The sequence below is a fragment of the Stenella coeruleoalba genome (assembly GCF_951394435.1).
Source record: "Stenella coeruleoalba genome assembly, chromosome: 6".
Classification (NCBI taxonomy): domain Eukaryota; kingdom Metazoa; phylum Chordata; class Mammalia; order Artiodactyla; family Delphinidae; genus Stenella; species Stenella coeruleoalba.
Genome location: NC_137151.1, coordinates 127,902,712 through 127,971,446, shown reverse-complemented (window position 1 = coordinate 127,971,446; position 68,735 = coordinate 127,902,712). Strand labels below are relative to the sequence as shown.

At 58.0% G+C, this 68,735-nt stretch overlaps 4 protein-coding genes across 6 annotated transcripts in view; 1 reads left to right on the top strand and 3 right to left on the bottom strand.

The window, feature by feature from the left end:
* Positions 1-1,594, top strand: part of PDCD1 (programmed cell death 1) — a 9,606-nt gene extending 8,012 nt beyond the window's left edge. Inside the window, exon 5 of one of the 2 annotated variants that reach the window (XM_079924455.1) lies at positions 75-1,594. In XM_079924455.1, coding sequence (XP_079780581.1) covers positions 75-305 — 231 coding nt within the window. In that variant the 3' untranslated portion in view covers positions 306-1,594. Of the gene's footprint in view, positions 1-71 lie in introns of both variants that reach the window. The other variant, XM_079924454.1, reaches the window with a different exon arrangement.
* Positions 1,595-10,787: 9,193 nt separating this feature from the next.
* Positions 10,788-15,880, bottom strand: NEU4 (neuraminidase 4; the record flags this gene model as incomplete). The annotated part of the gene is given in 9 exon segments (XM_079924386.1): positions 10,788-11,167; positions 11,170-11,278; positions 11,280-11,617; positions 11,620-11,754; positions 12,701-12,864; positions 12,866-12,951; positions 13,027-13,229; positions 14,671-14,749; positions 15,806-15,880. Coding segments are annotated over 9 exon segments (1,569 nt in total).
* Positions 15,881-21,382: 5,502 nt separating this feature from the next.
* On the bottom strand, positions 21,383-43,408 carry D2HGDH (D-2-hydroxyglutarate dehydrogenase). 2 transcript variants are annotated; one of them, XM_079924214.1, is made up of 10 exons: positions 43,371-43,408; positions 41,850-42,217; positions 36,950-37,007; positions 35,370-35,509; positions 34,453-34,646; positions 33,150-33,318; positions 31,055-31,198; positions 29,619-29,761; positions 28,170-28,335; positions 21,383-22,815 (listed from the first exon to the last, which is right to left on the bottom strand). In XM_079924214.1, exons 2-10 carry the CDS (start codon positions 42,205-42,207, stop codon positions 22,556-22,558), a joined length of 1,632 nt encoding a protein of 543 aa, XP_079780340.1. In that variant the 5' UTR covers positions 42,208-42,217; positions 43,371-43,408; the 3' UTR covers positions 21,383-22,555. The 2 variants fall into 2 exon arrangements, with proteins under 2 accessions (XP_079780340.1, XP_079780341.1); XM_079924215.1 differs by lacking the exon at positions 43,371-43,408 and adding an exon at positions 42,983-43,318 and having other exon boundaries at positions 41,850-42,212.
* Positions 43,409-45,876: 2,468 nt separating this feature from the next.
* On the bottom strand, positions 45,877-67,833 carry ING5 (inhibitor of growth family member 5). Its single transcript, XM_079924897.1, has 8 exons — positions 67,763-67,833; positions 65,338-65,409; positions 62,675-62,841; positions 61,011-61,122; positions 60,752-60,845; positions 50,822-50,957; positions 50,657-50,718; positions 45,877-49,117 (listed from the first exon to the last, which is right to left on the bottom strand). The coding sequence occupies exons 1-8, from the start codon at positions 67,797-67,799 to the stop codon at positions 49,075-49,077; spliced, it is 723 nt and encodes a 240-aa protein (XP_079781023.1). The 5' UTR covers positions 67,800-67,833; the 3' UTR covers positions 45,877-49,074.
* Between the last annotated feature and the right edge of the window lie 902 nt (positions 67,834-68,735).

Sequence of the window (68,735 nt, the reverse complement as noted above, 5' to 3'; positions counted from 1 at the left end):
CGTGTCCGAGGTTGGGTGGCCAGCCCTGCCCTGCTGTGCGCGCGCGACCCGTCCCTTCTTCTCTCCCCAAGAAGGAGGGCTCCTCCACCGGGCCTGCGTGCACCGTGGACTACGGGGAGCTAGACTTCCAGTGGCGAGAGAAGACCCCGGAGCCCCCGGCCCCCTGTGTCCCGGAGCAGACGGAGTACGCCACCATCGTCTTCCCGGGCAGGCCGGGCTCCCCAAGCCGCAGGGCTTCCGCAGACAGCCCGCAGGGGCCCCGGCCACTGAGGACTGAGGACGGACACTGCTCCTGGCCCCTCTGACCGGCTTCCTCGGCTGGCCCGAGTCCTTCAGACCCTCCGCCAAGAGCCAGGGGGGCACCTTCCCTGGAAGAGCACAGAGTGGTAGGGCAGCCCAGGAGGTGAGCCTGTCCAAGGGTGACCACGCCCACCCCTGCCAGCACCTGCCAGCCCTGCCCGGCTCCGTGGGCGGGGGAAGGAGCCTCACCCCGGACTCCAGACCCAGTCTCAGGCTGAGCTGGCCAGAGCCTCCCTCCTACACACGCCAGCTGCCTCCCAGGAGGGCCTGGTGCCTGGACATAGGGGCCCGCGGGTCCTGGTTGGAGACTCCGCCTTCGAGCAGGCCTGGTAGGTCCAGCACGGATCCCTCGTGGGGCGCACGGGGAAATGCACAAGGTCAGGGCTCCCCTGGGGCCTCGTGTTCCCCCAGGCCTGGAAGAGAGCTCCTGGCGGCGGTGGGGCCCCTCCACCCTCACGCGTGCCCAGGCCCGTCATGCAGCCCAGGAAACAGGCAATGAAGGGAGCTGGCGGAGCTGGAGTCACGCCGCCGAGGCCATCCTGGGGGCCCTGGTGTCCCCCGTGTATCCCCACTTCTCCTTGGCGCCCATTCACAGTGCTACTTAAAGGGGCCTCCGCTGGGCCCCCTCCAGGGCACTGGGGCGGGTGCGGGGCCCCCTCGGCAGGGACCCCTCCGACGGAGCCGCCACTCCCTGTGGCCTGCACACAACGTCCGGGGCAGCTGGGTGTGGGGGACTCTGAGGCACGTGTCCCTTCTAGGGGTTCACGCACACTTCCTTGCTCTGTTACACTGTAATTAAAGAGTGATGAAAGCTCTAAGAAAGGCGCCGAGGGATTCCCTGGTGGCGCAGTGGCTGAGAGTCCGCCTGCCGATGCAGGGGACACAGGTTCGTGCCCCCAGTCCGGGAAGATACCACATGCCGCGGAGCGGCTGGGCCCGTGAGCCATGGCCGCTGAGCCTGCGCGTCCGGAGCCTGTGCTTCGCGGCGGGAGAGGCCACAACAGCGAGAGGCCCGTGTGCCGCAAAAAAAAAAAAAAAAATGGCGCCGAGTTTTCCTGCTCACTCATTGGACACCGGCCTGAAGAAGTAGGATGCGCCAGCCTGCCCGGCCTGGCCCTCACTATCCCAGAAACACACTGGCCCTTCAAGGCCCCTCCTCTCCGTCCCCACCACACTCACGCCCACAGCCTGAAACCCCTCCGTCTTCAGGGGGCCACCGGGCACCGCCCCCCAGAAGCCCTCTCCAGGCTCCACGTCCCTGGGTCCCGTAACCCCCTGCCCCCGAACCTGGCACAGGACGCCCCCAACTGAGCAGCTGTGCCTGAACGTCCTGCCCCAGCCCCACGTGTCCCCACACCAGGCCGGCGGGGGGATGGAGTGGGCAGGCGAGCGAGTGGGCTGCCGCAGGCTATGAGTGAGCAGGTGCCAGGCTGCTGGGGGGCTGGCATCTGTGGGGAAACCCAGTCCCTTCCCCTCTACAAACTGGATGATGGGTCAGTCCCCCAGGGAGGGGATGCGCTGCCACCACACAGGTCATCGGCTCTTGTCCCTGACTACCGTGACAGACACCCCCAACCTTGCCCCCCCGCCCCCGCAGTGAGCCTCGTCCAAACCCGCAGGTGCCGGGAGCACAGCAGCCCCCACCAGCTCCTCAGCCCTCGAGCTCACACCCTGTGCCTGCCATCCTGGAGACTGACCCAGGCAGAGGGAGAGTCACCGGGTCTGGGACACTGGAGGGAACACTGCTGGTGAATTTTGCAGACGACGCAGGCTTTGGTGCCTGGAAAACCCAGGAGGCTCTGTGGGGAAACTGCTATGGCAACAGGAAAATCTAGTCCAGGAGCAGCTGTAAGATTAACATCCCGAAATAAATGGCTTCCGTACATCCAACGGTAACCACTTAGAAGAAAAAGTGATAGCGAATATTCCGCCTATGACAGCAACAGAAAAGATTGTGTTCAAGGCGTAGATTCGGTGAGAAAAGCACGAACCCGCAGGAGAGCAGAGGACCGGCGTGGCCTGGTGATCTGGGGAGGATGCCTCGACGCCATCGAGACGTCAGTTCTTCCTAATTATACAAATTTAATACGATCCCTGTGAAAACCACATTTCTGCAACCATAAAGTTCATCTGGAAAAATAAACAGGCAAGTAACAGCCAAGAAAACCAGGAAAGGAAAGTGAAAGAAGAGCAGCTTTATCAGATCTAATACTGATGATCATTAAAACAGTGGCGTTAGCACATGAAAAGGCAGGAAGAGAGACAATGAGTGGGGAACCATAGACTTCCTAGGTGGTGCTGGGACAGCACAGCTATTTGGAAAGTATAGTATAGTAAGGTAGATGCATCCCTCCTACCCTGTGCTTGCATCAATCCCAACCCTATGAGACACAGGAGAAAAACCTACCAGACCTTCACAGGGATGCCGGCTCACCCTAGGTGCCATGGAAGAGAAGATGGGGAAATTCAGCTGTGTAAATTGGGGAAAACCCTGTAGCACATCAAAAACATCATCACGAGCAGACTGGGGAAGGAATTTGCAATATCACGCAGAAGGGTAACGCTCCAATTATAGAAAGGTCTAAAGTCGGGGAGACAGCAAGGGCAGAGTTGCAATGGAAAAGCGAGCCAGAGAAATGACGGACTGTTCACGCACATGCCTCCCACATGTTACGTGCACACATATCCCTTAAACAGGGAAAGGATGCTTATTTTCACTCAAAATAAGGAAACTGCAGATCACAGCCACACCTATTCACCAGCCAACTCGGAAAGCTTGACTACACCCTGGGCGAGGATGCTGGGAAGCCGCTGCTTAGCACTTAGTGGAGCATTTGCCCTTCACTCCTGAGCCCCACCTGTGCAACACCTCCCGGGGGTACCAGCAGAAACGGGAAGCACGTGGGGTTCACTGTGCTGGACCTGATGGCTGAAGGTAGGGAGGCCCCGGGGTGGCAGGAGAAGGGGCCCCGCCCGGACTCTGGGTGAACTGGCTCCTGGGCGGCCGCCAGCCCTCAGGTGTGTGCAGGAGGGATGGAGACACTCGGCCCCGGAGCACGGAACCAGGTTGGGGTCCGGTCAAGAGACAAGTGGGCAATCTGAGCATCAAAACTGCCAAAATTAACATGAAAAATCTAATTGATTCACACACTCTGAGCAAGTTTAAAAGACCACGAGCTCATACTGATACTGGAAAAATTTTTTTAAGATGAAAGATCAGGGAGGGAAGGAAGTGGCCTCGGGTGTGCTGGCAGCGCCGGCCGCCCTGGCAGCCGCGCTCAGATAAGAAGTGAGACCGAGAGCGACACTCAGCACTTTGCATCCGCCTTCCCGTAAGGCGGCCCCTGCCACCTGCCGCCTGTCGCCTCTCACTTTTTCCGTTCCCCTGCTCTGCCCCAGCCGCGTGTGTCACCGGCCTGGGGGGGCATCGCGCCCACCCCCCGCCCACACCCGTTCCAGCGGGTCAGTCTCTGCATCAGCGTCTGAGCATCTCACGGAGCCACAGCGTCGGGGAAGGGGGAGAGGGGGAGGGCGGGTCTCAGGGCTCCCTGCTCCCAGCCTGAGACCCCGGCAGCCCACCAGGTTCCAGGTGCTCCCTAGCCGAGCCCCACCTGGCAGCCCCTCTGCCCAGCAGAACACCCCCTCGGGCCACCTGTGCCCTCCCGGTCCCTGGCTGCTGTGCGGGGAAGTGGGGGTGGCCAGACACCTCACCATAGGAGTCCGAGGTCCCACAAGGCCTGCGGGAAGGGAGGGGGGCGCTGTGGCCAAGGCCAAGGCCAAGGCCTCCTGGCAGCAGAGCTCAGGTCTCAAAGTGAGCCCAGCCTTGGGAACAGGGAAGCGGGCCTGCTGTGCGGCGCCTGGGCGCTCAGCCCTTGTGGGTTGGTGGTCTGATGTGGACGGATGTCCCTATGGTCTGAGTGAGGTTCCTGAGTGTTTGGAGACTTCAGAATGTGGGGACCCCCCTGTGAGTGACCAAGGCGGTGCAGGGGACCCTTCCCGGGGGTCCTGTACCTCGACCCGGTTGGGCTGCCCCATCCGCTGGGGGGTGGCCTGTGTTCCTGGCTCCTGAGCCCACGACTTGGGTGGGCAGGGGTGGCGGGGGCTCCCCACAGCCCTTGCCTCCCGCGGTTTGTGGTGCCATGGGCTTGCCGCAGGTCAGGGCCGCCTCTGAGAGCCACTTTAGGGGAAAGGTGTGTCACCTCCCCATAGCCCTGCTTCTCGGGCCCCGTTATCTGAGCATCACAAGGCGCTCGGCTGCTGGGCCCTCGGGCGGGAAGAGGCTCCGGGCCAAGGCACCCACACGTCCAGGCAGATGGCGCCCAGCCTCACATCCGCCCCGAGGGGCGCCGGCCCCCGGTGGCCTGCCCAGTGGGCACAGAGCCACATCTAAGAGCCCCCCAGCCGTTTTGACTTCTCCCAGCCAGGGGTCCCAGTGGGGGTCGTAGCGCCTCTACATTCAGCTCCTGTTGGTCCTTTGGGCAAAATGGGGCTGGCCCAAGGGCATGGCCTGAGGGCGGGGCCTGAGGGCGGGGGGCGGGGCCTCAGGCACGCGTGCACCAGCGTCCCACCGACCCACCGACCCACGGCGGCAAAATCCATGATTGTTTTTTGTTTTTATCTCGGTCTGAATTCCGAAAATATACTATCAAATGCTATTATTCAGCCATTTAAAACATTAACTAATTAATTTAAAAAATTCTGTCCATATACATTCATAGCAGCATTATTCACAGTAGCCACAAGATGGAAGCAACCCGCGTCCATCAACTGATGAAGGATAAACAGAATGTGGTCCGTCCATAGGACAGAATATTATTCAGCCTCAAAAAGGAAGGAAATTCTGAGTCATGCTACACTGCGAATGAACCTTAAGGACATGATGGTCAGTGAAATAAGCCAGACACAAGGGGATGGACACCTATGATTCCCTTATATGAGGTACTTAGGTAGTCAAATCATACAGAAAGTAGAATGGAGGGTGCCAACAGCTGGGGACGAGGGGTTGGGAAGTTAGTGTTCAGTGGGGACAGTGTCAGTTTAGGAAGATGAAAATGGGGCTGGGGTAGAGAATGGTCATTGCCACAGCTGTGGCAAGTCAGAGAGGCTGGAGAGCCGGGCGAGCTGATGCTGCGGCTGGAATCTGAGCTGTCAAGGGCAGAATCCCCTCTTCCTCAGGGAAGCTCAGCCTTTTCTCATAAGGCCTTCAACTGGTTGGAGGAGGCCCCCACGTTATAAAGGATAACGTGCTTTACTCAAAGTCTGCAGATTTAAATGTTAATCTCATCTAAAAATAGCTCTGTGGGCAGCTTCCCTCCTTCCCACCTTCCAAACACTCTTGAGAGACGGCACAGGGTTTGCAGACTAAAGAAGACCACGGCCCCGCCCCACCCCACGTTCATCACGGTTTTATTCTCGGTGCCGCTCTGAGCGCACAGAACCTCTCCCTTCTTCCCTGTTACAGACACTGCCCGGGAAGGACCCCGGCCACCAGCCCCCCCACGCCCCTCCCCTGTGGGTCCACACCAGGACAGATGCAAACACAAGCTCACGGTCACCTGGGGAGGGCAGGACGGGCCGCCGTGCACCCATCAAACTGGAAAAACGAAAAAGGCAAACAGCGTGCAAGAAAACAGCCTTCTCACTTGTATGGATAGCTTGTGAATTACTACTCCTTTTAAGAAAACAGTCTGCTGTTATCGACTAGAATAAAACACTGCAGAGAGTCTTGCTCAGTCACCCCACAGTTGAGAATCCATCCCGCAGAAATCGGTCTTGGTTTGTAAAGACAGATGTTAAAAGATGTGCACTGCAGCTTTGGTTGCAGTGCAATAATAATAATAATAATAGAAGCCATCTGAATGTCCCCAGCAAGGAAATGTTGGCTGGCCCATGTACACCGATGCTCTAGAACACATCATGCCGTTACTAAGAAAGCATGAGCTAGGATGTGAGTCTTGAAAGACATCTGTGTTACTGTCTGGACTCCGCAGGAAATGGACCCCAGGATGGAGGTTTGCAGCTGGGGGCATTGGGGTGAGGGAAGTGGCCGTGAGCCACACCAGACCACAGCGACGAGCCTCGCCCGCAGGGCACGCGGCCCGGCCAAGCACTGCTGCACTCGGGCGGTCAGCGGCAGGACCACAGTCATGCGACTATTTCACCCTGGTGCAAAGGGAAACACGTCCATGTATGTTCCCATTTATTTCCTCTTGTATGAACCGTGGGAGGGGAGCAGGCTGCTGTCACCTTTAGGGGCAGAATGGGGTGGGCCGAGACTCTGGGTTGACTAATTAAAACAAGCACTTGTGGCCACTGAAATTGTTTTAATGACACACAGCGGAAAACATTCAAAAGACTCAATGTGGGAGCCACCAAATGGACTGCAAGTTGGTCTCTACCCCGAACTGTGGGATCAGCACAGGCCGCTGAGCCTCAACTTCCACATCTGGGAAATGGACATAATACCTGCTTCACAGGGGCTTTGACTTATTAAAGGGAATGGAGTGCACAAAGCATGTGACACACAGGAGACCTTCTGTTAAGTATTTTGTCCTTTCCCCTCTGCGCACACACAGAAACGGAGCACAGTACTGAAGCAGAGAGAGGGACGGAGGAGAGAGACAGCACGGAGGAGGGAGGGAGGGAGACCCAGAGAGACAGAGACAGAGAGAGATGGGGGAGGGAGGGAGGGAGGAAAAGCCAGATAGACAGGCAGAAAAACAGAGACAGAGACAGAGAGACATGGGGGGAGGGAGGGAGGGAGGGAAAGCTAGACAGACAGAGAGAGACAGACAGAGAGACATAAAGACAGACAGAGACAGACAGAGACAGAGGAGGGAGGCGATGACTGCAGCCAACCAGTCACAGCAAAGACAGAATTAGTGAGCTGGAAGAAAAGTCGAAGAGTGAAGCACAGAGACAGAAAATGACGGAAAACACACGGAAGAGAGCAAGAAGCATCCAGCGAGAACGGCAGCGTTCAGGAACGCGGGGCCCAGAAACCCTGGAACGGGATTCGGCAGCCAGTGTCGCCTGTTGGCGTCTCCCGTGGCCGCTGGAACTAACCTGCTGACAGCAGCACAAACTCATCCCCCTTCAGCTCCGAAACGGTCTCACTGTGCTAAGGTCACGGTGTCCACGGGGCCGGTTCCTTTCGGAGGCCCCGGGGGAGAATCCGCTCGCTGCCTTTTCCAGATTCCAGGGGTCACTGCATCCCTTGGTTCCAGGCCCCTCACCCATCCTCAAGCCCAGCATCGTAACACCGGCTCTCCCCTCTGACCCTCTGTCCCCCTTCCAAGTGCCAGCCCACCCAGATAACCCAGGACGATCCACCATCACAAGACCCTTAACTTAATCACGGCTGCAAGGTCCCTTTCTCACGAAGATCACACACCCACAGGTTCCGGGGGTTAGGACGCCGACACCTTCGGGAGCCTGTATTCTGTCTACCAGACATCACGTCTGTTTCACATTTCCTTGGAGGTCCTGCCAGTCCAGTAAAACAAGGAAAGGAAACAAAAGGAACAGCATTGGAGAGGATACAACGCAACGGGCAGTCTGCACTAGACTGTTTGCAGTGCAATAATAGTAATAATTATTGTTAGAACCCCCAGCAAGGCCCGACCCGGCCTGGGGAAAGCACCACAGGCGCACGGCAGAGCCTGGGGAAATGCCCAGGGGCTGGTCCATCACGTTGGACCCGAGGAAGGAAGGAGGAAGCTGGGAGAGCCCAGGGCCATCCCAGAGGGCCTGGGGGGTCAGATCAGCCTGTGGGGCAGTGGGAGGAGGGGGCAGAGGAGCGGCTCCTGTGGGTCAGGCTGGGCCGCACCTGAGGACCAGTGGCCCCGGAGGCTGGACAGTGGGGCACTGCTCGAGGTACAGTCACCCAGGACCAGGGAAGCCAGGGCCACAGGCCCCAGCAAGGTTGACCCCTGCAGGCCAGCAGCTGGTTCCAGGCCCGGAGAGCGGGGAGGGCCTTCCCTAGCTCAGCTGCTCCCACAGCAGCAAGCACCAGGTGCCCTGAGCCCTCGGGGACCAGCCAGAGCAGGTGCAGGTGGCGACAGGCCTCGGGGGTGGGTGAGGACGGTTTTAGGAGGGGGCCCGAGCTGCCCTGAGCCCAGGGACTCTCCCCACAGCCTCCCTCCCTGCCTGGGGGTGGGTCACACCTGGGGAAGCCCTAACCCAGAGCCCTCAGCCGCGGCCTAGACCATGAGGAACCAGGATGGGGCCCCGAGGAAGCCACAGTTCTGGGATGGACCCAGTCACCGAAGGCCGGCTCTGCTCGCTTCAGAGACCTCACTCCACGGCTGGCCTGCGTGGGGTGCTCGATGGAGGGGACTCGCCCCGGCCCGCTGGGAGCCCCGTGGTGGGAGGAGCCTGCCCAGGATGCAGGTGCAGGAGTGAGAGGCTGGCGCCTGCCTGCCGTGCCCGCCAGGACTCCAGCCGGTGTCACAGTCCCCACACACGGACAGCCGGGACCTGCCCTGGCTGGCGCTGGCCCTCCCCCAGGTGGGCCAGCAGCGCTTTCCCGAAGTTCCACAAACAGGGCAGCCTGAGTAACAGGTGTCTGTCCCCTCCCAGTTCTGGAGCCAGAAGCCCCACGTCAAGGAGTCCCAGGGCCGCGCTTCCTCCCCAGGATCCAGGGAGGGTCCTCCTGCCTCTTCCCTTCTGGGGGCTCCAGGTGTCCGTGGGCCTGTGGGCACGTCCCTCCAGTCCCGGGTTCCATCTTCACATGACTTCTCCCTGACGGCCCTTTTCTCTTATAAGGACACTCACTCCTGCCTGACTTAGAACCCAGCCTAACCCAGGATGGTCTCCTCTCAATCCTAACCTTAATTACATCTGCAAAGACCCTACTTCCAAACAGGTCACAATCTGAGGTTCCAGGTGGAATTCAGGGCACAATAATCACCCAGTCTGGAAGTGAGCACAGGACACTGCCGTACACACCTGTGACCTCTGGGCCTCTGGAAAGCCCCACCTGCCCGTCTTTGCTGGTTTCTGTGGCTTAAACCTGAAAACAGAAGAGCGGACTCAAGCCACTGCCCAAAAGCCCCAGGTAGAAGGGCTGTCCTTACAGGGGACTGAGGCGGCCTGGAGATGGGGGGGGGTGCCTGGAGCCCAGTGGTGACCCCTGAAAGGTGGCCACCCCTGCAGGGACGGCTGACAGTGAAGGAGAGCAATGGGGGGGGGGGTCTCCCGGCTCCCAGGGGACTGGCTGTTCTGAGTTCCCTGGGGACCCTTGGGCCTCCACTGCTCAGAGACTTCCTGCACGTCCCCACCCTTGGGGAAGACCGTGTAAGCTGTCATGCTGTTCCGGAATCCAGGCTAAGGAGGTGATAGAAACTGGGGCCATCCAGGGACACCCCAGAGATGCTCATCCCGCATGACCAGCACCTGGGGAGACTGACCAGCCCCAGAAGGTCGCCCTGCAGGGTCCTCATCATGGAACACCGGGGCCGTCAACAGAGCTGCTGGGGAGGGTGATAACGTGCTAAAATGAAGTCATATGTTTTTAAAAAGAATTTCTTCAAGGAATCAGAAAGAAATGCCAAAAAGGTCGTCATATTTGTGGTGGGCAGAAGGGTGTGTGTGGCTCACTTTTTTCTTTATAGCTTTATACATTTCCCAAATTTTCTACAATGAACACATTTTATTTTTATAACCAGAAAGAAGATGTTACAAAGAAGAGGAAATAAGAAGGCGCTTCCACGAGGGCACAGAGGGCCGGTCCTGGGAGGTGACCCATCCAGGGAGGGGCAGCCACCGCGCTCCCCACCGGCCCCGCCGGCCGGCAGTGCAGACCAGGCACATCTGGGGCTGCCGCGCAGAGAAGGCTTTGCCTGTCCCCCTGCCCCATGGCTGGCAGCCCCCAGCACTGGAGAGTCTAGCTAAGGGGGGCAGACCCCACAGTGACGTGGCTAGAGCACTGGGGACCCTCCCCAGGCTTCGACGTGGAAAGAACTGAGGAGAGACAGCCCTGGACAGACACGCAGGATCCCTTTATTTCTTGTTCATAAGCCAGAAAAAAGCCAGCAGAGCAAGAGGAGAGAGGAAAATGGTACAGGCGACCAAGCACCGCGGGCTAAGCAAAGGATCCCGGTGCCACACTCCCACCGCCACACGCCCCAGCCCCTGCTGTCGGCCTTGGGAGGGGGCAGGGTGGGCCATGCAGGGCCAGCCGCCCGTCCACCCTGGGCCATCCAGGCCACCCTCCCTTCCGGCTGTACACCTCCTTCCTAAAGACCAGCCCTGCTTGGAGACTGTTACAACTGAGCTTCTGTGAAATTCAATGAGGTCCCACACAAACACTCACCCTCACGAACCTCCTTGGAGAAGCCAAGGAGCAAAGGCGCCTCTCCAGGATGGAGCCCCGTACAGGCCTGGGGTCACAGACGCCCCCACCCCGCCACCTCCCAGCATCCTCCGCCCCTGCTCCCCTCCCCGCTCCTCCTGGGCACCCGGGGCCAGGCCTGGCCAGAGGCCCATCAGGAGGGCCAGCAGCGCCCCAGAGGCTTGTCCCCAAGGCTGGGATGCCCAGTGCCCGCCCCAACGTTCCCCAGGACCTCCTGCAGGGAGAACATGCAGAAGGAGATCTCCTCATAGGAGACCCCGGTCCCACTCGCGTACAGACAGGCGAAGGTCAGGGCTCTCTCGGGGGTGGGCCTGATGGACGCCAGGTCAGAGTAGCCACTGGGGCCCTCGTGGATCGCCCAGGGCTCCGGGCAGCTGTGGGGGTCCAGGGGCGACCGGCTCAGGCAGATGCCCATGTGCAGCTGTGCCCTGCGCCCCACCGGGTGGGAATACAGCAGCCATGTGGGGCTCTGAGACAAGGCCGAGGCGGGACCGGGAGCTCGGGGGTCCAGGCCCCCCTGTTCCCCCCAAGCCCAGGCCCTGGGCCGGGCTCACCGGAGCCATCCCCACATCCCTCCGTCCCACCCAGCCCCCCGCCCCCTCGGGTATCTCCAGCACCCTCCTTCCTCTGGGGGTTCCTGGGGCCCAGGGAAGAGGTGTGGAGGGTGGAGGGTGTTCCTGGTACCCATGGTGCACCCCTCATTCTCCGGCCTGCTGGAGGGCGGGGCCGGAAAGCCCACAGTGCTGCCCTGGCAGCCCCCGGCGGCCCCAGCCAGGGCGAGCACCAGCTCCCCAGGCAGGAAGGAGGCGCCCTCGTCTACACTGAGCACCTGCATGTGGCTGCCCAGAGGGCTCCAGGCTCTGCAGTAGAGGATGCCACCAGCCTGCCCCCCGTCCCCCACCGCCAACTGGCCCTCGCCCGAGCGCAGGTTGGGCACGAGGCCCCCGTGGTGCCAGGTGCGGAGAAGGAGTGGGGGCCGGTCCCGCAGATCTCACCAAAGCACTCTCGCCGGTCCACGCGGTACATGTAGGCCGGCACCAGCAGGCGGCCTGAGCACAGCCGGATGCCATGGCTGGAGCCGACGGCAAACGTGGCCCAGTCTGCAGGGAGGAGGGGCTGCTGGTCCCCCCGATGGCAGCACCACCACCCTGGGGGACGGGGAGGACGGGGGCCAGTACCCGGGTTAGGGGACAGCTCAGGGGGCAGCCGTCGGCTCACTGTGCCCCCACCGTCCACTCCTTCCGGCCACCCCCAGGCTGCACAAGCCTCCTGGGCCATTAGCAGGGGCCACGAGCCCAGGCAGGCCGCTGGGCCAGGATCTCAGCGGGTGAGCGGAAGGCCAGCCCCCAAGTGTGCGTGCTGTCCAGGCAGAGGGGCAGCTGAGGGCGGGAGGGTCTGGGCAGCCCCTCCTGGCAATGGGCTCGAGTCCCCTGGGGTGGGGTCCACACCAGCAGATAGCTCTTTAGATCCACTGTGCCCTGTCTGGGTCTCAGAGCCTGCCCCACCCCTCTGTTTAGCTCCTACCTGCCAGGGCCTAGGTGACCCCTGGGTCAGCTTCCACATGCCAGGGTCGGAGTGGCCCCGAGGGCAGTTGGTGGTCAGGCCCTTGGGGAAGGGGCAGCGAGAGCAGAGGGAAAGTTCTGGTGTCAAGCCGACCTACCCAGCTGCAACCCTGGGCTGAGCGCCGGGGGAGGGGTGAGAAGGAAGAAGAGGAAGGGGTAAAAGAGGGGACCCACCAGGGGTTTGGGGCCAGAAGGGACCTCAGCGCTCAGACAGAGACAGGTTCGGGAAGATGACAGAGCCTGCTGGGCACGGGACTGAGGTCTTCCGGGGACAGGATGGGGGCGGCCCACCAAACGGCGTCGGTGGCGCTTAGGCTGGGTGCGGGGTGAGGCGGGAGCTCCAGCCAGTCCCCCCTCCGCCGCCAGGGTGCAGACCCCTCCGCGGTGCAGAATCCCATTCCCCGCCCCGCGAGACCCCCTCCCTGCTCGGACCCCGCTTCCCCCCACCCCACCCCCGCGCCCTGCAGAGCGGGCGCCCACCTACCCTGCTCGGCGCCGCCCACCGCCTCCGCCGTGAGGTCCCGCGCGCCACCCCAGCTGCGCCCCGCGTCCCGGCTGGTCACGCCGCAGAGGTGCGCGGCGTTCTCGCCCGCAGCGATCTGCGCGGCCTCGCGAGTGCGGCCGCGCACGGCGATGAAGAGTAAGACTGGCCGTGCGCGCGACGTGCACCGGGCAGGGGTCCCTGGAGCGGTGCTCGTCCAGGACCGCTGTCCCCAGCACGCCCGTGGTGCCGCACTGCGGGGAGGGGGCCAAGCCTCAGTCCCCAGCCCTTCCGCGCGGCGCGGCCCCCGCCGCCCACCCCGGGCTCACCCGCACGGAGCCCCCAGCCAGCATGCCGGTCCTCTGCATCAGGCGGTGGGCGTGGGCGTCGTCGGGGCTCAGCCGCTGCTCCGCGAAGGCCAGCAGGGTGGGCCCGGGGGGCACGGGCAGCAGTGAGGGCACGCGGTACGTCAGGCCGGCCCTCTCGCCCTGGAAGAGCACGGTCCACGCGGGGACACGCAGGGCCCCATGCTCTGCGGGCGCGGGCCCAGGACCCCAGTGTCAGCGGGGTCCCTCCAGATGGGCAAGGGTTTTCTGCGGGTGCAGGCGCCGTGCCCCTGCCCCGGCCCAGCCCGCCTTCCTGTGCCCACCCGGAGACCACCCTGTCCCAGGGCCCCTCACCCCCGTCCAGGGTGGTCCCTCCCCAACGGCTATTGCACCTCAAATGTCTGGAATCTGCGCCTTGCGCCTCTCAGCATGGCCCACGGAGAGGGAACTGGTTGGTGACAGGAGCGGGGTAGCCTGGCCAGAGCCCCTCGACCCTGTGCACCCACGTGCTGGGGACTTGTGGTCATCACAGAGCCTGCCCGGCAGGAGGCTGCCAGGGGACCCCAAGGCTCTGGACAAGGAGGGGTTCAGTGTCCCCAAGCAGGGGCCCCACAACCACAGGAGCCGTGCAAACAGACACGCAGAAAAGGACACAGAAAGACACGAAACACGGAAACATGGGAGACACAGAGGAAGACACGCTCACATGTGCTGCACGCAGATGCCAGGCTTCCGCTGCCATCACCCTCTCAGACCTGGGGTCCTGGGGGTGGCCAGGAGACGTTTAGAGGGTTGCCTGCTGACCCAAGGGGGGCCCAGCAGCTCTCCTGCAGATAAGGTCCTGAACTCCAGGCCCAGTGGGACATTTGCGAGGTGGGGGACCCGCCGCCCTGCCCCCCGGGCTCCTAAGCAAGGCTGGGGGACGTGGGGAAGCCCAGCAGAGCCACCCTACCTATGGGGTACCCCAAACGGCTCACACGTGTACCCCAAGAGAGCTAGGGGCGGTACAAGCCAGTGGGGCAACAAGAGGGACCCCAAGGAGGCCAGAGAGGTCACCGCCCTGCCGTCTAGCCCCTGCCCCTTCCAAGCAGAAAGGAACCAAGTGTGGGGTGGGGGGTTTAGTCTGCAGTAGGGGTTAGGGGTTTGAACTTGAAAAGCAGCGGCTCCCACACAGTGATGGGAGGAAGATGAGCGCCCTCCACGACGGAGCCCCCCAGAAGCGGGAGCACACACACGAGAGAAGCCAGGTTGGGGGACAGGGCATGGAGGCTGGGTGCGCTTCTCAGAGCTGAGAGCTAAGAGGGGAGGGGCGGGGGGAGACCACAAGCCAGGCACCAGGAGCGCCCCAGCAGGAGGGAGCGTCGCAGGGTTCAGCCACCATGAAGAAGGTCACAGCCCAGGCCCCACGAAGCCTGGCTCCCTAAACCTTGGCTGGTCGCCCAGCCCCCTCGCCCACAGGCCCAGGTTCCTGCAGGGGTGACGGAGCGTGGCCTGGGCGGCCTTTCTGGGGTGGGGTCACCTGAGGGAGGCTCAAAGGGCGGGGCCTCAGGTGTGGGTGCATTGGGGCACACACAGTCTGCAATCCGCCGACCCCCTACCGGGGGTCCCGTTCTGATTCGCACAAAGGTGGGCTGGCCAAGCCCCCACCCAGGGATGGCAGTGAGTCTGCTCCCCGCAGCGCAGTGGGGTCCAGGGGCTGCGACCGGAACCGGAGGTGTCTGAGCAGCTGAGGGCCAGACGCGGCGGTAACCAGACAGGGTGCTGGGGGGAGGGGAGTCCCTGTACAGCAAGGCCGGCGCACATCAAAGGACACAGTCGGGATGGAGAGAGTGGGGTGACGGGAATGAATGCACACATACGCCTCCATGCCTGAGGTCCCCCAAACAGACAGACACAGCCACCTCTGCCCAGGACCGCCTTCTCCTGGGAGGCTCCCTGGGGCAGTGCACTAGCCCCACCACGCTGCCCCCTGAGCCCAGCAGACCCCTGCCCAACGCCAGGTCCGCCCACCCCACCATGCCTCTGGGGCCTCTGAGAGCAGCTTCCCGTGTCCTGGAAGCCCTGGGCCCCCACCCCCGCTCTGCATCCAAAGAGCAATTGTGCCCAAGCAGGAAGCAGGCGCAGGTGCCTCACGTCCCTCCAGGCTGAATGGACACAAATGGGACACTCTCTGCATTTGGTTTGCTCTGCAGGGCCCAGGACCGCCAGCAGCTGGCGCCAGAAGCAGAAGGGGGCTCAGGTCCAGCCCCCACTGTGGGACGGGGCAGCAGGGATGGAGGCCTGCAGGATGCAGGAGGATGCAGCTAGCTGGGCTGTCTGCTCACTGCGCACAGTGCGACGGGCTGCCGGGTACTAAGAGCACCTGCGCCCGGGCCGGGCCCTGCTGCAGAGCCCCAGAGCCTCGGGGGGGCCCTCAATCTAAGAGGGAGAGCAGGCCTCCCAGGCTGCTGGCCCTGCCCAGCTGGGCCAGTGCAGCAGGTTCCAGGGCTTTGGCTCGACCAGGATGGCCGTAACCCAGCGTTCAGGGGAGTCAGCACCCGTACGTCTCCATGCCCATCTACCCTCCCCAGCGTGGCCCTCCCCAGGTGATGCAACACAGAAGGGGAACCGAGTCCTGGAGAGGAGATGGGACCTCCAAGACAGTCTGGTCCCCTGGCCCTGGACCCAGGCAAGTTACTGGGGGTCATTCTGCCCCAGCAGGGGCCTGCCCCGAACTCCTGCAGCCGGTCCTGTCTGGGCTCCGCCCTGGAGCACGAGCCAGCCCAAGTCACCTGCCCCACACCCTCTGGGCCAGCACGTTTGTCCCGTGGGCCTGCTGGCGCTGGGCACACTCAGCCTGCGGGGCTATGAAACGCATGCATACGAAGGGCACAAGCCCTTTGCACACAAGATGGGCAGACTTGGCTGTGTCACCTCAGGATGGGTCTCCAGCCTAACCCGGGTGTCCTGTGCCCTGTCCCAGGCAAGGACTCAATTCAGACACTTCTGCCTGGTGAAGCGTCACCTATGGGCCCAAGTGCTCATGCTTGTTGGGGCGGGGCCCCGACACCCAGCCTACACCTACCCCATCCTCTAAATCTACCCCGAGGCCCTGCAGGAAGTCGTCCCATTGCGGGGGGCCCATGTGGCAACTCTGGCTGAGGGCCCTCCGTCCACAAGCCCATTGCCCTCAGGCCAAAGAGAGGCAGGTCCTGGCCCCCGAGGGCCGGGGATATAGGTGAGCAGGGAGGGGCCTCACCGGGCCCCGCAGAGCTGGCTGCAGGGCAGCTGCAGGAGTGCTTGCCTCTCCGACCCACTCACAGGCAGAGACAAGGGCCCACTCTGTGGCCGGGAGCTGCGAGCTGGCACAGCCCCAGGGCTGTGGCAGGATCCAGGACCGTCCCGCCAGCCGTGCGACTGTGGTGCAGCACAGAGAGGGGTAGGTGGTGAAGAAGGGCAGCCAGGAGGGGGCAGTGTCCAGACAGGGCCACACAGGGCTCCTCTCTGCTGGTCAACTGGCTCCACCCTGGGCCCTCACCCTCCAACAAGGCTGTGCTGGGGTGGGCCACCACCAGGGGCCACAGCTGACCTCCGAGGGGGACATGGGCGTCAGCTGCCCCCAGAGATGCCTCCCATCACGACTTGGGTGCCTACCTGCCGTTCCCTCAGCCCCCAAGATGCCAGCCCCTTTGGCCCTCATGGGCCCCACATCCTACCCCTGTGTCTGGGCCACCATCTCCTCCCCATGCCGGGGCCACACACCAGAGCCGGGCACCGGCAGGGCAAGGCGGGGTGGGGCAGCGGTGGCACCGTGGCACCCACTCTACGGAGGCGGCCCAGATGTGGCACACATCACCTCTGCCCCCTCCAGGGGCCCCAGGACGTCTCCAGCCAGCAGCCCATGCCCACATAAAAGCTCAGGGGTCTGCCGTGAACGGAAAGGGGAAGGCAGTGTGAAGGAACGGCTCACACAGCCTCCCGCCTCTGGAGCCCCGTCCAAACCAGAAGGCAGGATCTACCTTCCTCCCCTGTCCCCCAAGTCCAAGCCAGGTGCCGTCTCACAGGCTGCCCGCTGAGAACTGGGGCCTCCAAGTCCCCGCAGCACCTGTTCGAAGCCCCCCAGCCAGAGCAGGGCTGCCTAACCAGGGTGCCCGGGGGCCACAGAAGGAGGCGGTCCGCACACACACACCTTGTTCCCTCTCTCAGGAGTTTTCACATTTTAGTTAGATGCCAGCTGTTTTAAACCTAGAGACTTCACATAAAAACCTGTATTTCCAGCTTCTCTTGAAAAATCAGACGGTCTGTCTCCCCGGCTTCCCCCACTCCCATGGGCACTGCTAGCTGGGACACGCACACCCCATCCCAGTCACCCGCAGCCCTGCTCACCAACCCTGACCCCAGCATCACAAGGCCTGGAGATGCCCCTCCAGAGACGAGATTCACAGACTCTGCGCTCCCAGCTTTATTGGTTGTGTAGGACTTCGCGTTTTAAACAACTGAGTTTGTCTTGGATGGACACCCAGATTGTTTCTGAAGTTCTCTGTTACAAACCATGTACACTTTACGTTGTAATAAATACCCCCAATTTTCCCTCCAGAAAGACAGCGCCAGTTTACATTCCTGCCAACCTCAAAGGCAAGAGTAACCGCAATTGAATTTCTATGGTAACGTCGCGTTCTTGGTTACTGTGCCCCTGAGCACAGGCCCACGCCCACGGGCCCAGCACTGCTGGCAGCGGTGATGGCCTGACACCCACTCCCTTGAGACAGCCTGCTCTCTGTATTAAGCGGCAGCAGTACTTTCTGCTTATCCTGGACTCACTCGCTTGCCCCTGTCGGCTGAGTTGGGGTCTTGTTTGCTTTGGGGGTTAGCAGAGCTGCCTGATGCTCAGGGCAGTGAGTTGCTTTGAGTCTTTCTTTAAATCGGGGTCATTTTGCCCATTCTTTGCTTGGCTATAGGTTCTCATCTATGGCCCTTACTCTCCTTCCCAGACTCCTATCAGGTTGGCTCATCCTGGATCTGATTCCCCATCTCCACTCTCCCTTGGGATTTCCTTCTTTGCATTTTCCTCTGGGTGGAGGATGCAGGAGCCTCCAGAGGTTCTCCTGGCTGACCCTGGCTCTCTGCAGTGTCCATCTATCCTTCACGGTCTCTATTCCATTTTTTCAGAAGTCATTTTTTCTGTTTCCAAATATTCTCTTTTATTCTCAAGTATGCCGCAATATGTCCTCTAATCTTACTGAAAATTCATTCTTCTTAAAGTCCCTCCATTAGGGGCTTCCATGGCGCAGTGGTTAAGAATCCACCTGCCAATGTAGGGGACACGGGTCCGAGCCCTGGTCTGGGAAGATCCCACATGCCGCGGAGCAGCTAAGCCCACGCACCGCAACTACATCACGCCATGGCCAGTCACCTCCACCTCTCCGTGGGGTCAGCCCCCAGTCTTCCTCTGAGCTGGCAGGGCGGAGACTCTGCTCCCCTGCAGGCCTGGCAGGGCTGCCCACCCCCAGCCACATCCCATCCCTGGGGCTGAGGGGTGGGCGGCCTCCTTGCTCCCCCCGGCTCCCCGACAGCCTGCTTGCAGCCCTGCCTGGGGCTTTCCTCCCACCCCGGGGGCCCCTCCAGCCACTCTCCGCAGCCTCCGCTCTGAGCGGTCCTCTTACGTAACCTCTTCTCACACTGCAGCAGCTTAGAGGTTTTAAGGTGAAAATCAGAAGCTTTTTCTTTTTCTTTTTAATAAATTTATTTTATTTACTTATTTTTGGCTGCGTTGGGTCTTTGTCGCTGTGCGTGGGCTTTCTCTAGTTGCGGCGAGCGGGGGCTACTCTTCGTTGCGGTGCGCGGGCTTCTCATCACGGTGGCTTCTCTTGTTGCAGAGCACGGACTCTAGGCACGTGGGCTCAGTAGTTGTGGCACGTGGGCTTCAGTAGCTGTGGTGCGTGGGCTCTAGAGTGCAGGCTCAGTAGTTGTGGCTCGCGGGCTCTAGAGCGCAGGCTCAGTAGTTGTGGCGCACGGGCTTAGTTGCTCCGCGGCACGTGGTATCTTCCCGGACCAGGGCTGGAACCCGTGTCCACGCACTAGCAGACGGGCTCCTAACCGCTGCGCCACCAGGGAAGCCCCCCAAGAAGCTTTTTCTAAGGCAAACCCAACAGCACCCTCAGCCCCTCCCTTGCCACCTGCAGGCACATGTGGCGCCTGTCCTCGGGCAAGTGGCTGGTGAGGAGCTGCTTCGGGAGGTGGGAGGTGTCTCCCCACCCCCACCCCACCGCGGGGTCCACTCCTGGTCCGAAGGCGCCTGCTGTTGGCGCCTGGCTGGCTCCCTCGCTCTGCCTGTGACGTTTTGTGTGACTGCAGAGCCCGCAAGCCTCTGGATGGGTGAGCCTCCCCCGGCCCCGACTTGACACGCGCTCCGGGTGTCCTGCCGTCTATGCCTGCGGCCCCGGGGAGGGCACGTGTTCTCCGCGGGCACAGCCCACACCCGGGCTCTGCAGTGTGGTCCACACGGCCCGTGTCCCCGCAGGTTCTGAGAGTCGCCTGCTGGATGCGACGGGGTTTCCTCTGGTCTTCCTGCTGTTCCAGCGGGTTTTTCTGGACGTGTGAAAACCCAAGACCTCCCTGTCCTTGGGGAGCCCACCTTTTAGCATCACATAAGCGGGGTCCGGCTGGCAGGCCTCCTTCCTGCGTTCCCTCCGCAGGCCGCGTTGTTTCACTGATTCCAGGACACCATCCACCAAGACGGCACAAAGACCAGAGGACAAGGGGGCCTCAGAGGCAGAAGGTAACCATTGCTGGTCAAGGTGGTGCAGAGGAAACGGCATGTCCCACCCCAGCTGCTGTGGGCCCTGAAACAAGGCCCCTGGCCCGCGGCGCCGCACCCCAGGCCTCGTCACCGGCAGGAAATGCCTGGTGTGTGCCTGCCTTCTGTGACCCGCCACTGCCACCTCCTCCAGCCAGGGCGCTGGGCAGGGCAGCCCCGGCTCCGTCCCAGAAACAACTGGGAAATCACCAGCCTCAAACCTGGCTTCCAGAGGGTCAGAAGCTGAGCACCACAGGCCATCCGCTGACCTTGGAAGGATGGAGGACAGACAGGCGGGCCACCAGGGCTCTCGGGAGCTCCATCATGCTGAGTGCCCAGCCGCGGATGACGGAAGAGGGGACAGAGCCAGCCATAGGGCCAGCGAGGCTGGAGGGACCCACTGCAGGGCCCCCCAGGCAGGCCCTGGAACCAGGCGAGGCCACAGGCAGCCGACAACGGGTGGGGAGGGGACCTGCATTTTAAATCCTGGCAGAGCGCAGGAAGGGCCAGTTGGAGGCAGTCACGGGTGTCCCGACACGCCCGCCCTGCTGGGCTGGCGTGGGGGCTGGAGATGGGCCCTGGCCCGGGCCCTGAAATCACGCTGGGGCCAAGACACCCCAAGAACACCCACCTCCCCCAGGGTATGTCCCACCCGCAGCCAGAGGACCCTGGCCGGGCAGGTGGACCCGGGCCAGCCGCGTCAGCAGGGGCAGGGGCTTGTGTCCCCTTCGGAGCAGGCTCTGCTGGGGCTGCCCCTCTCCTGGGTGACAGAGGAGGGGACCGTGGATGCAGCCCATGCCCAGCCTCACCCATCCAGCCCAGCAGCAGCCACGGGACCTCTGAATCAGTTTGCGCCTGGCTTGTTCACGTTTTATGGGAGTGTACGTGCACTTGGCAAAAAAAAAAAAGGCAAAGCATCCCAAAAATATAGAAAATGATACCCCTCCCCACCCAACCCGGCCTCCAGGCGCCCAGAGTGAGTCCCAGCTGCGGTCTTGACACGCAGGAAGGTTCTGTTTGAACCGGCTTCCAAGAGTCGATGGCCTTTCTCAGAAGCAGGAGGTGAGCTGCCCCCTCTGTCCCCTCCTCTGGCCGTCCCTCTGTCCAGGGGCCACAGAGGCACACACCCGCCTCCTTCTCAACAGACACACGGCCAGCGACACGGCCACTGACTGACACCACCTGCAGACGGTGCTCCGTGCATGGCCTGGGGACACGCCGGCACGTGCATGTGTGCACGTGTGCCGTTTGTGTGCAGGTGTGTGAGCGCGTGTGCACGCGCACAGGTGGACCCTGAGGGGCGAGCCCCAGGAGTAAACCGCAGGGCCAGTGGATACCACTTCACTTTTTGACACTTTGGGGGCCAGCTTATCCTTCAAGGACATGGAGGGGTCCCCCTGCCACTTGCTCCCTCCCACCCCCAGTCACTAGGCCACCTTCTCGAAGCCCTACCCTTACTCTAGCAGGAAATGCCTCAAAGTTTTAGGCCCTCTAATAATCCATGCATTACTTTAATTCTCCAAAAACAACTTGCTTAGTCCTAAAACTTTTTATAGGAGGTATCTCTGCATCACAAAGCCCCTCACTGCACATTACCCACGTAAGACCACGCCTCAGCGGCCCGATGAGGCGGGGCTCCAAGCCACACAGTGGGGGACAGGGACGGGGGATGTGGCATGGGGATGGGAGACGGGGACAGGGATGCCCTGTCCCCACACACAGACTGCCAGGCCCCGGGTCGCTGACGCTGGGTGCTTGAGGCGCAGGGTACACGGGCACTTCCCCTGGGCTTTTATGAGGTGGTTTTTCTAAGAACAGAAGGAAGGAGAGTATCGTGATTTATTCCCACTTTTACTGGAAGTTCAGGGCAGCCAGAAACAGAAAACGTGTCCGGCCTCCCAGACTGTCTGCACAGCCCGAGCAGCTGCCCCAAGGACCAAGGTCAATGGGGAGGACCCGGTCGGGGTGACTGAAGACGCTTGTGCCGGGCGGGGCTTCTCACCCGGCACTACTGACATTCGTGGTCAAAGCAGAACCGCAAGGACACATCACAGCAAACCACCAAGCGCAAGAAGCCAATGCCTGTCTTCCAGCAACGGTCTTGCCAACCCACGGGCCTCCTGGGAAACGGGGGAAATGACACCTTCCACGGCGGGGGCATTCCTGTCACTGGCTCAAATGCGACGAAAAGTCATCCGTAAAGCGCCCGACGGCCCGGGCTCTGCTGGTCAGAGCTCCGCGTGGACCCACCTCACGGTGCTCTGCTGCCCACGTGGAGTCCACCACCTCTGCCCAGGGCACCTTGGAGGCTCACGCTGTGTGGGGACCAGCGGAAGGACCACCCGTGCCCCCTCCCAGAGCTGCACCCCACAAGGTGGAATCCCAGGGGCCACAGGCAAAGCAGGGGCGACCTGGTCTATTCTGATTGGGCAGAATGGCTCACCCACCTGGCCTGTCCAGGACCTGCAAAGGGACGGAGTGCCCGCCACGAGGATGGAGTGAGGACGGGGCAGCCCTCTCCACTCGGCCCACCCAACAGAACCGGCAGAGCACCCGGAGGAATCCTGCCGAGAGCCACGTGCCCCAGGCTCCACAGGGCCAGCTCCCTACCGCCAACCACGGGCCCGGGCACCCCGCCTGCCACTGGCTCCGTCGAATGGAGGCCCTGTGAGCCCACGCCAGGCCTGCGGGAGCGCCCCACAGGCAAAGCCAAGGATCGAGGCCCCCTCCCGAGTCTCCCGCTGACCGTAGCGGGCGTCAGGTGCGGGTGGGCAGCGTCTTGTAGGGGTTCAGGATGCCCTTGGGGTCCAGGAGGGCCTTGAGCTGCTGCATGAGCTGCAGGGCCTCAGGTGGCTTGCTGTAGCCAAGGACGTCCTTCTTCTTGAAGCCCAGGCCATGCTCGGCACTGACGCTGCCCCGCTGCCTGGCCGTCCACTCGTACACGTAGGGCTCCAGGGTGCCCAGCAGCGACGGGCTGAAGGCCTCTGCCGTCACGTTGAGGTGCAGGTTGCCGTCCCCTGGAGGGACGCGCAGGTCAGGCTGGGCCCCCCTTTCCCGAGAGCCCCCAGCCCCGCCCCTGCCCTGCCTGAAGGCCACCGGAGGAGTGCCGGCCCCACCCACCTCTGCCCTCACAGCCGGCTTCCAGACCTTCACGTCACTGGCCACTGACCTGCTGGTGACCACTCCCCTCCTCTGGGGGCTGCAGCTCCCTTGGCTTCACATACGTTTCTCTCCAAGTTCTCCCCAGCCCCCCATCTCCACCCGCACAGTCTAACCTCCAACCCCTCCCCGAGGGCTCCAGACTGAGAGGAACGAACACCCACCCGACCTGCGAGAGCCCCAGGCTGGACCACCGATGCCTCCACAGACCTGGGTCCCCAGTGCCCAGGAGGTCTCGGACCAGGTGACCTGGGGGCCTCTGACCCTGTGGCCTGGGGCTTCTTAGACCCCCTCCCTCCATGTACATTTGTCAAATGCAGGGAGCAAACCAGGGATCCCTCTCCCACCAAAAGTGGTTCCCACTGATACCCTCAGGGTGAAGGCTCTGAAAACAAGGGCCTTTCCCAAGGGAAACACTGCGGGGGGCGGGGGGGAGATAAGCTTATCTCCACTGACACTCAGATGCCACACCAGCAGCCAGCCTGCATGGGCTTGCCGCACAGTTCACAGGGCCCCCGTGGCCCCAAGGCCATTCCTGGCTGCGGGCTGGGACCCAGCCCCACTCCCACCCTCCCCACCTTCTGCACAGGCAAATCACCCCAACTCGGCCTCAAATAATTCCCACAGATACAAGCCTAAGATACATGAGCCCCAAATTGCAAACACACAGAAAAGAAACCATGATGACCAAGACCTGCAAGGACCTGCGACCTGGTGATTTCCAGAAACGGAAATAAATGTTTCACGTGTTTAAAGAAATGAGAGAGAAAAAAATATAAGACACTGACCAGGGAAAGCTTTTAAATACCCAGGCTGATCTTCTAGAGATGAAAAATACGGTCACTGAAATGTCAACAAGCAAAGAGAGATTAATGAAATGGAAAACAAATCAAGCACACAGAGGATCAGAGCTACAGACAACAGGAAAGACAGACAGACGCGTGGGGACATCGTGAGCCCTCGACTGAAGCTCCAGAAAGAAGGGGCGGGCGGGGAGAGACGATATTTGCAGAGACCACAGGGGAGCGATTTCTAAAAGCCAAGCCCACCAGACCCCAGCAGGGCATGCCAACGCTCACCTAAACCAAGCAGAGTGAAGCCCAGGAACCCCGAGGAAAAGGGAAAGATCTTAAAAGGAACAAAAAGGAAAAAAATGGACTCCTTTCAATGGAACCACACTCGCTGACAGCTAACTTTGCAGCAACAGAAGTCAAGACGGCAGAATGATGTCTTCAGTCTGCAGAGAACAGAACTGTCAACAGAGAATTTTGAAATCCATCGGAAAAAAAAACACCGAAAAACAAAATTCATACATTTTCAGGTAAATGAAACCCGAGACATGCTGTCACCTACTTTCCCACACTAGAGGCAATTCTAAAGGCAGGGCTGTGACCCCAGGTCAAAGAAGGACCAGAGGTGTGGGTGAGTCTAGACAAACACTGACCTCGTGGAGTAATAACAACAGCACTGCTGCTATCTGGGGCTAAAAAACACAATGGAACACACTCCAAAACACAGTGTGTGACCAGGAGCAGATGGTGACACCAAAATGACAGGGTCCCAAGTGCTGATCAGGGCTTTCAGGGAAACAGAACCAGTAGGACACCTGCAGATGCACGCAATGTACAGAGTGGGGGTTGGGGGGAGGGAGAGGGCTAGGAGGATGGAGGGACAGAGAGAGGTCAATTTTAAGGAACTGGCCCACGACTGTGGGGATGTGGGAGTCCAACCTGCAGGGCGGACCAGCATCTGGAGACCTGGGGACGAGCAGACGCTGCAGCTCGAGTCCAGAGGCTGTGGGGAGAATCCTCTCCCCGTCGGGGGACATCTGTATCTTCCTCTTCGGGCCTTCGACTGCTTAGATGAGGCCCACCCACATCATGGAGGGTAATCTGCTTTACTCAAAGTCTGCCAATTTAAATGTTCATTTCATCTTAAAAATACCTTCACAGCAACATCTAGATTGGCGTCTGACCAAGAATCGGGGCAACACAGCCCAGCCAGGCTGACACACAAGATGAACCACCACACTGTCTGGTAGGGGGATCATGATACTGATTAACTTCCAACCCTGCTAAGGTAGGGCCGCCCTGATAAGGCTACAATTCTAGGGCTACTGCCGAAAGAATAGATAGGCACAATTCCCTCATTAGTAAATGGAAACAAGTTATACGAGAAAAAACACCAACCAAAAGAAGGTAATAAATCAGAGAAAAAGAAATAGAAGAAATGAAGGACAAACAGAAGGCCCAAAGTCAGACGAATCCAGGTCACTGAGTAATTACAGTCTATGTAAATTACAAAATATGCCACCTCAAAACAGCCTGCTTTGGCATAAGGATTATTTTGAGCTGAAGGCAACTGAAAAGAAACAGGCACAAGAAAAGCTCTCTGCCCTCCGTCCACCTAAAAGCAGGACACGAGTGTGTAAAGGTGTCCCCGCATTCCAGCAAGGTCAGGGTACCCACCTGAGACAACTCTGGCCTTGGTCTACACAAGCCTCACGTCCATCAGCCTCCCTGTGTGTTTATGCACCTTCCCACAATTTGCTGCCTAGAAGTTCTGTCCTCTTTCTTCATCTGTACCATCTCCAAAGGTGTGCTGGTCTTTGCTAAGATGCCCTCTAAGTCCAAGTTCTAACTGAAACCAAGCAGGACCCTGTGGGCCTCCTGCGCAAGGGAGCCTCTCTGTTCTGCCTCCATGACCTTCCCTGAGCTCCAAAGGGCAGATTCGAACAGCTGCTAATCAGGGAAGGGAGGGGAGGCAGAGACAAGGGAGGGGCGGCCAGGAAACAACAGCGCAGCCTTGGGCCAGGGTCCTGGTCCCTCCTCAAGGGACACACAGAACAGTGTATTTGAGCTCTTTACAGAACTAAAACCCCCAACAAATGGAAGATGTCAGCATTCTTCATTCCAGAAAAGACCACCTGAGGCCAGATCAAAGGCGCGCAGGCCCTGCACACACAACCTAATCTCGTCAGCAACCCCACCCTTGAACCATGGCTATAAAACTCCTCACCAAAACCTCCCGGGTTGGGACCCACAGTTTTTCAGGGCACAAGCCCACTGTGTCCCCCTCTGCCTGGCAAAGCAATAAAGCTATTCTTTTCTACTTCACCCAAAACTCTGTCTCCGAGATTCCATTCGGCACCGGTCACCGAGGCCGAGTTTTCGGCATCAAACTGACAGCCCGCATCCCCTATCTTCAGAATTAGCAGAGGCACCAGGAGAAGCAGAGGGGTCTATTGTCACAGCGAGAGCTCCTCTCGGCAGCCGACAGCCGAGCACGTTCCAGGAAAGGGGCGGCACAGAGTGCACTCTTTACCTGGAGGGCCTGCAGGGAGCACACTCCTCTCAGGCACCCACCGAACGGACATGGAAACTGGCTGCACCCTGGGCCAGGGACACGCTGCAACTGAAGATGAGTTCCACCCAGCTCTCTGCCCACAGCACAGTCAACAAGCCCATGATCTTTAAAATGGCTAGAAAACTCCCATATGTTTGGAAATTTAAAGACACAATACTGCCTACCTCATGGGTCAAGGAAGCAATGACAATGGAAATGAGAAAATATTCAGACCCGAAAGATAATGACAGTGCCATCAGACAGGGTGGGACCTGGGGCTTCCCTGGTGGCGCAGCGGTTAAGAATCCGCCTGCAAATGCAGGGGACACGGGTTCGAGCCCTGGTCCGAGAAGATCCCACATGTCGCGGATACAACTAAGCCCGTGAGTCACAACCACTGAAGCCCGCACACCTAGAGCCCATGCTCCACAACTAGAGAAAGCCTACACGCAGCAATGAAGACCCGACGCAGCCAAAACATAAAATAAATAAATAAATAAATAAATGTAAAAAAAAAAAAAAAGAAAAGAAAAGCACTAAAATCATTAACTTCAGCGGTCTGCTTTTCGTGATTAGCAGTAATATTTTGATATTCGACTACAAAAACTCCTCTATATCCTGGTTCCTCCTTTGCCTCTTTGACGCCGTCCCTCCGAGCTATCTGACAGGTTGCCTCCCATCCTATGTCCTCAGTATGGTCCCCGAATAAAACTTAACTTACAACTTTTAGGTTGTGCATTTTTCTTCAGTCAACAGAGACAAGAAACAAACCAAATGAGCAGTTAAACAGCCCCCCTCCGCAAAGGCTGGACATGGCACAAAGGAAAAGAGGGATAATATGAACAAGGTAATGCCAATACACTCGAAGGCTTAGAAGAGATGGACTAATGCCCAGAAAAAAAATTACCACAACCAATTCTGAAGAAAAGGAAAGCTAGGAGAGCCCTCTAGTTGTTAAAGAAATTTCTCTGTAGTCAATCCCACTCCCCCGCAAAAAAATACCCACAAAAACCTTCAGGCCCAAATACCCTCATTTACAAGTTCTACCAAACATTCAGGGAGAAGGTAATTCCAACCCGACAGACTCTGCCAGAGACGACCCCCAAATCGTTTTAGGACTTTGAGACCAACATCCAGCCTGGACAGAAGAAAGAAGCCTTACAGGACAGGAAGGAGAAAGCCCTACACGGGATAAGTAAACGGGATCAAACAAGACACAAAAAGGATTGTGGCCACGCTGGGCTTATCCTGGGACACAGGCCCACTTGCCCTCAGAGGTCTGGAGTGATGAGCCTTGTTGGCTGGTCAAAGGAAAACCAGCACTGGGCACCTGGGCAGACCCAGGAAAAGCATTTGACAAATCCAATGTTCCTCCTCAATTCTTGAAAGTGGAATCCCTCCACTCAAGCGTTCAGAGCGATGCTGGGCCAGGGCCAGGCCTCCACCGTGTGACCCTTACCGCACCTCTTCAGACCCTCACAAGCCCAGGAGGCACTGCTGAATCCCGCCCTGGAGAAATGGACGGAGGCCCCAGCACACCTGCCCTGTGGACGGGGCTCTGAGACGCCCAGTTCCAAAGGCTGCCGGGAATGAAGGAGAATGAAACAGTTCCTTTCATTTTGCATGACTTTTCTGCAAAAAATCATTATCTGAACTGCTTTTAAGATCCTTCTGTCTGAGGAGGGAGGGGTGAGGCCCCTTCATCAAACCCCGAGACCCCCGCGTTCAGGGCCCACCTCCCGCTGGCCCAGCCAAGCCCAGACCTTGCGCTCTGCCTCCGAGACGGCCCCAGAGACCGCGTGGCGAGGACGCGGGTCCTTCCCCCTCCTGGCCCAGGGTCTCCACCCGCACCGCGGGCCGTGCTCACCCAGGTGGCCGTAGCCCACCACGTGCTTGGCGTGCAAGCCGAGGCGGGCCCGCAGGTCGCTCACGAGGTCGTAGAGCCTATCCAGGGGCAGCGAGAGGTCGTACTTGTACACGTAGCCGTCCCGGCTCAGGGCCTCGGTGATCCTCTCCCTCAGGGCCCACAGCATCTGGAAGTGAGGGGACGGGCACGGTCACCTGCGGCGGGTAGGGCAGCGATGCTGCGTTGCTGTGGGGTGACCGCGGGGTTGCGAGGCGAGGAAACCCTCTGGGTGACAGAAACGTTCTGCGTCGTGACAGGTGTGTGGCTTCTGTCCCAGAGTCCACATGGGACAAGGTCCCCAAATGAGGCCACGGGCTGGCCCCCGGGACCCAGGCACCCAGGGCCCCTCTCGGGACAATCAGAACTGATCCCCCATGGGGCCCCAAGCGAGGGTCGGGGGAGAGCAGGTGCGGGAGGACCATGGCAGACAGGGGGACATCCCGGGCCTGGGCTGGGGGACACGGGGAAGGACTGAGGGAGCAGAGAGGCAGGGCGGCCTCATCATGGTCACGCTGTCCTTCGCGAGAACGCCTTCCCTGTCGCATGAGAGAACAGAGGGCCTGGGAATGCCCGTCCCACTTGGGCCTCATCCCTGCCCTGCCCTAAACCCCCCACTCCCCATTTCAGGAAACCTCTCGGCAAACCAACCTCCTCGGCAAGGCAAAAACTCCTTTCTCTTGCTTTTTTAACATACCCCCAGTGCAATGATCACCCCTGAAATAATAACAATAATTCCTCGCCACCGCGGAACATCCGGGCAGCGTCCGGATCTCCCCGGCTCTCTCACAGACTTCTACAGCAGAGGGTCACTCAGCACCTGCTGCCCGCACACACCTGGAGTCCAGCCACATCCCTGCACGGCCGGCCTGAGCCGGCCGGTCCCGCCTGTCCCCTGTGCCCAGAGGCTCCTCGAGCCCCACTCATGTCCATCACGTCCTGGTGCAGCCCCAAGTCCTGCTGCCCCCTTGTCTGCCCACTCCCTCTCACTGTGCTCCAATCCCACCCTCTCCAGAAAGTTCTGTCTGGAACACGGCAGGCACCAGCCCCCTCAGGGCCTTTGTGCACCGCACAGGTAACTCACTCCCCACCCCGCATCCATCTGTGCTCAAAATGTCCCTTCAGGGACTTCCTCCTGACCCCTCACCCACCCAGGAAGGATGCTGGCCCAGCCCCCTCCTGTGTCACCCAGCTGGGCCCCTGGCACCGACGTTTGAGAACGGGGCTGTGGAGCCAGCAGCCCAGACAGGGCAGGACCAGAGGGGCCACCGAGACAGGTGGCACCAACCCCCAGGGATGGGGCACCCAGCCCAGACAGATGGCCCGGCTGGGGACACGTGCTCACGCTCAGCCACAACCCACAATCTAACTGCAGGCGTCACGGGAAGGACGAGGGCCTCAGCCTTCACACACCTTGATCCTCCTCTGATCGGTGGCCAGGGTCCCGTCGGTCACCAGCCCCGAGCCCAGCACCTGCTCCAGGAAGCCGCTCAGCTTCTCCGCATCGTGCCCCGCCCCGGAGCCCGAGGTCTCGATGAGGACGTAGAACGGACTTTCTGGAGGGGGCAGAGGGAAAGCGGAGGGGAAAGCAGTTGGCCAAGAGCTAGGACAGGTCTAGGCCAGCCGCAGCTCTGGTACCCCTGACGGCGCTCATGTTGCCCACAGAGCAGCCGCTGGCTACTCGGGTTGAATTTCAGACAGTTTAAAAATAGGTCTTTCACTGTAAGAGAAGCCAGGCCCCCTGGAGACAGCACAAAGCTGTACTTTTGGTGCCTGGATGGGGTGGGGGCGCCCCAGGGACCCCTCTTACCAAACTGTGTGCTAAAGGGGAGGCCCAGCGCTTTGCAATGGCCGATAACACCCCAGGGGCCCTCCAACCATCCAGAGATCTTCTGTCCCTCCAGGGACCCTTCGCTCCCCACCCCCAGGGACCCTCCGTCTTTCCAACGGTCGTACATGTCTTATTTCTCTACCCTGGACAGGTGGTTTCCTATTTTATACGAAAACAAATGCCTCAGTAAAAACTTAAAGCATAAAGTTCTTTCCACACTTATGACTATTATGGACTGAACTGTGTAACCGCCCACCCCAAATTCCCACGGTGAAGCCCTAATCCACCTCTTATGCAACTGTATTTGGAAATTAGGCCTTTAGGGATGTAATTCAGGTTAAATGAGGTCCTAAGAGTGGGGCCCTGATCTTTCAGGTGCCCTCATGGGAATAGGAAGACACTCCAGAGGTCTCTCCCACACACACACAGAAGACGCCCCGTGAGGACTTTCACCAGAACCCAACCCTGATGGAACCCTGGTCTTGGACTTGCAGCCTCCAGAACCAGGGGAAATAAATTTCCTTCTTTAAGGCCGTAGTGTTCTGTTAGGGCAGCCTGGGGTAAGACAACGATCATTTCTTCCGGGTCGATTCCAGAAGTGAAAATACCAAGGTGTACAGCTGCACGGACTTAGCCTCACACAGAGCGCGGACTAAAGACCTGGGCGTGACGAGCTCACTGGCAAAGCAGAACGAGCTGGCTGAGCTCCGAGGGCCAGCACTTCATGCGATGACACGTCTCCCAGTGCAGGAGCCGGGGGGGCACCCCTGAGTGTGCATCTGGCTGTTCCAAAGACCCCAGGGCTACGGCACGACCGACAGCCTTTGACTGAACTCCGGGGGCGCACGTAAAACGAATTTCAGGGAGAATTCTGCTCTCAACAGCTACAGGGACGCCGGAACCGTGGCGACGCTCCCTGCCACCTCCTACTTCACGGACGGGACGGAGGCTCCGATCAGCCCACACATCAAACGGCACAATAGGGGCGGTGGGCGCTGCCAGTGGGCGGGGACAGTACCTTGCACGGGGCAGGCGAGATGGAGGTGGAGCCCGACCAGCTTCATGCACTCGGCGTCCATGAACTCGAATGCGGACAGGATCTCACCCAGCATGCCCCTGCAGGTGCAGAAGGTCTGCAAAACCTCAGCAAAGCCAGGACAGCCTGCAACAGACATGGAAAAAGGACAGTTGAGCTGGTCATGCAGAGGCAGGGCCTCACCTACGGGCCCACCTGAGCCCCCTTTCAAGCAGCAAAACCAACCCGTCTCCTGGCAACGGCGCTGCTGAGCTGGGCAGCCTCGCAGAGCGGGACAAGCCACCCGGGTCAGCCACCACGTCGTAGGTCACAGGCATCGAAGAGGAAGAGAAAAGGCTGCCTGAGAGCCCCGACGCTCAGGAAAGCCACTTGGAAAGTCCACAAACACAGGGCCAGCAATGGGCCGCCCCGGAAAACGGCTTAGCTGTGCATCTCTGACAACACCCAGGGCCCAGCAAGTCATTCAAGGCACATGTACTGACCCCCGAGCTCCCCGTGGTGCCCCGGTGCCTGGAGCTGACCAACAGGGCCCAAGGCAGAGAGGGGACGTGGATATGTCAGCAGGCCGGGAGGGGTGGGCACACTTGGCCTTTCAGGGCAGGGATGGGAAGGCACTGAGAGGTCGTGTGGAGGTCAGGGAGGAGGGTCTGGAGAGAAGATCCCGCGAGTGAAGCTCAGGGGCTGAGGCCCAAGGGACACGTGCAGGACCCCCGGCTGGACCCCTGGCTGGACATGGCGGGTTCGGCGATACACGAACCCCAGCCGCAGGGAGCGTTAGTGAACTGGATACAGATCAGAAGAAACCTTCCAGAGTGCATCACAGAGTGAGACAGGATGGAAACTCGGGCGCAGGGAAGACACAGGGAGGGTGGACAGATTGATAGGCTCTATCGTGCGTCTAATCGCAGTCCTGAGAGGGGAGCAAAACGGGGCAACCGCTGACGACGGGGGGTGGCAGGAAACTTATGGAAGTGGGAGAACCAAGCCATGGGTTTAAGAAGTTCAGGAAACCCAGAGAGAAAAAGAAACGTACTCTCACACACGACATACCGAGACCCATAAAACGCCAAAGGTAAAGAGAAAATCTTTAAATCGGCCAAAGAAAAAGAGAGAGAGTCCCTCAGAGCAGCGGCAGCAGAGGACGGCTGGCTGGCGTCACCAGCAGCCACGGAGCCACGCGGAGGGGCGCCCTCAACAGGACGAAAGGGCACAGATGCCAGCCTGTGCTCGCCAGAGTGTCTTCCAAGAATGGGGTGAAAGGGAGATGGTTTGGGACAGACTCAAAGCGAGGACTCAGCAGCAGGCGTCCACGACAGGAAACGACGGAGGACGTGTTCACAAGGCACGTGGCCTCTGCAGGAAGGCCTGACGCAGGGGACGAAGAAAATGGCACGTGTGGAAAATAACAGTAAAAGGACCACCAGAGACCGGAGACTGATGGGCTCAAGACGAGAGCCCGCGCGTGGTGGGAGCCACTGGGGCCCCTGCGTCCCGCCGCCGGGCAAGGTGCCGGGACCTCCCAGAGATGGGCCTCTGGACCAGCAGAGGAGCGGAGGCTGCAGTTAACCTAACGCAGCTGAACGACGGCGGGAAAGGAGATGCAAACAGGTGATGGAGGGATCGGAACAAAGTAGACGTGAGCCCGTTTTTCAAGCCTGCTCTGAAGGGAAGCAGAGAACGTGAACGGCCGGCGAGGGAAATGTCCCAACGCCTTCGCAGAGACAGGTGGTCCAAGACAGGGGAGGCCAGCGGCTGGCTTACAGAGGGGACTAATTACTGCCCCCCCAACCCTGTGATGAACAGACTCATGCCCTTGATCTCGCGCCAAACCACATCATTTCCCTGTGAATCTTACTGCATAAGCTGCCTAAGTAACAAACGCCGGGTGGATAAAACGGGCAAAGCCCCAGTTTTGTTACAGAACAGAGTGTGTGCTCTGCCCAGACCCCACCGTGGACACCAACGAGGCCAGGTCCCAGACCCTTTGGAAACAGCGAGAAGCCCAGAGAAACAGGAGGGACCGCACACGGCAGCTCAGCCTGAGAACCCGCTCGAGAGGCAGACGGAGGGCACCTACCGAGGAAAGCCACGTTCACAGCGCTGGGCTTGGGCGGACACAAGATGGACACGGCGGTGATGACCCCCAGGGTGCCCTCCGACCCGATGAAAAGCTGCTTCAGGTCATAGCCCGTGTTGTCCTTCCGCAGGGATGTGAGGCAGTTAAGGATGGTGCCGTCGGCCAGTACCTGGGAGGGAGCAGAGACGGGCACTCTTGCATCAGCCCACGGCCCCAACAGATGCCCTGGGGAGGCCGACCCAGCCCAGGGCACCCTGAGAAAGCTGAGCCAGTCATCAGCCCCCCGCCCCACTTTGGTCCAGGAACACAGGGGTCCCTAGGGTGGCACCAGGCCGGAAGTCACCCCAACAGGCTGAAAGAGGGGCTTCTCTTCCCCGGGTGCAGTGACGATCCCCACCCCCACCACGATCAGGAACCTCAGGGCCCAGTTCTCAAGGGAAGCTGGCCCAAAGCAGGGCACACCTGGGGTGCCGGAGGGCGCACCCGGGGAGGAGTAGGGCAGAGAGTGGCAGTGCGTCAGGCCCCCCACCCCTGCCCTGCTCATCCACAGGCCCCGCAGTCATGCTCTGTAGGCCCGTCCTGAGTCTTGCTTGGTTCATTTAGTCAGAAGCTTAGTGAAACAGCTTGTGAAAATGAGAAAGTGAGTTACAATAAAAAATAACCGGCGTCCAGAGGACAAAGCTACAGGAACCTCGTGATTTAGCAGATGCAAGTCGTTCCCTCCTTGGGTAAACGGAGGGCCCTTGCTTTAGAAAGCCCTGAGGTGTGCTTCACAGACTCAACAGCCCTAGGGGTGGTGACAGTGGCGCCACGGGGCTCGTCTGAGCACGAGCTACCAGGAAGCTGGAGGGCAGAATGCTGCTGGTCCGGGAAGCTGCTCGGGCTTCCCACGGCAGCTCCTCACAGGGACAGGAGGGCAGCGGACACACCATCACCTCGTGGGAAGCCAGAAAGCGGGGTGCTTCGTGTAACCCCCAAGGCCCTGGTGGGACCGAGAGGAGACCGGGGCTGGTACAGTGGGAACCTGGATCTCCAGGCTGGGACAAGGCCCCATCCCCGAGGTGGCCTCGTGCACCTGCGCCACCCGGGGCCCAAGAGGGCAGCCCCCATGCTGGGCCTGCACCACCCCAGGTGTCTGCAGGGAGCAAGGGTGGACCTGACAGGGGGTCTCACCCAGAGACCTCGCATGCTGACCACTGGGAAAGTCAGCCACCCTGGGACCGACCTGGGGACCAGAGCGAGCCCAGCCAGGTGTCCCTGGAAGCAGGGCCAGCGCTGAGCTGCGACAGTGTCCCCAGCTCACCACTTCCAGGCCCAGGACCGTCCCCCGCAGCGAGCCGTATCGCAGCAACCGCAGGCCGCCTGCATTGGTCGCCACGTTCCCCCCGATGTGGCAGCTGCCCTTCGCCCCGAGGTCCAGCGGCACGACAAAGCCCCGCTCCTCCACATACCGGCTCAGCTCCTCCAGGACGCAGCCCGCCTGGCAGACCAGGACCCCTGCCAAGCAACCAGAGCGCCCGCGGGGACTCTCAGCTCAGGACCCCCAGAAGGGGCGTCCACCCGGAACCCGGGCGAGGAGGAAAAGGGGCGTGTCCCCCCTCCCTCCCCAGAAGATGCCTTCATGAGAAAAGAAAAACAACAGTGAGGCGAAATGGAGGAGAAACACGTCACATACACCACCCACACCCACACCCACACGCTTATTACGCCAGGGAGCCGCAAGCGGAGGGCTGCTACAAGGCCGTGGCCCTCGACCGTGGGGGTGATTCTGCCCCTGGGGACACGTGACAATCCTGGAGGCGATCTGGGCTGGAGGGGCCGCTGGCATCGAGTGGGTGGAGGCCAGGGTGCTGCTCGACACCGCCCAGTGTCCCGGTGCCCCTGCCAGACAGCACGATCCACCCGTATGTCCTGCCCGAGGCACCAACTCGCCGTTGCTGAGCCCCGAGCTTCACGAGCACGGAGCGCCTTAGACGCCTTGCACGCCCCGGGAAGGGCCGGCACGGCCAGGAAATGTCAATCTGAAGGGGCCGCAGGAACAGGTCAAGCCCAGGGGGTGAGTCATCCCAGTAACCAACTAAATAACAACCCCCCTCCAGACGCACCCGGGGGCCCGGCTCGGGTGGAGTGGTGGTGGCGTCTGGGCCCCCCCCAGGCCCGGGTTCCCCACGGCCCAGCCCCGCAGCTGAGAGGGATGGTCCTGACGACAGCTGGCCTTACCAGACACGTTGTGGAAGCTGACGATCTGGTTCATGAGGGCGGTGGACACGATGATCTCATCAAATACGGGGGTACTGCCCCCCACCATGCCCGTGTTGCCCCCCTGTGGGCTCACGGCCAGGTTCCTCTCATGACAGTACCTGGGACACGCACAGGACCAGCGTCAGGGCCCCTTTCCCACACCACCGGCCCAGGGGGACACTCTTGGGGCCCTCCTGCCGCAGCCTCGAGGGGGTGCCTCCTCGGCCCCCACGCACAGTGGGAGTCTGACAGGACAAACGTCCATCACACAGCCACCTGGGGAGCTGGCGGCCAGCATCTTCCCAGAGCACGGCTGAGGCCCCACGGCTGCCCTGCGATGCCAGTCCTCCAAGTACAGACAGTCCGAGCGACAGCTGCAGCCCTCCCTGTTACCTGAAGAACCGCAGCCCCCAGGCACTCGGGGCTCCCTCCCACCTCCACGCCCCACGTCTCCTCTCTCCTTTAACCTTGGCCGCATGCCCTTCCCTCGCCCACCACCCTCCAGACCTACGTCAGACTCATCAGTAGCACCTCGTCCCCAACCAGGCTCCCGCTGTGCAAAGGCCTGAAGCGACAAGCGCCCCATTGGGTCAGGATTTGGGCAGCAGGGCACGTGCCCCGAGAGGCAGGCTGCCCACGTGCGTCAAAAACGCCGCCTGCCGGGCTCCCCTGGTGGCACAGTGGTTGAGAGTCCGCCTGCCGATGCAGGGTACATGGGTTCATGCCCCGGTCTGGGAAGATCCCACATGCCGCGGAGCAGCTGGGCCCGTGAGCCATGGCTGCTGAGCCTGCGCATCCGGAGCCTGTGCTCCGCAACGGGAGAGGCCACAACAGTGAGAGGCCCACGTACCGCAAAAAAAAAAAAAAAAAAAAAAGCCACCTGCCATGCAGTCAGCCTCCAGCCGTGGCTGTGACAGAGAAGGCCGGGGCGCCCGCCCACCTGCCAGCTATTCTGAAGCACTGGACACACCTCAACGTGCCACCATGGGGACAAAGCACTCACAGGGCGCACACCTTCCATGCAATGACAGAGGCGTGGAAGAATAATTAGCAACAAGAAATGGGCACGGATATTGCCAAACGGAAGGGAAAAAAGACTCTGACACTGTAGATACAACGTGGTAACATTTAAAAACCCTCACCCCCGCGAGAAAGATGCTGAGCTAACACACCAAAACGTCACCGGTGGTTTTCTTTGAGGGGAAATTACTGGCTGCTTTCGCATTTTTTTTCTTTATGGTTTTGTACGCTTTCCAATTTTTCTATAATCAACACGAGAACGTATTGATACAAAACATCAAAGAGCACATTTCTCAAGAAAAGGTCCGTCTCCTTCCCTGCCCTGCCCTTCGAGTCTGCAGCCGCTCCCCACCCAAGGCCCAGCTGGTACCCCAAGGGTCCAAGATTCCGGGCTCAGCCCTGCTCAGGCTGGCACTGCCCCCGCCACCTCCCCGGCCCCGGTCACTGTCCATTTCACGGGGTCTGCCTGTTCTGTGTCCCGTGCCTGTGAGGAAACCATGGGTGAGCAACGCAGGAGGGAGGGTGGGCAGGGCGTGTACCTGAGGATGTGCGCCACCTCCTGGGACGTCCGGGGCCTCAGCAGCACCTTGCTGGAGCCTGCAAGACAGAAGCCGCGCGGTCACCCCGCGGCAGGGCTGCGTCCCACCTCCTGGCGGAGCTGGCCCACAAACCTCAAGGACCAAAACCCGACGGCAGGAGCGGCCCGTCTCCAGCTGGAGGGGGCGGAGGGCCAGCGGGTGGTGGTCTGTGGTCCTGAGCTGGGCCCTGGGAAGCAGGCTGGCAGGGCCCCAGGGTAGGGGCGTCTGCCCGCCTTCCCCACTGAAGGTTACTGGGTTTCCCTTGTAATTTAATACGGGTCTCGCGCAGAGACACTTGAGGCTACGTCGATACCCTGTCGCCCCGCAAACGGTCGCCTGTGAATCATCCTTACCTGAATCTGTTCTCAGGACAGGTACCAGAGGTGATGTTTCTAAATGCATCCATCCCCTTCCCTCTCATGTATTTGTGTCCTTGGCTATTTAATCACAGCCGGGCGGGCTCATGGGTTCTTAGGTTGTTCATTGGTTACAATTCTTTGCTGCCACGATTTATTTGATGTCCAGCGTGGCCTCGTCTGTCGGCATTGCTGACCACTGTCTCCAAGACAATCAAGTGTCTTCCCACCCTTTCAATTTTGTGGGAAGTATCAGTACTTTAAGTGGCTAAGAGGCTGCAGGAGGGCAGCAGGGCATCTAGCAGGTGTTCCTGCTGGCCAGCGATTTCATGGAGCTCTGAGAGCGGGCTGTGGTTGCTACCTTACCCTTTTTATTCTGAAAGCCATTTCTCACTTGCTGTTCATCAAATGGACTGTGCCTGCCCAGGCAGCTGGCTGTTTGGCACCCAGATCCTTCAGGACAGCACAGTCCAGGGACCCTGGTCACCCCCGAGGCTCTGTCGGTTTCACTCACACACTGTTTCTCAGCAACACCTGAGTGCCCACCCTCTGTGCCCTGTGATGGGCACAGAGAATAAAAACAGACGAGTTCTCCCGCCCCTGGGAAGTTTACTTTCTCACGGGGGAAAGGATAAGAAAACGGTCCAACGTGTTAATAAGGGGAGCCTACAAAGAGAACGGAGCACAGAGCAGAGAATCATCAGAGGCAACTCGGGGGAACCGCCCAGGACTGGAGGGAAGGAGCGTCCAGCCCGGACAGGCCGGGACGCGCAGGCCAGTGAGGGGACAGGTGGAAAGCCCGGCTGCACAGGCTCCGGACACCACCCCGCTGCGGCCCTCCTCCCTCTCAGCACCCTCACAGTGCTCTGGGGCCGTCCCTGCAGGGGGACCGCCCTGGATCCAGGCTCGCTCAGCACCCCACCCACCACCTGCAGCATCCCAGCGTTTCCAGGTGCCTCACCCCCATCCGCTTTCCCGGCCTCCTGAGCGCCCCGGCCTCCTGGCGCAGCTGCTCCGGCACTCCCGCCTCTTGTCTCTGCTTCCCCTGCAGCCCTAGGGCACTGACCCCTCTCCCTCCCTCAGGATGCCTCCGGGCTTGGGGTGCCAGAGGAGCCCTCCTCCCCTGGGGCCTCGTCCAGGCGCCCTCCTCACGCACACAAACCTGGCGGCGCCCCGGGTTCTCGGTCTCCCAGCGAGTCCTGGGGATGCCAGTGCCCACCGACCTCAGGGTCAGCGCAGCACGCCCGGCTGCCGCCCCCTGCATGTGTCGTATGTCGGAACTGCTTGCACACGACGGGGCAGAGCTGAGGCCCAGGACCTCCCGCCCGCCCTCTGCAGGAGCCTGCTGGCCGGGCCATGGAGACTGTGCACAGCAGGACTGAGACCTGGCCTCGGGGCGTCCAGTGGCCCGCAGAACAGGCTGCCCCCGCTCCAGCATCCGCACAACCCCTGGGACTGTGGCCCCCCGACGCTTCCTCGAGGACGTCCCTCCTGTCCCTGTGTCATCCACGTTTCCCTCTCCACCTGCTCATCCCCAATGACACCACAAACCTGCTGAGACGGCGCTCTCATCCTAGAACTAAAGACGAAAAGTCCCTTCACTTGACCCCCGAGCCCTGCAAGCCTCACCCACTTCTCTGACCCTCCTGGCCCCTCACACCCCAGGACCGGCTCCAGGGGCGCATGCATCCCCTTCACACCATGGAGAACCTCCCACGTGTCCCCAAGGATGCCCACGTGGCCCGTCTCAGCCTGTCCGTGCGGCCGCATCTGACCCCACGACCCCACCTCCCTGCCTTTCTTCCCCCGGCCCCTGGTGCCACGCCCCTTCGGCGGGCCCCTCGCCCCTCCACTGGACACAGCGGTCATCAGCCTCCTCGGAAGGCCATTGCTTCCCCGCCCTAGACCTCAGACTAGCTTGCTCCACGGCCCAACAGGCCCCCTTGCGTGGCCACAGGAACACGTCCAAACCCAAACTCCTGGTTCTCCCTGCACAGATCCACCCTCCTCCGGTCACTCTCCGCATCAACTCAGCAGACGGGTCCAGTTTTTGCTACTGCTCAGGCCAAATGTCCCTGCGTGCCTGCCGTCGTTCCCTCACACCCTCATCCAGCCGTCAGCCAACCTCCCTTCCAGACACACCTGAGCCAACCGTTACTCAGCGGCCAGCCCCCCGCCCGGGCACCCGGGCCCTCGCACACCCACTGCGGCCCCCTCCGCCGTGGCCCTCGGGCCGCACTCCCCATCAGCGGGCAGGAAAGGTCAGGACACACAGGGCCCTCGAGGCCTCGCTGACCCGCCCCTCCCCGACCTCCTCCCGCCAGCCATCCACTAGGGCCGCTCATGCGGTCTCAGGTCTCATGGCTCCTCCAAGGAGCCCAGTGCAGCCCTGCTCTGAGGCTTTGGCTGGCTGTCCCTGCTCTAGGCACGCCCTTCCAGAGGCTTTCCCAGGTCGGAGAAAACGGCCTGTGCTGGGGGGCCTCCAGGGCGCTCACGGCCATGTGGAGCGCAGCCCAGCCCCTGCTCCTGCTGCCACCCCCAGGTCAGCCTCCTGTCCCTCTGCACATCCAGGGCCCCAGCCTTTCACTCGGCGCAGGCGCAAAGTTTGTAGGGTTAACCCATGAGCGAGTGGTCTAAGTTTTGAAGGAAGAAATGTTCAATAAGCTTCCATTTCAAATAAAATCTCACTTTTTAAGAAAAATTAAAAGACCCTAATCAGCTTTTGCTAGCTTACATTTTCTACGTAACTCTGAGATTAAAATGATCAAAAATTTAGACAGGTTTTCTCTCCAAAAGAAAGCCGCATAAAGGGGTATTTAGACAAAAATTCACCAAGTACCCCAACAGACGCCCACTGAGCAGCCGCTGGGCCCTGAGCCCTTGGACTCACAGCTGAGCAGGCCCAGCGCGGCCCCCCGAACTCAAGGAGACAGGAAGCCCGCAGGGGTCCTCCACATGGGCACGCAGGGCAGGCTGCCCACTGCCCAGCCCCCAGGTAGGTGGCTGATGGGGAGGAAGGCCCCCAGGAGACTGCAGCCGCCGCCGGCGCAGGACACCCCAGAGCATGGGCACGCGGGCCTCGGGGACGAGCAGGTGGGGCGCCCTGCGTGGGGCTGGGCACTGAGGTCTGTCCGCCCAGACAGTAGCACCAAGGTGGGACCGCGACCGGCCTGGCGGAGCGGGGGCGGGCATCACCCTCTCCGGCCTCCAGGATCACTGCCTGCTGGGCGGGGCCTCTCAGCAGGGCAGTGCCGCCCCTGTGGGCAGGGCGGGGCTGGACGCCCTTCCACTCGAGGGCGCCCCAGCAGAGAAGTAGAGCCGAAGGTTGTCCAACGCCTCGGGCCTCCCACAGGGGCAGGACCGCCCCGTTATCTGCGCCTCCGCCCCAGTTCCACTCGCTCAAGACTCTGCACTGTGGTTTGGAACCTCACTCGGAGGTTTTCCCGCCGGCAGCACAGCCCTCAGAGTGTCCGAGTCAACAGCACAGCACACCCTCCACTACTCTTTTTCAGTCCCGAGTACGCTGGATCCAGGCCCAGCCTGAGGACCTGGCCGCCCAGCATGTCCTGGAATTACAGGTTTAAATATGCCCCCACGTTGTAATTGCCTGTCTTCTAGCTCTCCTTAATATTGTAGCAAGAACATCACGGAAGTAGGTCACGTAATCTCTGAAATCATTTCAGAAGAGAACACAGGGTATTAGGAAATCTCTGTTATCAAGAGGGTGCGCTGGGTCCAGGAGGAGAAGCGCTGGTACAGTGGAGGAGAGGAAGCTGCACTGGGGAGAACAGGCCTCCCAGAAGATGCGTCCACCTCCCAGCAGATGCGTCCACCTCCCAGAAGGTGCGTCCACCTCCCAGAAGATGCGTCCACCTCCCACCCCTCAGAACCCGCGAACGTGACCGTATTCGGATAAAGCGTCTTTACAGGTGTAATTAAGGATCTTTGAGATGAGATCATCCTGATTAGGGTGGGACCTCAATCCAAGGACAGGCATCCTCACAGGAGAATGGAGAGGGGACACAGGGGAGAGGCCATGTGAGGACAGAGGCAGAGACTGGAGTGATGCTGTCAGGAGCCGAGGTCTCCTGGAGCCCCCGAGAGCTGGAAGAGGCAGCCTGCACACCCACCGCGGCCGGTCACAGCGCAGGCCCCCTGGAGGGAGCCCTGCCCACGCCTGGATCTCAGACTCTGGCCTTGAGAACGGAGAGGATAAATGTGTCGTTTTGAGCCTGGTTTGTGGTTCTTTGTTACACAGGTGGCCCCGGGAGACTAATGCAGGCGCTGAGGGGAAGCGAGCAGTAGTTAACACACACACCCACCTCTGAGCAGCTGGCGGGGGGCGGGGGGAGGCGCTGTTTCATCTTTTAATGTGTAGACGTCGTGCATAAGAAAAGCGTTCTGTGCCACCACCCAGAGCTCCTCACCGGCCTCACCTCAACTCACGCTGTTTCTCAAGCCCACCCACCCCGCCAAGTGTGAAGCATGAACAGACCCTTACTCACCCCGGACCGTCCTCAGCCAGTCTACATTGGGGGCCTCCAGCTCCTCTGGGTCTGTGATGACCCTGCCAGGGACGATGCGCTCCAGGGCAGCCAGGTCGTCCTCAGACACCACGGAGAAGGGCAGCCGCCGCACGGAGTAGCGCTCCCGGGTCAGCACCACCTCGGGAGCACAGGAGAATGCCGAGGAGCTGCCTCTTCGAACGAGGGGGCTGGTGCCCGTGGGCCCCCAAGGGCTGCCTGTCCCAGGGATCCTGGACGCCCCTGCCCATGTCCTCTGCTGTGCGGAGACTCCCTGAGGGCAGGCCGCCTGCCACCAGAAGAGCCACGCAGGCCGCCTGGGTGCCAGACGGGACATCATCGCTCCTGCCCTGAAAAGCAAGTGACTGGACCTGGAACTCTGGAATACTACAGAGCAACGGAAAGGGAAGCACCTGCTGGGAAGAGACCTCGGCAGAGCCCAGGCCCAGGAAAGGTCCAGAAACAGACAACACTTTCCACAGTGGTGGTGGCGGAGTGAGATTGGACCACCCGGGAGATGTGGGCTGGGGGGGGACAAGGGACACGAGGCCTTCACCCTGACGCAGTGTGCAGTCACCTCCTGACAAGTCACTGAGATGTACGCCCTTGGCTGAGGCCCCCCCTGGGTGTCAGCTTGTAACACCTGCAACAACCGTATCTCCCTTTCACCCCCCTTCCTTCAGAACAAACCAGGAGTTAAGGTGCTAAAAGGAAAGGGACAGATACCACTGAACTGTACACTTAAAAATGGTTAATATGATAAATCTTATGTTTCGTGGATATGTTACAAGTTTAAGAACCACGGAATCAAAGAAAGTGGGGGCGGGGGGAAGCTCCTCTGGCTGCCCACGGTGGGAGAGCCGGGATTCGCACAAACGCCACGCAGCCCTGCAGCCCCCCGGAGAGGCGGGAGGGGTGCAGCAGCCGTTTTCTGGATACTTCCACGTCACCTGATGCTCAGACAACCTGAGTCGGCACCGAGGGCAGCGTTCGCGCGTGGGTTCACACCCGCTCTGTGACCCTGAGAAAACGAACGAGCCTCTCTGTGCCTTGATGTAGCATGTGCCTCACCGGTGGGGATGAGGATTAAATGAACCACGGACGGTGACCCTCACCGTTAGGGGGTACGCAGTACAGGTGGGCGAGCTCAGGAAAGGAACTCTCTGGGACCCCCGACGGGGACCAGGAGCTTGGGGCCACGGCCGTCGGGCCAGCCCACAGGTGACCACCCGGGGCCAGGAGGGGCCGCCCCGGCTGGGAAGCAACGGCTAATCGCGGTGGCCCCGGCGCACCCGAGGGCGCTGAGTCACCCCGGCTCTTCCGGAGGGGCCGGGGCGCGCGGCCTGCGCGATCACATGACGGGACCAGCCCGGGCGGTCGGACCCAAGGACCCCGCGGGCGCCCGCCGCGCCGCGATTGCGCGCGCCCGCCGCCCCGGACCCGCGCCCCGCAGCCCCGCAGCCCCTCAGCCCGGACCCCGAGCGGCCGCGCGCACGCACTCACGTCCGCGTCCCCGCCGCAGGCCTCGCGCCGCCGCAGCCAGAGTGGGCTGGACGGGCGGGACTGCGCCTGCGCCGGAGGCCTCCCGCCCCGCCCCCGCCCCCGGGCCCCGTCCCCGCCCCCGGGCCCCGCCCCTGATGCCTCCAGCCCCCTGCGCCCTGGTGCGCAGCTTGATCCAGCTTCCACGTGGGGTCAGCTGGCCTTGACCCGCCTTGGCACCGGCTAGTGGGGGTCCCAGCGCACCCTCCCACCCCTTCCACGAGGACTGGCCCCGGGTGAGAGCGTAACTGCTCACTCCTTCGTCCTACGGGCGGTCCCCAGGGGACTCTGGCTCACCCCCCTCCTCTGCCCCAGGGACGCCCTGGCCCCCACTCTGGCAGAAGGGCAGACATCTCTGCAGGTCAGGTACGCACTGCAGGCAGGCCGAACCCGAGGAGCTCCAGAAGCTGCCTGCCCAAGCATTCTTTAGTGATGGGGCCTCAGAGGAGCTGGGCTGGGTTGGTGACCCGGCCGCAGGAAGGCCTGAACCACACCAGGAGGGAAGAAGCCTCTCCGGCCTGCTGCCTCCTCCGGCCCCTTCAGGTTTGCACCTGCCCGGTGCTGGGCTGCCGTCTGCAGCTCCAGTGCATCCACCCAAGGGGGACAAAGGGAGGGGAAGCTTCCGGGCTGAGGGATGTTCCTCACCCCAGCAGCACGGGTGCCAGTTCCCAGCCGCATCACGTTCCCTCAGGGGTGCCCCAGCTCCATGGGGCACCCCTTCCCGGGGCTCCTGAGGCCCAGGGCCACCCAAGTAACACCTGCTCTAGGTGGCCGTGAGGCCGGCCCTCCTCCGAGCTCTGAATCCTAATCAGCGCCCCTCCTCCAAGCAGCCAAACCCAGACTCCAACTTCCTCCCCCTACCCTGCCCCCGCCCCCGCCCCTCGCCGACTTAGGGATGGCAGCCGCTTCCTCCAGTGACTGTTACCTCAGTGCTCCCTTTTTGCTCTTTCAGCCCTGGAATACCCTCAATTACATTGTTACAATAACTAACACAGTCCCTAGTACCCAGAGTAGAGTTCTCTTCCCACCCTCTGGCCCCCACGTGTCCTACCAAGGCATCTCCAGTACGTGTCTGGCTCATCAGTCCCAGAGTTCTTGGTGAGGCAGACAGGAGGGATGTTCTGTGGGATGCTAGGATGACGACCCGTGGCCCGGGGACTGCAGAGAGCGCGCGTGTGTACGTGGCCCAAGGCACGGCCGCGACGGTGTGCTGCCAGCTCGACCAAGTAGCAACAGAACAAAGATCCCGGTGGCCCCTGCATATGGGCACTGGCCAGATCAGCAACTACCTGCCGCCTGCCAAGAGCGCACGTGCTGCTCTGGTAGCCATGCCCTGCAGGAACAGCAGCTGCAGCGGGGTCTCACCCACATCTTCAGTAAACCATACTCCTTAAGACCTGCCCACCTCTTCCCAGGTAAGTTAATGGGGTGCGCTAGGAACATCACCCCTGACCTTCCCGCGAGGAGACATCCTGCCTTTGGATTATGCCCTGGCAGGGAGAGGACACTCCAGGCCTTCCACCTGGCCCTTCCTACCGTGACGACCCTCACTCCACAGGTCAACGTGGCCATCCTGCCAGCCATTACGTCTATTTCAATGACATACTCAGGCACTGGGAAGATAACCACAGAGGGGCCTGTGGACCCATCCAGACAAACATTACCTAACCACCTGATTGCCGTGGGCCCTCACTTTGACCAGACCGATGGCATCCTGGACCTCTGGGAATCTGCACTGGGAACACCAGTGCAGATTAGCACCCCACCCCCAAAACAAAGAGCTGGTGCCTCCTTTTCCCAGGCAGGCAGCCCTGGTGTGCGTGGAGCAAGATGGTGCAGGGAGAGGAAAGTCACAGGCCTTCCTCCAGAGCCGAAGGCTCCCCTCCAGCCACGGACCCGAGTCTGTGAACCAGGCTTCATCTGGAAAATGGTTGCCTGGCGGTGCTCTCCCAACCCACTGTGACCAGGCTGGGTTTCTGGACCCTGACCGTTAGAACTCGTCAAGGGAACATCCTAAGAGTTGTTTAGTTCCCACAGGGCCTTGGCGCCCAAGCAGGCCTAGAGGGTGAAACTTCTGTTCCAAAGGAAGCGCCTTAAGCCTCTAGAAAGCAACCCACAGCACTCTAACCACTTTATCTTTCCTGTGAGCTTGGGGACCAACTTGTGACGCCACGACACAGCTGAGGCCCAAGGCTGTCCACCAAGGTGCGGCCGGGGGTCCTGCCCAGGCTGGTGGCAGTGACACACCCCCTCTGGTCCACTGCACATCCCCTTCAAAATGCCACACAGGATGTACTTCTCATCTCCGGACACGATGAAGTTTTATTGTTTCCCGAAAGGATGCATTCTCAAATGTTCCAAAAAATACTTTATTCATTAAACAATATATCCATAATCTATAACATGATCCAAAAATACAGATATACATCTTTACATTATTTAATAAAAAGATTTACAATATTATCTTTCCTTTACAAAGAGAACATCAATAATTCCTTGAAAATACAATGTAACATTCATGTTAAAGCTGCATCATTTTGGATGAGATGTGGTATGATGAACACCACAGATACACACTAGGAAGGAACTTCACAGAACTCTCTCCTGAACGAGAACACTTTTCTTAGATGTCCTATTTTAAAATTCCTCTCGACACAGGTAATGAAGACCAACCACTGTTCACTGAAACTTGAGGAAAACCTGAAACCTTCCACGCCGTGACAAGTGTCCCAGCCCGCACCAGGGCAGGCCCTGGCTGTGGCTACACGGGGAAGCTGCTCTTCAGACAGCGTTATTGCTCGAAGCGGTCCTCGCCAAGGGCTGCCAGCGATGGGTCAGGAGGCAGGACTGACACGCAGCTGGCCACTGTCCCCACACACCCCTGCAACTCCCTCACACCCACCCCGTCACTGCTGCCTGGGGCTGCGTCCGGCGTCTGCTGCCCTGGGCAGACGGGAAGCCACCCGGCTCACGTGGCCCTGCCAGCACCAGGTTCATGTCCACCTGCTCGGGGGCCCAGCCTCCAGTGGGGACAGTCACACAGGCCTCGGTGTATGCGTCCCAGCCACGAGCCCCACGAGCTTGGCCACAGGGGCGGGGGGCTCAGTTTAACACCTGCTTTTATTGGTGCAGCACGAGTTCTCCTGCAGGAAAATGAGAGGATGTTTCTCCAACTGCCGACAGATAAGACAGCAGTGGAAACAAGGGAACGACTCTGCTTCTCCTCTGCACGAGAAACCTCTTCCCTCACAAGTAAGCCCCACGGCCACAGAGGGCCGGCACTCTCGCTCGCTCAGAAATGCTGCGACGCCCAGGGCAGCCTCCACCTAGGTGATGGTCGGGCGGGGCTCCAGAGCAGCCTCCAGCATCAGCCCCGGAGCCCGGCGAGCATCCTGATGAAGGCGGCAGGCCTCAGACGACACCGCAAGCGGCGTGGGCTCCAGCCGACCCCTCGGGCCAGGACGTTCCCGACCACATGGCCACCAAGTGTCTTCTGTCACGGGCAGCACTGGTGTTCGGGGAGGCCAGACAATGCTCCGGGGACTCTTTCTACTCTGCTCCTGTTTTCCGTTTTCTCCTAAGCTACCTGCATATTATTTTGGTGATATTATTGTAACCAGCAAAAAGTAAACACTAGAAACATACAAGCACAGAAACTTTAAAAAAAAAAAAAGGTCCACATGTGGGATGTTACACAGTGACAAGCAGGATGGTACCATCGGACTTTAAACAAAAGCTTAAGACAGAGAAGTCGGTCATCCTGCCTGGGAAACGACCGCGACCTCAGGAAACCAGGTGAGAATCCCAACTGAATCAGCCAGCAACCCACATCCACAAACACCATCGCTTTCCCGCAATAACAGCGGGTGTGAAGTGTTCACAGATGACATGCAAATATTAAATTAGCTTCTAAAGAATCCCCACAGCTTACTGTACTTACCTAGCTTCTCCACAAAAACTGGTAAAAGGGGGAAGAAAAATTTTTTTTTCCACATTTATTCCCCACAATCCTTAAACACCTGTATTAACAAAACCCTAAGTTATTAAATACCAACGCCCCTGGGTTTCTAGCCAATGCTGAGACTGAGGGTGCTGACAGCACTCGTCCGGACACGGCCCCCCTTCTCTGGGGCAGCAGAATGGCATCGGGTCTAGAAAGCCGTGTGGCTCCGGGATCCCCCAGGGACAAGCTGCAGCAGCGGCCGACCCCCTACCCCACCCCCGGCCTGAGACTGGACAGGCCACACGTGCTGAACCGACCTGCCCACGGTCATCTGGGATCAAGTGCCACTCCGTCAGCTCCCTCCAGAAAGGACAGAGTTGGACACGGGGCGCAGGCGAAGCCCCACTGGGAAGCTCAGACGCAGACCCCAGCCAGACCCCACTTTCATCTGCTGAATATTAACTAACTCTGCGGGGAGTGGCCCCGTCTAGGACACAGCCTCACAGGTTCCCTTCTGCTTTCTTTCCTCTCCTTGGTGAATATTAGAAAATAGGAGGAGCATCTATAGTAACAAGGCCTCAGGAGGAAGCAGGTGTATCATTCCAGACGGCCTTCCTTATAAAGAAAACAAGGTTCGTCGAAATTGGGAATCTCAGCCCCAAGTCTGTCTCATGGACTTCTGGCCTGAACACAGAAGCAGGTTTCCCCTTCCGTAAATGCACGCCGGAGGCTCTCAAGTCCGAGGACACCTGCAGAAGTCACGCTTTCTGGACCATCATGACACACGGAATCAACACACCAAAGGTACGCAACCTCCCCCAACTGTTTCCAAAAAGACGGTTCAAAGTCGGTTTGGTGAATGCTGTTTAAAGACAAAGGACACTCTAGTTTCCTAGCTTCATCCAGAATTGCTATTGTGGCACAAGAAATTCACAAATCACATCACAAAATTGTCTCCTCGATCTAAGCTGCTCATCTGCTGTGCAAATGAACAGGTTTCAAATCAGCCCCTAGCGGCTTGGACTCACTCCATATTCACACAGACCACTATCTTCATGCTACCACGATAATTCATCTTCACAGTAAAAACGCCAGGAATTCCCAGGGAAACAGAACATCAGCCCGTCTGCTGGGCCGTCTCTTATCGTTCGCTAATGGAGAGACGTTTACTCCAGAAAGTAAACCCCTCATGGAGGGAAGTGGGAGTCCAGACGAAAAGGCAGTGCACAGCGAAGCTGAGACCCCTGCCCACCCCGGGGAGAGCCGGCCCCTCCCAGGCTCGTCACCAGGCTCCACATGCACCGCTCTCAGTGAGGGTCAGAGGCGCCTGCAGTGGTGCCGGGCTCTCGGGGAGCAGCCCCGGGAAACCACAGACAGATGACCAGGGCTCACACCTCCAGCTGCAAAGCGATGGCAGTGTACCAGGCACGCACACCCCTCAAAGTCCTGGGGCCACTCGCTGTGACCGCCATGCCTGGGGCCAGGGGTCTCTACGAAAAGTCATGAGAATGGAGTCACTGTGGTAAGTCCCCTAGGGGCACTCCTCTGGGCAACAGGGCTCAGGTGGCTTCTTGTTTGTTTTAGGAAATATCCAGAATTACAACTGGCCATTGAGTTATTAAATATCATTGGAAACAAGGTCGTTTTAAAATGAAGATAAAATATTGCGACGTGAATGAAGGGATGTATTAACGTGCTCTTCGGGTCCGGGCGTCCGCCTCTTCCTTACTTCTTCTTCCTCCTTTCCTGAACACACCGCGGACAGAACCTGTGATGAGAAAGGCACAGTGAGGGGCCCTTTGCACGTGGGCAGCCAGACCCCGTTTCCAGGATGGCTGGACGCTGCTGAAACGGCACCAGGACAGAGACCCACAAACGCAGAGAGCGCAGCCTTCCCATCGGGGAAAAGCCCCCACGCGGGCCATTCCGTCCAGCACGTCTGTTCTAAAGTCGGTGGATAAGATTCGGGTCGGCGAGCAGCATGGTGCTTACACACGGGCATTCCTCTGGATCAAGCTCACGGGTCCTCCCTGTGCGATGACACCGCCACTGGGACCGAACTGGAGGCGGGCAGTCGGGCGGGGCCCCTTAACCTGGCAGAGGAGCAGAGCCCCGCCCGCCCCACAGGGCTGAGCGGGCCCTGGTGGCCCTGGGCGAGCAGGTTCCAGAGCCAGAGACACAGGGGGCTGCTCTGGGTCCCTCCTGGGCCCTGGCAGCCCCGTAACAGAAGGGAGGCAGCTGATCCTGTGTGATGCAGCTGCCCCGGCCCCGGCCACCAGCACCTGGTCCAGGCCAGCGAGTGAGCCTGGCCCTGCCGGGCCCTGGGGTGGAGGGCAACGCTGCACCAGCGAGCACGGTGTGCAGACTCCCAGACACGGGCTCAGGTCTCAGACCTAGGCGGGAAGCAGCCTGCTGTCTGCCATCTCCCAGGGGAGCCCAGGGAAGTCGGGAGTTAGCAGCGGGCTGGGGCCGCGGCGCCCTGGCTTCCTGGCCGGCTCTGCGCGTCCCGCCCTGTTCCCAGCAAGTGGTGGGCAGACCCCCTCCTCCCAGAAGGAAATGATTTTCCAGTGCCTACTAGACTCTTCCACCCAGAAGTCCCACAAACAACTCGAACCCACCACGTCCCAGTCAAACTCAAATTGCCCTCCCCGCCTCCTGTTCCCGGGACTTCGCTTCAGCGCAGGTCAGCAAAACCAGATTTCTATGCACACTAAAGCTGCCGCTGCCCACTGAACACAGGACAGAATAGACGGCGCCATGACCCATGGCACGTCTTCTCGATGGAACGGAAAGCCCGCGGCACTAAGGGTGCCTGGCCTGCGCCTGGCCAAGACCTAGTTAACGTTCTTCGTCTTTCGTCAAAGCTCCCCGGGGAAGAACTCCTCATTCTCTGTTTGCATCTGTAATCATCTCTGCCTCACTCAACAGTCAGAATGGCCGTGGTTTGGGGGAACAGGAAGTGCAGGTCACCTTCGATCAAGGCAGGGGTTGGAGCGCCGACTCTTTGCACAGTCGACTTACAGTCGGCCGTCCATACCCGCGGTTCCTCCACACCGCAGATCCAACCCACTGGGAATCACGGGGCACAGCAGTATTTACCATTGAAAAATATCTGCATCTAAGCAGTTCAAACCCATGTTGCTCACGGGTCCCTACATTGTGCAAACGTAATAAAAGCCGCAACCCCGCGTGAGGCGGGTGGGTGTCCCCTGCAGCTCGGCCCCGGGGACCACGACCAGTGGCGGCAGGCAGACCCCCAGCCCAGCCGCTCACCCAGTTCTCCAGGAAAGCCGGCGCCCATACTGACCATTTTCCTTTAGGCTTCGTGGTCAGGTCCACACAGGCGAAGTGAAACCACTCGATGGGGCACTGCAAGGCGAAGGAGGTGGTGGTCAGCCCCGCATTCCGGGTGCCACCCGGGTGCCACCCGCCCCGAGGACGCCGCCCCAGGCCTCAGCGAGGCCCCACTCACATCCGGGTTGTCACAGCCGATCATCTCCCCGTAGGACACCTGGTGGCACAGGCAGTAGGTGGGCTCGTTTGGGTCCACGGGCATGTCCAGCACGTCAGAGGGATGCACCGACAGGATGGTATCGGTGAACTCCGACCTGCGCGGAAACAACAGCGGTGAGTGGGGGGGTAGAGGGACGAGCTGCCCCGGATGGCGCCAGACAAGGCCGTGCACGAAGGCGTGGGAGGGTGTCGGGGGGAGGCGCTCACTACTCAGCGTCCAGACCAGTCCCCCCAGGGACAGGAACCATGCCCAGCCCCGGCCCCCCGCCCGATGGGGCCTGCTCCCCAAGCTCCTCCCCCAGCCTGGGTCAGCCCCGCAGCCTCCCGCGGCCTCTCCCCGGCCGGGGCAGGCACACGCCACCACCACCAGCGGACACCTGGCAATATCCGAGAACCCACCTGAGCCCATCCAGGTAGCCCAGGTGTCTGAGCAGCCCTGGCTCCGCCAGCTCGCCCGGCACCTCCCCCACAAGAAGGGCCACCGCCTCGCCGCGAGAGCCACAGGAGCCCCTGCCCCCCTCGCCCTGCCCTGGCCCTGACCCCCAGGAGCCCACCACCACCCACCCAGCTGCCCACTGTCAGCAGGGCCGCCCTCACCTACCCACGCCAGGGAAGCGGCCTGTCGCCCTGCACTCCCCAGCTGCCCTCTGGGCTCCACCCACAGCCCAGCCAGACCCCTGCACTGTCCACATCGCCCTCCGATCTGCTGCCTGCGGCTCTGCAGCGCACACAGGGAAGGGCTCGTGGAATCGACTCTCATGTGTTTCGTTATTTAAAACAAAACCCGTGAGCTCAGGCTGGTGTAGACAAACAGTATGTTCCCACCAGTACAGAAAGAAAACCCTCCCTCCCCCACCCCCACCCCCAAAATAAAAAGTACAGGCGCAGATTCAAATGCGTATTTGCTAACCAAACACAGCAAGTCACACGAGGAACACGGCAAAAGGAAAGCTAGGACGTGGCGGCCGCCGGGCCATCTGAATACACTGACCCGGAAGGAAACGAAGAAAATCTGGTCCCCAAAGGGATTCACTGCTCACGTGCTCCCTGTGCACCAGAGTCTAGAAACACGCTGTGCCTTTGCGACCTGCCTCCCGGCCCAGCGAGGTGCCCTGGCCGCCCACCGTCCCTGACACAAGTATGCTCGGTGCCCATGCAGCTGCCACCCAGGGCCCTCCCTCTGTGTGGGCTCTGCTCTCCGTCTCTGGGAACGTCACGGAAACGCGTCCCGGCCCCTGTGCTTTCAAACTGCTTCAGGCACAGCCACGAGCAGGCCTTCGGGCTGGGGCGCTGTGTCACCGCCCGCAGGGTCCTGTCCTGCCGCCAGGGGCCTCCCTCCCAGGCGCCCCCCGGGGAATCAGTGCAAACCCCCGCGGCAGCCACCCACCAGCAGACTCAGGCCTCTCCTGAGGTGCTTCCCACCTCCGGCACAGACCTCGCCTCGTCTGCTCCGTGCCTTCTACTTGAGGCTCGACCACGCCGCACAGTTCCAGCTGCCGTGGCAGTAGGAGAGGCTGCAGGGCTTGTGGGGACCCCCCAGCGAGGACACCTCCAGCCAGCAAGCAGGCCTGGGACCCCGCACCACCGCTCCTCCAGTCTGACCTGGAGGGGGCTCCGGGGTGGGAGGGTGGAGGGAAGCGGCCAGGAGGTCACGGGGGCTGAGCCCACGAGGGCCCTTCTTGTTGGCCGAGCCCATCCCTGGGGCAGGCCAGGGCGACCCCTCAGGCAGCAGTGCTGCCCCTCGCTCCGGACCCCGGGACGTGGTGGGCACCCTTCACCAGCCACCCCAGGGAGCCCCACACACTTCGCCCCCCACGCGCGTCCCAGGCGCTTCAGGACACGCCCCCCGACAGGCACGGCTACTCATCCTCGGGAGGAACGGCCCCCGCGTCCGCACGCAGATCCTGCCTGGCTCACGGGCTGTACAGACGGCAAGGACGTACCCGAGGTCTGGCGCTCGCCATTCGGGTGGCCCCCCTGCCTGGCCCCGCAGGGTGACAGGACCTGCCTCTGACCCTGGAACCGCATCACCCCAAGGCAGGCCGTGAAGCCACAGCACCGGCAGACGGGGTACACTGGCCCGCACCCGGCCCGTGGGTGTCCTGTCCTCTCCAGACACCGTCCCGGCCCCGTCCTGCCCCAATGGCCCCCGGGGACAGGGTGCCCCCGGTCACACAGCAGAGCGGGCCTTCAGGGCGGGCCTCAGCACCCCCGGCCCCCTCTGTCTGTAAACTGGGGCAGTCATGGCACCACCGCCCGGGGTGGCCGTGGAGAGGAAACGGTTCGCGCAGAAGCGCCGGGTCCAGCCTGACTTACCGAGGGCTCTGCCAACGTTGCCACCCCTGACTACCCCTTCTCACCTGCCGCTGCTGCGGCCAGCGCTACGAACAGCAGCCAGCGACGTGCACGCCAGCCCCCTCAGTGAGGGGCAGCTGCGGGCCTGGCCGGCTCCAGCGCGTCCGCAGAGACGGGGTGAGACACCCGGGTCATCCCCGAGGTCTGAGCCACGGCCAGGCACGCACTCGTCAGGGAGCCTCCCACTGCACCAGGGAGCCAGGGTCTTGTCCCTCCAAGGGGGCTCATGGAGAGGAAGGGACACAGGAGAACACCTGCTCATCCCCAGAGGAGGCCGGCACGCCCCCAAGCCCTAAGCAGGAAGGAGCAGAAAGGCGCGGAACACTGCTGCCACCACGAGGTGGAAGACAAACCCGACAGTGAGGTCACACTTCAAAGACACTGGACAGCTGTGCAGTGACACAGGCAAGATGCCCTAGGGCTGAGGAAGAGGCAGCAGCCGAGGGAGCAGGCCATCCATCTCCCGTGCTCAGCCGAGGCCCGGAGGCCCACTGGGGACCACACCGACTCTGCAGGACCCCGGACACACGGCCGTGACCCTACAGTCCACTTACTGACCCTGGGGCCATGCAGAGGCTGCAGAGTGACATCCCTGGTCTCTGAGCAGCCAGCCTCCTCCTCCAGGCCTCCGCAGGAAGGAAAGCCAAGCACCGCCCACAGACAGCCACTGTGGCAGCAAAACAGACACTCTGGCTTCTCCGTCAGGAGCCGGGAGGCCCCCTGCCACCTTCGCCACCCCGCCCCAAGCCTGCTCCATCTGCCTGGACCAAAGAAGGGCAAGCCCTCGCCACGTGCCTCCAAGGCCAGACAACGAGACAAGTACATGACGTGAAAAAGCAGGAGTGGTAACCACAGGGAAGTGGGCAGACAGAAGCAGATGCAGAGACGACCCAGATGTTAAAATTAGCAGAGAAGGGCTTTAAACACACATTAGGAAGAAAACGTAAGTAACAGGGATGCAAATATGGAGACTTTTCAAAAAGGAACTAAAATCCGTAAAAAAGGAATCAAATGGGGGCTCCAGAATGAAGACTACAGTGCATGCGGACTTACGGCAGGCCCTTGACCAAGGCGGGCCTGGAGTGCGCGAGCCCACTTACACACAGGTCTTCTTCAGTGAGCACACGCTACAGCGCTACGTGACCCGTGGTCGGATGAACCCTCGGACGTGGCACCTCAGACTCAGAGGGCTGCCTGTAAGGTGATACACGGACTTCCAACTGCATGGAGGGCTGGTGCCCCCAGCCCCACACTGTTCAAGGGTCACCTGTAACGTTTATGGCCTCATCCGTCTGCAACGGACACAGCCTAACTGTTCCCACACAGTCAACAAACATCCCCCATAAGGCAGATGCTTTCAATCACCTCTGACACAGGTCTCATGGCCCAGCATTAAATGTCCTGCCAGATCTACAAAACCGGCTTCAGTAAGAACACACACAGGTCAGTGCATTCCCCAGGATCCCCCTGCAGAGCAGACAAGAAGGAGACGCACCGTCTAAATGCTCAACAAAGAGGCTCTCGCGAGGGTTCACATCTCATCAGCAACATCCAGACTCTGGAGAACGCTACAAGCCAAACAGCGCAGGTCCTTCAAGAAGGAAAATTATGAAGAAAAGAAAGGGATGGAGAAAAACTTACGCATTAAAGAAACTTTACCTAAACAAAGACCCTGACGAAATAACAGGTACTGAACTGCCCGCCTACTATGAACAAGTAGAAAACTGGACAAGACACCTGAAGTAGGAGTTACCAGACACTACACAGAAGGCAGCACAGGACAGCGATCCTGAGAAGGTAAACGAGCCAGGTGAGACCTATGACCTTCTCAGCTTTCTGCCCGGAGGTACTTTCCACAGTCCAGTCCTTAGAGAGGAGCAAAAGCCTGCATGTCTAGGAGGGAAAAACCAAAGCTCAGGGAGGGTGGGGCTGCTGGAACTTGGGGGCAGGGTGCTGGAAAGGAGGAAGCTAGAGGAAGTGCACTCCGGAAATCTGCAAACAGATCCATTTGAGTTTTTAGCTAAAGATTAAGCTGCCCGTGAAGGCCAGGCAGAGAATACCAGGGACCCGTGAGCTGAACAATTCCCAGAGCTCACACGCAGCCTGGGCAACATTCAAGTTCCAACCAGCCAGCATGGAGAGACCTCGTCAAACACCAAATACATTCAGAGGAGAACACAGAAGGGTCACACCTTAGCAGGAGGGTTTAACCAACCCTAGAGTAAAGGCTGCTCTAACCTAGAGGTTGGCAAAATACAGCCTGCAGTTGGCTGCCTTTTCTACAAATAAAGTGTTCATGAAACACAGTCGCATCATTCATCTACACACTTTCTGTGGATGCTTTCAGTAGTAAACAGCAGAGTTGAGTGGTCACAACAGAGACAATATGGCCTACAAGCCTGAAATATTTACTATCTGGCATATTAAGAAAAAGGCTTTTTTTAACCAACGTTAAAAATGCGCCCACAAAGGATCAAGCTGCTCCACAGGTGATTAAACTAGTGACAAAAATTTAAATGAATTTTTAAAATTCAACACCCGTTAAACGAAGACAACAAAATCCTGATATTCAACCACATAACACTGACACTGTCTTAACAATGAGTCAAAACTTACTAGATGGGGGCTTCCCTGGTGTTGCAGTTGTTAAGAATCTGCCTGCCAATGCAGGGGACACGGATTTGAGCCCTGGTCCGGGAAGATCCCACATGCCGCGGAGCAACTAAGCCCATGCACCACAACTACTGAGCCTGCGCTCTAGAACCTGTGAGCCACAACTACTGAGCCCGTGTGCCACAACTACTGAAGCCCGCATGCCTAGTGCCCGTGCTCTGCAACAAGAGAAGCCACCGCAGTGAGAAGCCCACGTACCACAACAAAGAGTAGCCCCTGCTCGCCGCAACCAGAGAAAGCCCATGTGAAGCAACGAAGACCCAATGCAGCCAAAAATAAATTTTAAAAAAATTACTAGACATGTGAAGGAGGAGGAAAATGTGATTTACAACCAGAGAAAAAGCAGTCAACAGAAACAGACCTGCCAAACTCATCAAAATGTATGCATTAAATATATACTGTTCTTTATATATCAATCATACCTTAATAAAGCAGCTTTAAAACAACAACAAAAAGAAATAGACCTGGAAATGACAGAATCAGAAGAGAAAGTTTTTTAAAAAGCTGTTGTAAAATGATATATTCAAAGATATAAAGGAAAATATATGTGTAATAACAGAAATGGCAAGCATATAAAAAAAGAAACAGAACTTCCTGATAAGAAAATTTCTTAAATCAAAGATTCACTAAAGGAGATTAAGATTAAATTAGACAACAAGGAAGAAAAGACTTGAAGATAAAGTAATAGAAACTATCCAAATGGAAGTGTAGAAAGAAAATTTCTGACAAAATAATAAGCAGAGCCTCAGTGATCTGTAGGAAAATATCAAGCTAACACACATATATGATTGGAGTCCCATAAAAAGGACAAAAGAGAGCAGAAAAAAAATTTGAAAAACTGGCTGAAAAATTACAAATTTCATGCAAACTATAAACTAACAGTTCCCAGAAGCTCAATGAGCTCCAAACAGCAAACACACAAAAAACACACACGAGGACACATCATAATTAGGTTGTTAAAAATCAAGTTGCTGTGGACTTCCCTGGTGGAGCAGTGGTTGAGAATCTGCCTGCCAATGCAGGGGACACGGGTTCGAGCCCTGGTCCAGGAAGATCCCACATGCCGTGAAGCAACTAAGCCCTGCGCCACAACTACTGAGCCTGCGCTCCGGAGCCTGCGAGCCACAACTACTGAGCCTGCATGCTGCAACTACTGAAGCCCGTGCACCTAGTGCCCATGCTCCACAACAAGAGAAGCCACCACAGTAATAAGCTGCGTACCGCAACGAAGAGCAGCCCCTGCTCGCCACAATTAGAGAAAGCCCGCGTGCAGCAATGAAGACCCAACACAGCCAAAAATAAATAAATAAAACAAATAAATTTTTTAAAAAATCAAGTTGCTAAATGGAAACCTTAGAAGCAGCAAAAATAAACAAAGCCACTTATATACAGAAGAACAAAGATAAGAATTACCACTAATTTCTCATCAGAATCAATGCAAGATGGAAAACAACAGGACATCTTTAGTGATGAAAGAAAAAAAGAAGTCAACGTGAAACTTTATATCCAACAAGAATATCCTTCAAAGATGGAAGTGAAATAAAGATATTTTCAAAGAAACAAAAACAGAAAATTCATCACCATCAGCAAACCTGCACTGTAAAAAATGTTAAAGAGGGCTTCCCTGGTGGCGCAGTGGTTGAGAGTCCACCTGCTGATGCAGGGGACACGGGTTCGTGCCCTGGTCCCGGAAGATCCCACATGCCGCGTAGCAGCTGGGCCCGTGAGCCATGGCCACTGAGCCTGCGCGTCCGGAGCCTGTGCTCCGCAAAGGGAGAGGCCACAACAGTGAGAGGCCCGTGTACCGCAAAAAAAAAAAAAAAAAAATGTTAAAGAAAGTTCTTCAGGCAGAAGAGAAATGATACCAGATGGAAATCTGCATCTACCTAAAGTGAAGGGCATTGGAAATGGTAAATATATGGACTAACTATAAAACTTTTTCTCATATTTTAAAATGTTTAAGATAAGCAATGATTTAGACCTAAAACAATAACAACAATATATTCAGAGACTTATGTCATACGTAGAAGTAAAATTTTTGATAATAGCACAAAGGACAGGAGGCAGAAAACAAAAGAATACTCATGTAGGCTCTTACATTAAACATGAAATAGTACAATATTATTTGAAATTCTTTGTGATAAGTTAATGAAACAGGGTATACACACTTGAATAGTCCTTAAAATGGAATACTGAAGAAATTCCCTGGTGGTCCAATGGTTAGGACACAACACTTTCACTGTCAGGGACCTGGTTAGATCAGGGAACTAAGATCCCACAAGCCATGCTGCGCAGCCAAAAAACAAAAAACAAAAAAATAAATAAAATGAAAACTAAGACTTCTTTGAGATACCATTGACACCCACTTAAAAAAAGTGGAATACTGAAAAAATACATGATTAATCCAAAAGAAGACAGGAAAAGAACAGATGGGACAAGGAGACAACTAATAGCAAGATAGTAAATTTAAATCCAACCATATCACTAATTACATTAAATCTGAATAGTCTAAACAGTGCAATGAAAAGAAGGAAATTTTCAGACTAGATAAAAAAGCAACACTCAATTATTTGCTGCTTTCAAGAAACTCACTCTAAATACAAAAACACAAATGTGGTGAAAGTAAAAGAATGAAAAAGGGAAAAAACACACCATGTAAAAACTCACTGTAAGACACTTGGAATGGCTATAGTAATATTAGACGAAACAGACTTCAAAACAAAGAAGGACAACAAAATAAATAATGATAAAGGAGTCCATTATTTCTAAAAAACCTAAATGTGTATGTACCTCCAAGTAACAGAGCTTCAAAATATATGAAGCAGAAACTCACAAAGCAGGAGGAGAAGTAGACAAATCCATGTCTAGAGTTGGTGATCTCAACACTCTTCTCTCAGTAATTTAAACAAGTAAACAGCGTATCTGTCAGGATACATAAAACTTGAACAGTGCTGTCAACCAAGTTATATAATTGACATCCACCCAACAACAGAAGATACACATTGCTTTCAAGTATATATGGAACATTCAGACAAACAGACCATAAACCATAACCCAAAACTTAATCACTTTCAGATAATTTCAATTACAGAAGTTCTCTGATCACAGCAACATTAAATTAGAAATTGAAATTAGAAAGTTACCTGGAAAATCTCAAATTATTTGGAAGCTGAGAAACATACTTCTATATAAGCTACGGGTCAAAGAAAAATCACAAAAGAAAATTTTAAATATTCTGAATGGAATAAAAACAAAAACATAACGTATCAAAATTTGTGTGACGCAGCTAAAACAGTAATTAGAAGAAAGTTTATAGCTTTAAATATTTATATTAGAAAAGAAGGGAAGTATGAAAATCATACTAAGCTACTTCTACCATAAAAAGCTGGAAAAAGAAAAGCAAAATAAATCCAGGCTAAGTAGGGGGACAGAAAGAATAAAGATATTAGCAGAAGTAAGCGCAATAGAAGACAAACAGTAGAGGAAAAAACTCAATGAAACCAAAAGCTAGTTTTCTGAAAAGATCAAGGCAAAATGAGAGAAGACATAAATCATCAATTTCAGGTCTAAAAGAGTGAGCATCAGTACAGAACCTACAACATCAGAAGAATAATAAAGGAATATTATGAATAACTTGATGTCAGTAAGTGTGACAACTTATATGAAACAACAAATTCCTTGAAAGATGTAGATTACCAAAACTGACTCAAGAAGAAATAGAAAGGTTGACTAGTTCTATAACTTTAAAGAAGTTGAATACAGCATCAGACTGTATACTTAAAATGAAAACATTTTATTGTTATGTAAATTATTCCTTAATGAAGTTAATCTAAAAGGTTAAAAAAAAAAAGCAACAAGACTAAACTATAGGGTCCAGGAGTGCACTGTGTCAGGGACAAAACTACAAAGAAAGAATGGAAGTGAACACCCTGTCTGTGTGGGTCGTGTGTGTCTGGAGCTGAGGAAGTGGTGATTCTGAAGGGGCACAGGGAAGGGCCCCCCAGGGAGCGTTAGTCACCGGCCAGGCAACGATTACAAGGAGGTGCCTCTTACAGTAATTCGTTAAACCACACGTTTGTTGTGTGGTCTTCTGCATCTGTGCATTACTTTACAATACAAAGACACTATTTGGGGTTTGTTTTTTTTTAAAGATAAAAGTTTAAACACTAGGTTTAAGAACCAAAACTTTTCTTTTGTCGAAAACTAACTCTTCTGAACTCTCCCCATAACTGTCAGAATCATCTCCACAGAAGCCACTTGGCATTTTAGCATCTCCTATGAAGCAATGTTACACTATCTTGGAGGATGAAGCATCCCATTCATATTCTATGAAGCTATCTTGGCGGGTAGGGGGTAGCGAGTGAGAGAGTACTTTAAATGAAATATTCTGAAGTTCAAGTTAAATGACATGGATATTTAATAAATGCAGTCACACAACTTAAAAATGAATACATCTAAAACAAGTATTTCTATATAAAATGATCAACAGATGTGTATTCAACTACTAGGAAGTGGCTTAGCTTGAACCGCACCAAACATCACCGTGTCTCTTAAGAGGCAGGGCACGCAGTGGCTACGAGAATGGGTTCTGGAGTCAGACCGCCTGGTGCAAACCCAGGAGCTCTGAAGCCTCGGTCTCCACGACTGCAACACTGCTCCCTCAAGTTGCCGTGAGGACCAACTGACCCGACACGGGCAAAGCAGGAAGAGCTGCAGCACACCTGGCATGGGTAAAGCAAAAAGCTACAGCACACCTCGCACAGGTAAGCACTTCCTCAGCCTTAGCAGTCACCGGTGTTTCCATCCTGAGCAAATACCAATGGTGTTCTTCAGGGAAAAAGAGAAAAAAAGCACCTCTCACCCTCCTTTATGCTTCTTCTTCTTTGGGGTGTCTTCTTCTGAGGTCCTCCTGCCACGACCCCGGGAGCCCCTCTTTTCTTTCTGACCTCGACCTTCTGAAACAATAAAGACCACAACTTTGTTCACAGATTTCACTGAAGCAGGACAAGATTTACCCAAATATGATATTTACCATAATGTTCCTAATACACTTATCAGACAAAATTCTTCAGAACTCCATAGTTAACAATAACAAAATGAAGAAAAATTAACAGACTTGCTTTTTAGCCCCCGTCCTCCAGAGCTTTCGAAGTCGCTGCCCTCCATCTTGTCCTTCAGGTCCGCCTCGAAGCGAGCCAGGTCCGCATCAAGCCTCCGGATGTGCTTATCCACCTACACAGAAGGATGCTCACACATTCCGTTCGAAACTCAGAGCAAAACGCCTCAGGGTCACAAATGCTCCTGACATCAAGCAGAAAGCACTGTCTGGCCCTTAAATTGAGTCTAGAAGTAACAACACTCTGCTAGAACAAGGCCTGCTATTTCCAACTTGATGCAAGGGTCTTTTCTCCCCACATTCTGTTCCCCATCAACAGAATAAATCCTACTCAGGGAAAAAACCTTGAAGGCAGGCAACAATGAGAAACAGAGCCGTAAGATGCAATGAAGTAAAGGGCTGAGGACCTTGGATACTAGATCCTGACGTAAAATGTGAAGAGCTATAGGTTCGTCAACAGAAAATGACATTTGAAGATGGAGTTCAGGACGGAGCTGGAAGGAAGGACCGCACAGAACTGCCCGTGACAGAGGGGATGCTCCTGTAGCTAAAAGGACGTCACAGCACCAGCTGGCTGGTGACAGCCGTCCAACACCGTCCATCACGGCCCCCGACTGGAAATGAACCACAGTCCTAAGCTTCATTACACGTCAGAGAGAAAACGGACTGTCTTAAGGACGTTGATCACACCTAACTCCTTGGAAGACAGGCTGATTACTCAAAGGGTTTAGCACTTTGGAGCATCGAAGTCCCAAACATAAGCATTAAGGTCTCCTCCTAGAGGATTCTTTCTCAAACACAACTAATTTCAGGCTTTAAAAAAATCACTGTTAAGGGCTTCCCTGGTGGTGCAGTGGTTGAGAGTCCGCCTGCCGATGCAGGGGACACGGGTTCGTGCCCCAGTCCGGGAAGATCCCACATGCCGTAGAGCGGCTAGGCACGTGAGCCATGGCCACTGAGCCTGCGCGTCCGGAGCCTGTGCTCCACAATGGCAGAGGCAACGGCAGTGAGAGGCCCGCGTACCGCAAAAATAAATAAATAAATCACTGTTTAGGGCTTCCCTGGTGGTGCAGTGGTTGAGAGTCTGCCTGCCGATGCAGGGGACACGGGTTCATGCCCCGGTCCAGGAAGATCCCACACGCCGTCGAGTGGCTGGGCCCGTGAGCCATGGCCGCTGAGCCTGCGCGTCCGGAGCCTGTGCTCCGCAACGGGAGAGGCCACAACAGTGAGAGGCCCGCGTACCGCAAAAAAAAAAAAAAAAAAAAAAAAAAAAAATCACTGTTTTATTGGGGGAGGCAAGGACGGGAGCCTCACTACACGACCTCATGTGCGTCGCAGACGGCTTTGTGCCACCTTGCAAACCCCAAGAGAAGCGGAATTGAAAGGAAATTGGACAAAACCAATTCTAGGACTTTACCTAAAGCTGACAAAAACAAGCATTAAAAGTACATATAAATGAACAAGCAAAACGGGCACAGGACACAAGACCACAGAAATGGTCCCAGGACGAGGACTCCTCCAACGTGCACTTTCTCTAGCGGCATCGCTCTCTCGCTGCCCGGCCTCCACCTCGACGCCCCGTTTCCCGAGCAGCCTCCCCCTTGCTGCGTGAAAGCGAGGAGCGCGTCCGAGGGGAGGCCCCGCCCCCGCCCCGCCCCCCCTCCTCACCATCTCGTAGGTCTGCATGGCCAGCTGCACCTTGTCGTCGCTGTACTCCCTGCACTTGCTGTAGGCGCTCTGGATCCTCTGCAGGTGCTCCACGCGCTGACCCGGAGACAGAGTCTTCACCGTGGAGATATACTCTGCAGCCAGGATGTCGATCTCGGCTTTCTTGTCTGATAGAGTAATGGGCGAAAAGCCAGGACACGCTCACCAGACTGGCAACCAATAAAGCCTGACAACGACAAGTGCCAGCAAAGAAGTGGCTGGCCCACTGGCCGCCGGTGGCGGGCACCGCCTTCCCAAACACTCTGGATCAGCGAGACAAGCAGACACCCCGACCAGGGCAGTGCGCCCACGACAGTCCCAACGTATGACGCTGCCCCAGCAAAGGTTCATCGTGCCCTCTTGGACTCTCAAGTTTGAAGAGTCCATTTATTATTGTTTGAATAATAAATGATGTGCTCACCTTACCTATGACCCGGCAGGCTACTCTCAGGTACATACCCTAAAGATTTAGAGGCCAGGGCACACATGGGAAAACATTCATGACTGCAGATAACAGAAAACAACCCAAACGTCCAATCTACAGTAAAACAGATAAATAAGCTGTGGTCCGTTCACACAACAGAACGCTACCCAGCAACAAAAAACCAAACAACATCGGTTAATCCCACAAAAGGTGGCACTGAGCGAGAAAAGCAAGACACAAAGGAAAACACACTGTATGATTCCATTGATGTTAAAGGCAAAGACAGACGCAACTCTTAACTCTTTGGTTTAGAGAGGTGAGAAAACCATTCTTGCAGGTGAAAACTCAGGGTGTACCCCTGGGGAAGGGGGGCCTGCTCATGAGGATCACACGGGCCCCCAGGCACTAGAGGCTCCATTTCTCCATCTGCAGAGAGGTTCTCCGCGTGCTATTTGCTAAGCAATCGACAAATGTTTATGCTTATTTCTGAACACAAATGCTTTATCTCACCATAAAAGAAACCTCTGCACTCACTAGTCAGGAAGCTGTTCCTTAGTGAAAAACCACAGCTATTCCAATCTTGCAAAACATGTGCCCAGCACAATGAGTGAAAAAGTGCCCATACCCAAGCGCACCACCATGAAATGTAAAACCTCAGGGATGAAGAGAAAAGCCTAAAAGCTTCTCAACAGGAAAGGGAAAAAAAGATCACATATTCAAAGGATGAGAAACCCAAATGACATCAGACTTCTCAACAGCAACACAGAAGCTAGGAGACAATGCAGCAACGCCTGCCACATTCTGGGGGAAATGCCTGTCAATCTGGAATTCTATACCCAGCCAAACCATTCACTGCTGCATTTTCAGACATGCAATGGTATAAGAAATTTACCCTGCCGTAAATTTCTTTCTGGAAGCTCCCAGAGAAAACGCTCCTCTGAAACAAACGGGCAAATCAAGAAGTAGTATGTTTACAGCCTAGGAAACAGGGCTCCATGCCGAAGAGGAGCAAAGGGAGAGCCTAGGAAGACCTAGGGCAAGGCGTGCGCGGCAGGCCCGGAAACTGTCGGCCCGGACGGGACCGCAGGACAGAGGCGCCAGGAGAGGTCTCCATGCAGAGCACACACAGAACTGGCAGGTAACCTGGTGCAGCAGGCACCCTGAAAACGAGGAAAACAAAACCAACAAGAAAAGCAATTAAGAACTCCAAGAAAAAGACAGTTACTCCAAACAGGGCATGTGAGCATAGCATATGGTAAACTACCGACACAGCAGCCCAGGAAAGAAACAGCATCACTGGACAGCACAGCATCACCACAGTTCAAATTCTAGTCCATTACACCCAGGAGACAGGGGGAGGGAGCTGTGTGCGCATGAACCGAGCAGGGCACAACTGGAGACGTAAGTCTTCACTTTTTTGTGATAAACGAATAGATAAAGTCTAAAACCAAAAGGAAATAAAGTAAGAAATAGCAGCAAAAATGAACTGTTTAGAAATAGGGAGTTAAATACCAAAAGATCTAAAAGGACTGTTTAAAATAGGTACACAGTTTGAAAATAGAAAATCTTCTAAAGGAAAGAAAAGGTAACAAATATTTTGACTGCGGGAGGGGATGACGATTATAAAGATGTGACATGGAGACGTGTAGGGACACAAGGGACTAAGTTTACTTTAAAGACCCAGCACTAGGGGCTTCCCTGGTGGTGCAGTGGTTAGTAATCCACCTGCCAGTGCAGGCGACAGGGGTTTGAGCCCTGGTGCAGGAAGATCCCACACGCCACGGAGCAACAAAGCCCATGTGCCACAACTACTAAGCCTGCGCTCTAGAGCCTGTGAGCCACAACTACTGAGCCCACAAGCCACAACTACTGAAGCCCGTGTGCCTAGAGCCCGTGCTCCACAACAAGAGAAGCCACCGCAATGAGAAGCCCACACACCGCAACGAAGAGCAGCCCCTGCTCTCCACAACTAGAGAGAAGCCCGCGCGCAGCAACAAAGACCCAACGCAGCCAAAAAAAAAAAAAGACTCAGCACTCTCTCTGACACACCACCCAACACCTGCGGCCCAGGCTGGACAGCAGCCCCACTGCCCCAGGTCCCTGGAAGACCAGTACACCACCCCCTGGATGCCGGTGCTCCGCTCCTGGACTTGGGGAGCTGCTCCCCACACCCTGGCTCTTCTGAAAGGTCTGAACCCACCTTCTGTCCTCTGGTCCAGCTCTCGCATCAGCTGGAAGTTCCTCTGAAGCTCACAGGGTAGGTTCTCAATACCTGAAACACAGACACATGCTTCTCAACAGCAGGACAAAACCCCACCTTCCAAGCTTCATACTTCAAGGCTACAAACAGTAAGCCCACTCCGGCTTCTGTTTCTCTTAGAGTTTGGAGAGCAGGAGAATCAAGGCATCTTTTTTCAGGGACACGAGTCCAACATTAAAGACAGTGGGGAATCCAGCCCTCCCCTATTTCACACTGGTAATCGGCTGACGTGCTTCAGAACTTGTCAGAAACTCGAGAAGCTAGAGGCGAACAGAGGGCAGAGGGAGGAAGGTGCCTGTGCGACTCTCCCACCGCAGACCCCAGGCCGCTCCTCCCGTGCAGACGCCCCACAACAGAGAACAAGCCCAAACCCCGGGGTCCTCCTTGCTCTCCTCCCACTCTACTCTGAACTCAGGGCATTGGGCGGTGCCCACCAGGGCTGTGCGGTAGAACTTTATGCCAAGACAGAGCCTCCCGACACAGCACGCACTGGCCACACGGGGCTACTGAGCACCTGACATGGGGCCAGTACAACTGAGGGACTGGACTTCTCATTTTACTTGAGTTTATTTAAAATCAAACAGACCGTGCGGGACAGCAGAGGTAAGGACCCTGCCCTACACTGCTCTCCTGTCCGCACGGCCGGGCTCCTGGTCCAGGCCAAGCTCCCCACCTGCCCGCAGCCAGGACGGGCCCCCTCCACAGATGACCGCTCCAAGAGCTCTGACTGTACAGAGCTGCTGCGTAAGCCCCAGGGCTTCCCAGCTCACACAGAGAGCGGGACAGACCCACCCATGGCCTCCCCGCGGGCTCCCCTGCTGTCCTACCAGGGCTCTCAAGACAGCGCCACCCCTGCACTCTCAGACCTGCTGGGCTCCTTTGTGACCTTTAAACTTTCGTGAACTTTTAAAAACTCTCTCTCTCCCATTTGAGAGCCAGTTCCAGGAAAACAGGGGTCATGTCTGCTTTCTTGGCACACAGCAGGTGCTCAGGGAGTGAGCAGGGGCCTCCGTCCGCAAGCCTTCACATGGGTGTCCCTCACAGGACAGGAATCGTGTTCCTCAGACCCTCCTCCTGGGGCCCCCTGGGCAGGCACCGGGTCAGAGGAGGGCAAGCCACAGCACCCAGAACAGGCACCTGGGTGTAGGTCTCTCCAGTGACGATGGTGGGGAAGCCCCTCCCTCCACGGTGCTCTCGGGCCCAGGACGCTGTGCTCAGGTTGGGCCATGCCTGGGAGACCCCCTTGGGGAGGGCTGGATCCCCACTGCCTTCCCCGGAGCCGGGGTTCACTCCCTACTCTCAGCAACCTCGGGTGGGGGTCTGGGCGCCCAGGCCCGGATGAGTGAAAACCCCAGTGCAGCACAAGGCTCCAGAGTTACCAGGCAAAATCCCCACCAGCGCGCATCCCCAGGCTATGCCCCCGCCAGGGCCAGACTGGAGTCGGACCGCAGAGCTCCAACGTGGGATCGCCACTCTCCAGTGAGTGACCTTGACAAGCTACTTAGCCTCTGACGCAGCATCACCCACGCTGTGAAATGCGGCAAATAACCACCTGCTCAGGAGTCCTCCAGAGGGTGCAACCTGTGGCACGCCTCGGGACGCTGGCCCACTCTGATGACCACTGCCTTGAACATCCTACCCACACGTCTAAGTACCGCCCCCAACCCCCTGCGCAAAGACAGGTGCCCTCAGAGACCCTCCGCGCCATCATGCCTTGCAGATGCACGAACTGAGGCTTGGAAGCGGACTCCCAGGTCACAGCACAAACAGGCACAGAACCCAGAACCCTCAGGCCCTGGGCCCCCCAAACCCGGCCCAGAGTCCCAAGGGACTGAGACTCGACCACCTCAGTGGGTCACCGCGGTGGGGGCGGGTCCGGGAATGGGCGGGACGGGACTCGGAGGGGCGGGGCCTAGACAGAGAGGGCGGGGCCAGGGCGGAGAGGGCGGGCCCGACGACGAAGTTGGCGGGGCCTAGTGAATGAGGGGCGGGGCCCAGCCAAGGAAGACGGGTCCTAGGGACGAGAGAATGGGGCCTATGGCGAAAGTGGGCGGGGCTGAGCCTGGGAGGGTGGGGCCGAGCCGCGTTGGCCCCGCCCAGCACCCGCCGGCCCCCGCCCCGCCGTGACGCACCTGGAATTGGCGCGGCCGTGACGGCGGGACCCCGCGCCGCACCCCCAGTGCCCCTCCCTCGTGGGCCCTCCCGCCCCGCGCGTGCCTCAGCCCCTCCCGCCGCCTCCGGGCCGTCCCGCCGCCCCCACGTGCCCCGGGGTCCGCACGTGGAGCCTAGTGCGCGGGGCGGGGGGGGACGCGGCGGGGGCGGCCCGGCCAGGGCGGTGGGCCTAGGGGGCGCGGGGGCCGCTTACTGTCCAGGTAGTGCTCCAAGTACATGGCGGTCGCCATCTTCGTCCGCGGCCGCGCTCTGGGTCTGCGCGGGCGGTGGCCCCGCGAGAGGCGGAGGCGGGGCCGGCGTGGTCACTATTAATGAGCCCCGCGCGCTGATTGGTCGCCTTCAGGGGCGGGGCGCCGTCTGGAGCCGCCCCACGGCTTCCGGTCGGGGCCGCGCGAGGTGTCGCGCGGGAGCTGGGCGGTCCCGGCGGGGCGGGCGGAGCAGGTGTCTGGTAGCGGGGAGGTGGAGCGCGTCCCGACCCCGAGGAGGAGCGGCCTCCGGGGCCCCGCGGACCCAGACTTCTGCGATTCCGGGGGTCAGCGGGGGCAGTCGTTCATCACTGAAAATGCACGTTTAAAGGTACACCCTCCTCCGTGAACTCTTCACTAAACCCCAGGCAGATATTTAAGAGTGGAAACACGTTCATTGTTTTGCCAATTTTATCTTCATTGTAGAAATTCAAACTGTACAGGAATTTACAGTTTCCCAATCTCCCGAAGTTAAAGGACTGTGATTATCTTGCTCACCTTTCAATCTAAATGATAGCAGTTTCGGTGCAACCTTTCTGGCCCCATTTAATGCTTGATGTGAAAATGCACACACGCGCGCTCGCGTACATAATTGCACACTACCCACCTTTTTATTGTTTTAAGTAGATAAGTGTTTTTATTAATAGACTTTAGAGCAGTTTTTGGTTTTCAGAAAAATCGAGAAGCAAATACAGAGTTCTTATACACCCCCTCCACACATACACACGGTTTCCTTTATTATAAACATTTTCCATGGGTGGGGTACATTTATTAAAATTGATGAAGCAATACTGATACATTATTATTAACTAAATTCCATGGTTTACATTACGAATGATTCTGTGTTGTACAATTATGTTAAGTATCCACCATTACAGTATCATACAGAATAGCTGCACTGCCCTAAAAATCGTCTGCTTC

What these genes read in the sequence shown, in the direction of transcription:
- D2HGDH (XM_079924214.1), bottom strand. Translation starts at nt 42,207, where the DNA reads ATGATGTCCCGTCTGGCACCCAGGCGGCCTGCGTGGCTCTTCTGGTGG. An exon ending in CGGTCCTGGGCCTGGAAGTG is followed by an intron (nt 33,319 to 34,452) that starts GTGAGCTGGGGA and finishes GCTCCCTCCCAG; the next exon opens with GTACTGGCCGACGGCACCAT. An exon ending in TGTGAACGTGGCTTTCCTCG is followed by an intron (nt 31,199 to 33,149) that starts GTAGGTGCCCTC and finishes TGTCTGTTGCAG; the next exon opens with GCTGTCCTGGCTTTGCTGAG.
- ING5 (XM_079924897.1), bottom strand. Translation starts at nt 67,799, where the DNA reads ATGGCGACCGCCATGTACTTGGAGCACTACCTGGACA. An exon ending in CTTGGAGCACTACCTGGACA is followed by an intron (nt 65,410 to 67,762) that starts GTAAGCGGCCCC and finishes TCTGTGTTTCAG; the next exon opens with GTATTGAGAACCTACCCTGT. An exon ending in GCTGGACCAGAGGACAGAAG is followed by an intron (nt 62,842 to 65,337) that starts GTGGGTTCAGAC and finishes TTACTCTATCAG; the next exon opens with ACAAGAAAGCCGAGATCGAC.